The sequence below is a fragment of the Carassius gibelio genome, chromosome B5, assembly GCF_023724105.1.
Source record: "Carassius gibelio isolate Cgi1373 ecotype wild population from Czech Republic chromosome B5, carGib1.2-hapl.c, whole genome shotgun sequence".
In the NCBI taxonomy this organism is placed as follows: Eukaryota; Metazoa; Chordata; class Actinopteri; order Cypriniformes; family Cyprinidae; genus Carassius; species Carassius gibelio.
Window position 1 is genome coordinate 3365086 of NC_068400.1, and position 72089 is coordinate 3437174.

At 40.6% G+C, this 72089-nt stretch overlaps 3 protein-coding genes across 3 annotated transcripts; 2 read left to right on the forward strand and 1 right to left on the reverse strand.

Moving 5' to 3' along the window:
- Positions 1 to 7573: 7573 nt before the first annotated feature.
- Positions 7574 to 18038, forward strand: LOC127958158 (uncharacterized). The gene is made up of 2 exons (XM_052556957.1): positions 7574 to 8551; positions 14770 to 18038. The coding sequence occupies exon 2, from the start codon at positions 14770 to 14772 to the stop codon at positions 17002 to 17004; it is 2235 nt and encodes a 744-aa protein (XP_052412917.1). The 5' UTR covers positions 7574 to 8551; the 3' UTR covers positions 17005 to 18038.
- An 8221-nt stretch (positions 18039 to 26259) lies between these two features.
- Positions 26260 to 28943, forward strand: LOC127958162 (uncharacterized). Its single transcript, XM_052556961.1, has 4 exons — positions 26260 to 26709; positions 26965 to 27120; positions 27212 to 27304; positions 27840 to 28943. The coding sequence occupies exons 1-4, from the start codon at positions 26557 to 26559 to the stop codon at positions 28149 to 28151; spliced, it is 714 nt and encodes a 237-aa protein (XP_052412921.1). The 5' UTR covers positions 26260 to 26556; the 3' UTR covers positions 28152 to 28943.
- Positions 28944 to 68103: 39160 nt separating this feature from the next.
- On the reverse strand, positions 68104 to 70789 carry LOC127958163 (uncharacterized). Its single transcript, XM_052556962.1, has 4 exons — positions 70340 to 70789; positions 69928 to 70083; positions 69744 to 69836; positions 68104 to 69207 (listed from the first exon to the last, which is right to left on the reverse strand). The coding sequence occupies exons 1-4, from the start codon at positions 70490 to 70492 to the stop codon at positions 68896 to 68898; spliced, it is 714 nt and encodes a 237-aa protein (XP_052412922.1). The 5' UTR covers positions 70493 to 70789; the 3' UTR covers positions 68104 to 68895.
- Positions 70790 to 72089: the final 1300 nt, after the last annotated feature.

A 72089-nucleotide genomic window follows, 5' to 3' on the forward strand; every position in this document is an offset into this window, starting at 1 on the left:
TGCAGCCCATCACGATGCAGTGGACGGCCGGTCCCTGGGGAGGCATGACCTGATCGTAAGGTTCCTGAGGGGTGCCAGAAGATTAAATCCTCCTAGGACACCCCTGTGTCCCTCCTGGGACCTCTCTATCATCCTGGCCGGACTTCTGAGGGGTCCCTTTGAGCCGCTGGATTCAGTCGAGCTTCCTGTCTCTCAAGACAGCGCTCCTGATCGCGTTCACTTCCATCAAGAGGGTCGGGGACCTCGAAGCATTTTCGGTAAGTGAAGAGTGCCTTGTGTTCGGGCCGGCCTACTCTCACGTTGTCCTGAGACCCCGGCCGGGATACGTGCCCAAGGTTCCCACCACTCCCTTCCGAGACCAGGTGGTGAACCTGCAAGCGCTGCCCCTGGAGGTGGCAGATCCAGCCTGGGCATTGTTGTGTCCCGTAAGAGCGCTTCGCATATACGTGGACCGCACCCAGAGCTTCAGAAGCTCTGAGCAGCTCCTGGTCTTCTTTGGAGGTCAGCAGAAGGGGAAGGCTGTCTCCAAGCAGACGTTGGCCCACTGGATAGTGGATGCCATTGCCTTGGCGTACCATTCCCAAGGCGAGCCGTGCCCCCTGGGGGTGAAGGCCCACCTCACATGGAGTGTGGCCTCCTCCTATGCGTTGGCGCATGGCGCCTCTCTGGCAGGCATTTGTCGAGCTGCGGGCTGGGCGACACCTAACACCTTCGCAAGGTTTTGCAACCTTCGTGTAGAGCCAGTTTCTTCCCATGTGTTGGGTAACAGGTAAATTAGCTGGAAGGGCTGGCTGGGTGTCACGCTTGCTGCGTCATTCCCCCTAACAGAGGGATGTGAGCGCCTTTTTTCTCCCAGTAGAGTTCCCCGGTTGGCGTACCCTGGTCGTGCATCCTCCAGCACCCTCGGCAATCAGACTTGGCGGAGCAGTCTGTGTTCATATGGCTGGGTTCCCTACAGGTAATCCCATATGTGTATTCTTCCACGGTAAGGTTTCCCTCTTGGCAAACCCGTGTCTTCCCTTGACAGACCTGTTCTCCCTACTCCAAGGTAGGACCTGCCTCAGAGACCCCTTCCATATGTAGTACTGCCCCCTGGGTCAGTCCATATCAGTATATCGACATGTCACCTCCCTACGGGTAGGATGTGGTCTCCGTAGCAACTTTTTCCTAAGGCTCGCTTCCCCATTGTCTTGCCAAGCTGGAAGAACAAATAGGGAAGATTTGAAGCAATCTTTCTCTGAAGTTTGAAATCCCTTCCATTAACTTTGTGTGGGCGGAACAGCAGCATGGCCTTCTCCAGCAGCAATGTACTCACCCTTTGGCCCCTTCGGTACCAAGGTCAGTGAATTTGCGCTGGGGCTTTGGGAAGGTTACGACCTTAAGCATAGCCTTTCTGGCACGCCAGGGCTTGTCGACAATTGCAGCGCCACAGGGTTGTGACGGTGTTCAGGTTGTGGCGTTTTCCATAGGACCCCATATGTCATTCGACATAACTCATAGTGACCGACAGATAGGGAACGTCTCGGTTACGTACCTTACCCTCGTTCCCTGATGGAGGGAACGGAGATGTTATGTCCCCATGCCACAACCTTGAACCATTCGCTGTTGCCGGGACACGTTCTCGGCTCCTCAGCGTAAAACCTAATGAGTGGATGCACCTGTCGCCCTATTTATACCCATTGGCACGGGAAGTGGCTCAGGTATGTTAATCCACTAGCCAATTTTCATTGGCGTTTTCTCTTAAATTCAGAGATGATTGGCCTCCCAAGTGAGACCCCATATGTCGTTCAACATAACGTCTCCGTTCCCTCCCATCAGGGAACGAGGGTTACGTACATAACCGAGACGTTTTCTTGTATGCATAACTCAAGCAGAATGTCTGTGTTTCTCAGAGAACGTTTACAAGTTTCAATGCGATCATGTGGCACAGACACCTGGAGGAGGCGAGTCGGAGAAGAAGACCTCAGGTATCAACAGGCGCTGGTTCATTAGGACTGGATGCATGAACAAAAGCTTTTTTCACAATAACAGTTCAGAAAAAAAAGGTACAAAAGCTGTCACTGGACCCCAGTACCCGTTCAAAAGATACTTTAGATACTAATATGTGTTCCTGTAGCTCAATTGGTAGAGCACTGTGTTATCAAGGGCAAGGTTTGGGGTTCGATTCCTCGGGAACAGATGATATGATATGTAAATTGATAGCCTGAATGCACTGTAAGTCGCTTTAGATAAAAGCGTCTGCTAAATGCATACATTTAATTTAATTTAATTTTAATATATGCACTTTAGATACATGGTCATATTTATTGTACTGCCTTTAATTTATGTTTATGGATATGATTGCACTTTTTTATATTTTAATACAATTAAACTGTGCTTAAAATGTACTTCAAAAATAAAGTCACAAGCTTTAAATTATTTTTTTAAGGTTTAAATATTTGCTGCTCCTCATGTTGTTTGAACCAGTTTGATGGTTTATTTTCAAAGGAACACAAAATTAAAATTTTCCATAAAAACTGTAGATAAACTCCCAAAAAATCCATTCAAAATCGATTTAAAAACAATAAAAGTACTGTCATCCAAATCATGACTCCAGAATACAGTTTTGCATACACTTTTGCTAATATTTATCATGATTAATTGCATGAAAAAGTTTTTGTTTACATAATGTGTGTGTATATTTATTATGTATAGATGATGTGAAGTCAGGCTCTGAAGCAGGCAGGCTGAGGATACCACCGCTCAGGACAGCAACGCAGGGATGCAATGAGGGAACCAAACCGGCGGGATCCTGGAATCCGGAACGAAGAGTGAAGACCAGGAAGCACATGAACAGCCAGAACACCAGACTCACTGAAACAATCTGACAATACGGCTGGGTGAGAAACAGGTTTAAATAGTCCCGGTAATGAGTGCAGGAGGTGGCAGTGATCAGGGTGATAGGTAATCAGTAACCACACCTCCAACACAACCGCACGCACAGAAAAGGTGAGACAGTGAATTCATGAACTGTGACAGTACCCCTTTTTTTTTACATGGTGGGTTTTTGCTAAATGTGAGCCAATGTGAGCCAAAATCATCACAATTAAAAGAACCAAAGACTTAAACTACTTAAAAAAATATATATATTTTTTTTTCTTCAAAAGATGTTTGAATGTTGGTGAGTTTGGTTCTAGTAAGAGGTTAAAATGCTGGTTGGTTTCCTTGTATTAATAATAGTGGTGGGCCGTTATCCTATCGAGTGAGATTCATGCCAAAACCTCACACACACACAAAATGTGTTTTACTCACACCCAACGATTCACAAACAAACTCAGTGTGGTTTGCAAATACAAAACATCACTCACAAACGAATGCATTTTGTTCTGCAAATAAAAAACGTAGCTATCAAACAAATACAGTACGTTTTACATATACAAAGAAACGTCTTCTTCAATGACAAAAATATCTTCCAAGTACAAACTAAAATCTTCCAAGTACAAAACAAAATCCTTCAAATACAAAACAAAATCCTTCAAGTACAAAACAAAATCCTTCAAGTACAAAACAAAATCCTTCAAGTATGAAACAAAATCCTACAAGTACGAAACAAAATTCTACAAGTACAAAAACTGTCACGTGACTTTTGGCACAAATTTTCCGCCTTGCTGATCCACACGCAAATGCCTTCAGATCCACACACGTTAGTAAACTGTCATGTAATTCGCACTCCACAAAAGCAGGTGGCGCTGTTAGCGACTTGCTTGGCGCCGCCACCGACATGGAAACAGGAGAGAAGAAGAAACGCTAGTGTGAGGGACGTTTTGAACATGATGAGCGGCTAACAGGTGAGTTTCCAGTCATTGCTGGTGAAAAATCAGCCTGAAGGGGTTGTTATTCGCTATAACAACCGCCTCGCTATACATGATCCCACTTATTACATCGCTACCTACAAAATAAATAAATAATTTAACAAAATTTATTGATTTTAAAAACGATTGTAAAGAAAATAGTCCGTTACGCGTCCATACCAACGGTCTGTTTTTCATGGCAAGGGTGTGTTTAGACCTCCAAATCAACCCTGGTCTTCTCCTGCTAGTGTCTAATAGAATATAAAGGCTTTATTCCATGTCAAATCAGTCAGAATCCAGGAAAGTGGTTGCAGCAACATCTCAGATGAAGAGTTTTTCTATATTATATTTGAGTCCCAAAATCAAGGCCTGTAAAAATATTCATATTTTTTGTCAGTCCTTGAGATTGTCATTTTTATAGCATCAAAAACACTTATCAGAGAACCATGTTTGGGCATTAATATCTTAAAGTGTTATTCATAGCCTCACCAAACTTTGCAGGATGGAAGACAAACATGTTCTTAGTATAACTGAACCAAAGTTTGTACTGCATGTCTATTGAGATTCTACAAGGCCCTAGATTTGGGTAAATGGCTAAACCCCTGATACTGAGGGTATTATAAACTCATTTTCTGCATCCATATGATATCAATTATTACATTTTCTTAATCGTAATCATTATCATGTGTCATTATTTGAGGTCTCTATCACTAATGATATGTAATAATTGATAGCCTGATTGCACTGTAAGTCGCTTTGGATAAAAGAGTCTGCTAAATGCATAAATTTAATTTAAATTTAATTTAATTTAAATTCAATGGTCATGAAGATATTAAGAATGAACCAAAGTGTAGTTTTTGGTCATTTTACTGGTCATGTTCAGTTACACCAGCATTTTTGACCTCATACATTTTTCCTCTTTTCCCCTCTCTCTAGGAACTGCTTGCACAATGTTAGAGAGAATCCACACACGGCTCCAGCATATTGTCTGTCAGCAACCCCTTGACCTGGATTACCTTGAATTTGTGTGTTTTCAGGAGGCTGTTCTTTTTAGTGCTGCCTCTAACCAGGTTCTCATCCCAAAAGGCATTTTAGATGCACTCACAGAGCTGCACAAGTTGGTTAAAGGCGCGGTCACACTAGACTTTAAACATGCAAAATTATTTCAGACACCGCTGCGAATATGGGCAGAGCAATAAAACGGTCTTTCCTCAATTATCACAACATGGATTAATATGTGCTTGTACTGTGTCTTTTGCGACGGCGTCTTATTATATTGTACTCTCTGTATCTCTCTATATAAATATATACACCCTAAGCAATAAACAATTATAAAACATCCACATTCAAATCTATCATCTGTTCCGGTTGACACTACAAACCATGCAGATACTTTATTTTATTTTTTATAATCTTTTAAATATGTATTATATAAAATAGGACGCTGCGCTACAACTAAAGTTATATAGCGCTTCCTTCATTTTTGAATTTGAATTTCTGTACAGAGAGGTCACGCAGTGACGTATCGATCTTCTACTGGTCCCACATCTTCACGTGTTGCGAATTCGCAGGTCAGAGTTCACCAAATTTGAACTTTGGAATGCAGCGAAATGCGAAATTTTTCGCATGAGCTTGCGTTTCCGGTCTGACGCATTCGCATGCGTATGAATGGAAGTCAATGGAGAGAAAAGTGCAGTGTGACCGCCCCATAAGGAAGAGAAAACCAGGTCCCCATAGTAAAAAAAAAAAGAGAAAGATTGTTTTTTTTTTGTTTGTTCCAACCCCCCAGATGTTTTAAGATTGTATTCACACTACAATAAAAAAAATAATACAATCTACATGTGTTTGGTTTGAACATTCATTACGACATTAAGAGAGCTGAAAGTCTTAAAGTCTGCTGCTAGCACTGCTTGAGGAAAGCTATTCTTCCTGCTGCCGCTGGCAGTCCTAACACGGGGCATGTCTGCTGGTCTGATTTGATTAAACAGAGAAAAATCAAACATTAGACCACCTCACTGATTCAGAAATATTTATTTGTGTTACTGTAACATCTTACAAACCAGTTATTAGCAGGGGCACTGTTCTGTAGATAAGTGTTCTTTTTGTATTTGTGCTGCATTATCATTGAATCAGGTCCTTTGCTGAGTACATTTTACTGTAAGCCTAGTAAGTGCTGGACATACTCCACAGTAAGTAGGTAGATGTCTGAGCCATGTGATTGGGAGTGTCCCAGGGGATTTATGGCTGCCCTTAGTGCTGCCATTTGTTCATCACTCAGTACATCGCCCATCTCCGGAACAGTGACACCATGGTGTGGCTCATCAGGCAGGCCACTGTCCTCCCAGTCCAAATGTGGTAGGTACAATACCTGAAAAGACATGTGAAGTGTTTATGTGGTTCTCAAACATTTTTACATCAAGGACCCGGAACACATTTGATAACATTTTGTAACAAACTCCAGAAATACACAATATTAATTCTGAGACTGAATAACATTACTTTCTTTGTCAATGTATGTTCAAATTAATGTCAATGGGATGCATTTTTTGGTAAAATTTATAAAGAAGTTTGTGGAAAAATAGTCTATTTCTAGAAAAAGTCAGAATTAAAAAGTTGTGTGTATTTATATATACCCCCCCTGAACCTCCCTCAAGGACCAGTGCCATACCCATTGCCAAGTTTATTCTTACTGATTGAATATACTTTAATTCAAATAAAATCTTTGCACATACTTCATACGTATAGTTCTTTTTAGCAAGGGTTAAGGGTTATTAACAAGCAGGTTATGTCCTAATTTTCAGCTTTAAAAAAAATGCAGCACCCATGTATGCTGACAGCCTGCTGGTATGATATGGATGCAGAAAATGAGTTTATAATACCCTCAGTATCAGGGGTTTAGCCACTTACCCAAATCTAGGGCCTTGTAGAATCTCAATAGACATGCAGTACAAACTTTGGTTCAGTTATACTAAGAACATGTTTGTCTTCCATCCTGCAAAGTTTGGTGAGGCTATGAATAACACTTTAAGATATTAATGCCCAAACATGGTTCTCTGATTGTGTTTTTGATGCTATAAAAATGACAATCTCAAGGACTGACAAAAAATATGAATATTTTTACAGGCCTTGATTTTGGGACCCAAATATAATTTCTAATTTCTAGACCAAGATGGCGGCGCGAACACATCGCGAGGCTCAGCGTCTCTCCAGTTTTTGCAATTTTGCAGTATTATTCCTGCTCATCTCGGGTCTGTTCGTACTGAACAGCTTTGCTTTAACATCATACACCCGACAGGAGCTTTTGGATATCGGTGAGGACTTTACCAACAGTTTTATCACCAATCTTCGACTCATCCCTGAGATCGCTAGAACAACCGAGGCTTCGCACTCTACCCGGCCGGGCGGAAGTGCTCGCAGGCGGCGTCGAGATCGTAAACAAAGGCGGGGGAAGCGCGGAGGTCTAAGAGCCAAGCTAAAGCTAACACCGCTCCGGCTCTCTTTACCCAGCATTTTCCTCGCTAATGTGCGGTCACTGGTGAACAAAATGGATGAGTTACGACTCCGCATCACCCACAGTAAGCGACTTATGGACTGCAATGTCATGGTTTTCACGGAAACATGGCTACACAGCGACGTACCCAACAATGCTATTGAGCTAGCAGGACGCTACACGCTCCGGGCAGATAGAACGGCAGATGACTCCGGCAAGACAAGAGGTGGTGGATTGTGCATTTATGTGAAGGAGAGGATGGAGATTCTGACGCTGATTATATCCTTTCTTCAGAATATATTATCTCATTAATATTGTGTGATTATTAATCAAGTGTTTGATCAGTATTTAACCTCCAAGATTGTTGTATGATGTGATTAAATGAAGAAAGCCATCTATATAACTATAGATTGATGCATGCTTACTTAGAAACATATTATTCCTTCCTAGAACTGACAGGTTTTACATGTCATGGACATGTGTGTGAGTATTCTTTTTCCTAGGGTCACCAGGTCAGCTAAAACGGACCAGGGGGCCTCTTCTATGTGCCATGGGAGAGACATGCTGTCTCCTAACATGTCTCAACGGACATTAGATATTAAGAACTCTGTTTTATCCTGTCTTCTTATTCTTTAAGATTAATGTCAGCCTGCCCTTTGTGTGTAACCAACTGTAGTGATAAAAAGACTTGCCAGTGCAAGAAAACCTTGGGAATAAGCAGATAAGGGCTGAGTTTGTGTATGTGTGTGTGTGCCCATAAAGTGATGAGACCAACATTGCTGGATTCCAGACCTAGGATGAGGTGCCTTCTTCAACCGTGCTGACGCCTGCTATAATCACTGGAGATATGCTGAAGATGTATATGACCATATGTGAAGATTGTCTAAGTTTATCTAGGTTTTGGAACCAATCAGATCGCTGCTGACCAGTGCTTTGACGCATTTGAAGTCTTCTGTCTGGAGTATAACTATGACTGATTTTGTATTATACGGCAGTTCAGCTTACGAACTCCTGCGAGGGTATTGACGCTGACTTCTGCCTATGAAACTGCAAACCATTTCCTTAAGTAAAATTATTATTATTAATTGAACTCATCTCTGACTCCTGGTCTTGATTACGACACCACCTGCTCCTTGGGTTTTAAACTGTTATCCCCAACAGTTTAATGGTGGAGGATCGGCGGGCAATCGTTCTTTGGTGACATCCCTGATCAATCATCAAAAACCAAAAGGTAGGAAAGATTTTATATTTAATATCATTGGTTAGGGACTGTCTGTGGAGAACGGGGGTCAAGAGAAGAAAGAACGATAGACTCACTCAGACGTGAGGGGGTAGACACTAACTCCGGGGGTGGAGAAAATAAATTGTGTCACATATACCTGTAAATAAGTAACCTTGTGAGTTAAGGGGTACAAGTATACATCGTAGGTCTTGATATAAGATATTTTTCAGATGTGTACAATTACAGAGGGAACAGGTGCACACCTATAGGTCTTAAAGATAGACGTGAAAGTTTGTTTTTTAGGTGTGCACAGTCCAGGGGAGGACGAAAACGCATTCTTAAAAAGCACAAAGGCCGTAACAGGCAGTGCTGGGTATAGCATTTGATAGCCAAGGCAAAGTGCATTTACGGCCGGGGGGGTAGCCAATTAAGGATTTGGAAATTCAGAAAGGAATGTAAGACGCTAGACGGGGGTTCTAGACGTATCTCGCTCTTTCAACTCTTGACCACTCGTTTGAACAGACAGGGGCGCGCCCCGAGCTTAGAAACAGGACAGATCAGTGGTTAGGGTACAGAGTATCCAAAAAGTAGAATTTTAAAATAAATACCTAGATAATCTATATGCGCATATATATATATAGAGATAGAGATATAGGTAAGGGAAAGTATTGATTGATCTGGGATGCATTTTTGAACAAACCCGAATGAGCTAAAATGTTTTAATGACTAGTGGACAGGTGTTGTCAGAAATACTTTGCAGTTTCAGACGCAGAAGTTAAGCCATTTGTTTGATAAGCTATAGATTTAATACCTCAAATTGTTTGCTGCTAGCATTTCTCAGGGGCTTCCTATATAAGGAAATTAAAACTACTATATATATATATCAATAAATAACATATCTCCGTATATACAGTTTGATATATAGTATTTTGAAATGGCTGGTAAAAGTAACAAGCAGCCTCCAAAAACAGAATCTGTTGAAACAGATCCGAGCAAACTCTGTAAGCAGATTTGTTCTGAAACTTTGACTTCAAAGAAATTCTCTGAACTAATTAAGCGTATGGTCAGTCAAGGATTTGACTCAGACTGGAAAGTAGAAAAACAGTTAGGATGGTTACAGTCTAAGAAAGAGCCAGAAAAACATAAATTCTTAGCTGTATGTGCTTATTCATGGATTTGTAAACAGGGAGGAATTCCCTTAACTGAAGATGGCACAATTCCCGCAGTAGTCGAATGCTGGAAAGATTTACGTGCCAAAAGTGATCTCATGGCTGAGATTTCAGGGGTTGAAATAGGGAAAGATCTGAGTGGTTTTACTACAGGGCTATCCGTTGTCATGAAAAAGGCCGAGCAGAGTGAGGCTTGTAATATGGTTCCACATGTGTCTTTTCCCTCTGCTCCTGAGCTCCCTTCTCTGACTGTGCAGGCGGCTGCCGTAACCGGCTCCGCCCCTCATACCCAAACAGATAATCAGAGTGATTCGCCTTATAGTATTGCTAGGAGGTTACTGGATGCTGCTATTTCTGGGGCGCCACCCCCTTACCCAGATGTAACTGAGGTTTCTACGCCATATGCAAATGTCAACCAGAAGGCTGAAAACATTGGTGTTCCTCTCTCTCCTCCTCTTGAGCGAGGCGGGGCCCCCTCCTCCCGGGGAGGGGTGTCTGCTGCGCCCATTAGAGCTGTTGCTGAGGAACAGAGAAACACTGAAATGGGTGCAGGATATGAAATAGGGGAGTGGAATAGACTCACCGCGGTTGAGAAAAATAATTTGTTGAGTGGCATCGAACCTTTCAAATTATTTAGTCCAAATAAGGTGTCATGGGATAAATTAGAGTCTATAGCTAGACAACAAAATTTAGGAATTGCAGACATTCAATACATGGTAGAAACTCTTGTGCCCCACAGTAAATTAGGCAGAGTTCAAACTATCAGAATTGATCCTCTCGTTCCCACTAATTGGGATGAGTATTGTATAGCATACCGAGAATATAAAGAGCAGGTGCAAGATCTGTTAGGGAGGGGCTCCTTTCCCTGGACTAGTGTGACCCAAATTAAGCAGAGACCCACCGAAAGTCCTTTAGAATATGTTGAACGTTTTCGTAATGCATATGAAAATTACTGTGCTGCTAATAATAATAATGAGGATTATGATTCAGCGATCATCATTGAATCCGCTATAAGCGGACTGACTAAACGTTATCGAGATCTGCTCATTTCAGGCTCTGTTAACATTCCAAATTGGGAATCCCTGCTCCAGTGGAGTGCAGTAAGTTGGAGTCGTCTGCAGAGTGAACCAGGTGCTCACCCCGCGGCGGTAGCCGCAGGGGCTGAAGCGGAAACAAATCCACCCGAGGTCAGTTGTTATAATTGTCGCCAGCCTGGGCATTTCAGCCGTAATTGTCCTAAAGAACCTGTGAAATGCAGCCGATGCCATAAGAAAGGGCATGTACATACACAATGTCGAGTTAATCTGTCCCAATCTAACTTCAAAAAGGGTAGAAGGGACAGGCAGCCACATCGGCTGACTCTGTCTGATGCTGACATTGCCAAGCTGAAGAAACTGGTCGAGGACTAGGGGTCAGCGGCCTCCGGTTCTTGTGATGTGACTGACCCTAGACCCTATATTCATGCGTTGTTAGGAGGCCGGCAATGTATAGCATTAATTGATACTGGGGCTCAAGTTAGCATCACCAACATTAATTTGGAAACTACTTCTGATTTTATGTACATTGAAGGATTGAATGGCAAAGAAATGTATTATAAATCTGTTCCTGTTCCTCTCTCTATTGCAGACTCTCAGAAAGTGTTTTGGACAGAATTCTGGGTTGGGAAAAATACTGTGGGAACCATAATTGGTGTTGACATTCTGAATAATCTTGAAGCTGATGTTTTGCTTTCTACAGATAAGCTTGTGCTTGGCTGCAATGAAGTACTCCGCTTATCTCATGCAAGGCCACACCATGGAGCTGGATGTGCAGTGGCTGGAGCTGTAAGTGCCTCAAATATGACAGAGACTAGACCTGAGTGGAAATACCTAATTTCTAAATTTCCTAATGTATGGGCTAAAGACAAATTTGATTGTGGTAAGGCAAACATTCAGCCACTCCGCATCCCAGGTCCCATGCATGATGCCAAACGCCAATATCCTTTGAAAAACGATGCTCGCTTAGGAGCTGAACAGGTTGTTAATGAGTTACATAAACGGGGGATAATTGTGCCATGCTCCGCCCCCACGAACAGCCCTATGTGGCCAGTACAGAAAGCTGATAAGAGTTGGCGTTTGACAATTGATTATACCGCCTTGAATGCAGTTACTGCTCCAATGCACCCCCTGGTGGCCAACCCAGCCACTATTTTGAATGAGATTGGATCTGAGCACTGTTATTTTACTGCTTTAGACATTGCTAATGGCTTTTGGACTTGTCCCTTAGCACCAGAGGATCAACCGAAATTTGCATTTTCCTGTTCTGGACGACAATGGACATGGACTCGAATGCCTCAAGGATTCTGCCACTCGCCCAGTCTGTTCAATCAAGTATTGGCTTCATTCATTGATCCTATTCGAAAAGAACTTGAAACTGATGGGTCTGTCGTACTTCAGTACGTGGATGACCTTTTGATCTGTAGTCCTACTAAGCTTAAACATTTGAATGCTGTTCAGACTGTGTTGAAAACTTTGAACCAGGGAGGGTTTAAGATTAACTTGCAGAAGGTGCAGTTGGCCAGATCCGAGGTGACGTATCTGGGACAGATCGTTGGAGTCCATGGCAGACGCATCACTCCTGAACGGGTCAAGGCTATCGTCGAACTGCCAAAGCCTAACACCGTGACTGGTCTAAGGCAGGTAATGGGACTTCTGAATTACTGCCGCCAGTATGTGTCTGAATATAATGAACTTTCTAAGCCCCTCACAGAAGCACTGAAGGGAGGGAAGCCTGGACAGGAGCTCATCGAATGGACAGAGGAGATGGAAGAGGCGTTTGTGAGTATCAAAGAGACTCTTTCTTCTTGTCCTGCACTTAGACACGCCGATGCCCGGCGGGCCTTTCACCTATGGACTTGGGTAGGGAAGAAATCCTACTCAGCTGCCCTGGGCCAGCGTGTTCCTGGAAGAACGTCTTACGGCATGGTGGGGTACTTCTCGACCACTATTCCTGTTTCCATGGCCGGACAGCATCCATGCTTGCTGATCTGCGACTGTGCTGAATGGGCGGTCAAGGCAACAGAGGAGGTCGTCATGCACCAGAAAGTGGTACTGCACACCAGACACCAGATACTCAAACTACTTACAAACACACGCCTGGGTACAATTTCAAATCAACGACGAGCCAAGTGGGAAGCAACCCTCTTGAGCAAAAATGTTGAAATCTTGATTGATGCTGACAATGTAATCAACCCTGCATCCCTTATGCCAGAAGAAGGAACTGCTCACAATTGTGCACAGCTGATTGAGAACGACACTCGGAGCCCACTGGATACCGAGCCACTGCAAGATGCAATGAAACTGTTCGTCGACGGGTCCAGTTTTTATGAGAATGGTACACGATACACTGGATGGGCTGTGGTAAACGAGCACGGTGAAACAGTTGACTGTGGTTCTCTTGCAGGTGGTGGAGCTCAAGTAGCTGAACTCATTGCCCTGACCCGTGCCCTGCAGTTTGGCAAGGGGAAACGTCTAAATGTGTATACAGATAGCCGTTATGCTTATGGGGTCGCTGTAGATTTTGGACCTGTGTGGCAACGTCGGGGATTTTTGACTACTGCTGGTCTTCCTATTTCTCATCAGAAGCAGGTCATTGAACTAATGGAGGCCTGCAAACTGCCTGCTGCTGGAGCTGTGATCAAAGTCACGGGACATTCACAGGAGGAGTCACCAGAAGCCAAAGGAAATCGGGCTGCAGATGCTGCTGCCAGGGGGGCTGCAAAACGTACTGAAAAAGTTGTGAGTGTAGTACCTCTTTCTCCCCAGGAGGGAGAAGCACCAACCAGAGACATCTTTGAGTTATATGACACTAATGATCCAGAGGAAACTGAACAGTGGGCTAAGTTAGGGGCACTAAAGACTTCTGATGGACTTTGGAAATTTCATGATCGATTTGTATGTCCTTCTTCTGCTCGTACTGAATTAATGTCTTTATATCATGGTTTGGCACATGCAGGTCCTGAAAAGCTACATGCAATGATTTCAAAAACATGGTGGTGGCCCAAGCTGAGAACCGCTTGCACAGATTTCTGTAAAAGATGTTTGGTATGTCTCAAGGTAAATTCTCCTTCTAAGCTTAAGATTCCCTTGGGACATGCCCCTCGCCCTCAGGGACCCTGGACACATTTGCAAATTGATTTCATAGGTCCATTGCCCCCTAGTGGAGGTTTTTCATACATCTTAATGATTATTGATTTGTTTTCTAGATGGGTGGAGGCCTTTCCGCTGAGAAATTGCACCGCAGACGCAACTGCAAAAATTCTGTTGACTGAAGTATTCCCCAGATGGGGACTTCCTTTACAGATTGATTCAGACCAGGGCACACATTTCACAGGGAAAGTGATGAAACAGGCTATGAGATTAATGGGGATCACACAACATTTCCACATTTCTTTTAGGCCTCAGTCAAGTGGTTCAGTTGAACGAGCTAACCGAACATTGAAAACTTCCCTGAGGAAGAGAGCTTTGGAGTGGGGAAAGGGTTGGCACGCAGCAATACCAATGATACTGTTTAGTATGAGGGCTAGCCCAAATAAAACCACACAGATCAGCCCTTTTGAAATCATGACAGGTCGTTACATGCGTTTGCCATGGGATGCACCATTGCAACATGAGGGACCCTCGGGCCCTTTGAAAGATGCTCTGCAAAATTATCTAAAAACCTTGGATAATTGCTTACGTGATACACGAGTAAGTGTCAGTATCAGACAAGCTGAACAAGATAACAAAGAGCAAACCACATTGCCTGTTCTTCCAGAAATTGGAGATACAGTAATGATGCGGAGGGAAATAGTAACCCCTCTGGGTCCGAAGTTTGATGGGCCCTATCAAGTTTTGTTAACTACTAACACTTCTGTTCTTCTTGACAGAGGAGCGCTTGGTACAGTATGGAGACACTGGTCTCAGGTGAAGCCCCTCGAGAAATGTTACAACCAGAATGCTACCTCGTAGTCAACCTTAGGCGTTATAGGTAAAAGTGAAATGTACGGGTTTATCCTAAATTTTGACTTGACTGTTTCAGATGTCCGGACCTGATGATGTGCTGAAGCTGCTGATTCTTCATGAAGAAGCACGCAGAGAAAGACGTCTGAAACTTAGACGAGCATTCATTCGATTGGTTATTCCGCTCTCAATTGTAATGTTAATTTTGATTGCTTTATCATTTCTGCTCTGGATTCAAATCTCTCTCTCAACAGGACGTTTTCATGCGTTCTCAACAAATTGGGATTGTGAAATGACCGACTGCCGTCCTTCTTGGGTTAGATACCCATGCCTAAATTCTACAGAGGGTCTAAATTTGCTTCCTACTATGTATCAGAAAGTTAAGAATCATTGTTATAGGTTCGACGGCAATGACACAGTGACCTATTGGCTCGGTCACTCCCCAAATTATCCAGAGAATACCCTCATCATGCAGAAAGGCCGCTGGTGGAACAATGGTGATGTGGATGTTTTTGATGGAAACTATAGTTCCCTTAGTTGGATTCCCATCACCGTAGTTGGCAGAAACCATAGTGACTGTCCAGTAGCAATAGACAAGCACCGCAAGTATGTATTAAATCAGAAAACACCTGCCACTCCTAAACGCAGCAGGAGAGACAATGGGGGTGAGTTACAGCATGCTCAGATAGAGATTGGAGGAAAAGCAGTGAAGTTACCTTTATACCCTATTGCGCCTGATCCACGTCATATTGTGTCATATTATCTGCCCAAGGTTAAGGACCATCTTTACTCGAATAAGGCAGTAAGGGATGTAGCACAAAGCTATCTGTCTAGAAATATTTTTGTTCGAGATGATCCCAGCTCTGACACATATAAGTTAGTTGCAAATGACAAATTTCTGAGACGATGGAATGTTTTGCAGCCAGAAAAGGTTCATCTTGTCAGGTGGGATAAAAACAGATCTTATGGAGCAGTGTGTGATAGACTAGGACGAATTGATAAGACTGATAAGAATAATTTTGATCTAAATGGAAGTAAAAATGGATTACCAAATGTTAATGCTCTTTCCCTCGCTTGGCCAAGGTATACTAAGTTGGATGATCCTTGGAAGGAGACCATGCACGTGGAACGATGCCTGGGTATGGAAGTGAAACATTGGTTCGTCCAGACGTTTCCTCCGCATCGGCCTGACAAATGTGCGGTAATTATAAACAAAATTTTAGGTACCCCAGGGGCAAAGGTTCCAATGGAAATTTGCAACGCATCTTTTGTGCGGCCAGATTATACATGGGCAAATTTCGCAGATGTGCTGTTTCAGTATGATGTTGCTATGTTAATGGCTAATCAATCCGTCATTCAAATGGAACAACTACATGACCATCTTGAAAGTAGGTGTAATAGCCCCACCTCAATGGTCTATAATGTCACTGCTTGGATGCAGTTGAATATGTTTCATTTGTGTTTAGAAATGATTGCCAGCAGAAAGACCACCATGCGGGTTCCTCGATCCACGGAGGATTTTGTATGGAAAGATTTCCAGCCCCATCAGGTCTACATGTGGCCACAGGTATCTGATGCTGCTATGGGAGATGAGTGGTTCGACAGGGAGAAACAGTTTCGTCAATTTTTAAGGCCAATTCCCTCCGTTCAAGAGTTACGAGGGTTACATGATGGGTGGAGTTTAAGTCATTGTCTGCATCATAAGGCTGTCCATACTATAGGTCCTGAGTGGAACCCAGTTGAGAAGTGTAAAAAGACAGATTGTTCCGAGACAGAGTATTGTGTTACTAATATGACTACATCTACAGAATACTACCCTCAAGTAAAATCGCAGCAAGCAAGTAAGAAATACATTAATGATTTCTTAAAACAGGTCAAGACTAATGATGTGTTTGCTGGCTATGAATATTTGAATTCAGTATGGCTCCGATCAACAGGTACCCCTTTCTTGTCAGATCCTCAAGAACCCACGGCGTTAGCAATAGCATGGATGTTTGCTTTCACAGTAGGGGCTATTTTTACAGATGTAACCGAGTCTGTAGAAGAATTTGTTGAAGAAGCTTGGGATGATTTTGTGGAAGCTTCAGAGGACGCGCTTATTGGAATCTTTCATTATGGCTTGTATGTTTTTGGAGGATTTGTGGGAATTATTGTCCTGTGTTTGGTTGCGTGGGGATTGGTACGCTGTTGTCTGTCCTATGTGTTCAAATCTGCTTGCAGGACTATTAACCCGGTGGAGGAAGATTTGCGACTGCGGAAGCTGACCAACAGTCTGCAGCAGCTGATGAAGGATGACGTCAACGCCCTGTTGTGAGTGGAAGGGCAGGGAGAGCCCTAAGCATGGGGACTGGATTAATTAGTATCCAGCTTGTCCATGATAGGGTGAAGAGACAAGTGTGACCCCTAGGGGAAACACGCGTCACCACTCCACCTTCCGTAGTGGCCTCACTGGATAGACCAGACGTGGAGTATTGGACTCCATACCGGTCTAAAACGGGGGACTGAAGGAGAGGATGGAGATTCTGACGCTGATTATATCCTTTCTTCAGAATATATTATCTCATTAATATTGTGTGATTATTAATCAAGTGTTTGATCAGTATTTAACCTCCAAGATTGTTGTATGATGTGATTAAATGAAGAAAGCCATCTATATAACTATAGATTGATGCATGCTTACTTAGAAACATATTATTCCTTCCTAGAACTGACAGGTTTTACATGTCATGGACATGTGTGTGAGTATTCTTTTTCCTAGGGTCACCAGGTCAGCTAAAACGGACCAGGGGGCCTCTTCTATGTGCCATGGGAGAGACATGCTGTCTCCTAACATGTCTCAACGGACATTAGATATTAAGAACTCTGTTTTATCCTGTCTTCTTATTCTTTAAGATTAATGTCAGCCTGCCCTTTGTGTGTAACCAACTGTAGTGATAAAAAGACTTGCCAGTGCAAGAAAACCTTGGGAATAAGCAGATAAGGGCTGAGTTTGTGTATGTGTGTGTGTGCCCATAAAGTGATGAGACCAACATTGCTGGATTCCAGACCTAGGATGAGGTGCCTTCTTCAACCGTGCTGACGCCTGCTATAATCACTGGAGATATGCTGAAGATGTATATGACCATATGTGAAGATTGTCTAAGTTTATCTAGGTTTTGGAACCAATCAGATCGCTGCTGACCAGTGCTTTGACGCATTTGAAGTCTTCTGTCTGGAGTATAACTATGACTGATTTTGTATTATACGGCAGTTCAGCTTACGAACTCCTGCGAGGGTATTGACGCTGACTTCTGCCTATGAAACTGCAAACCATTTCCTTAAGTAAAATTATTATTATTAATTGAACTCATCTCTGACTCCTGGTCTTGATTACGACACCACCTGCTCCTTGGGTTTTAAACTGTTATCCCCAACATATGTCAACAAAGCTTGGTATACGAACACTGTCATTGTTGGGAGACACTGCTCAGCTAACCTAGAGTTTCTCATGGTTAAATGTAGACCTTTTTATCTGCCACGGGAGTTCACTTCCACCATAATAACCGCAGTCTATATTCCACCGGATGCTAATGCCAAGCTTGCTTTGCACGAACTTCATGCAGCCATTAGTAAACAACAGACTGCTCACCCAGAGGCTGCTTTTATTGTCGCGGGTGATTTTAATCACTGCAAATTAAAAACAGTACTCCCCAAATTTCACCAGCATGTTTCCTGCCACACCAGAGGAGACAAAACTTTGGATCATGTTTATACAAACATCAATGGAGCTTACATCGCGAGCCCCCTCCCCCACCTCGGACAGTCTGATCACCTTTCTTTGTTTCTCACCCCTAAGTATTCACCCCTCATCAACCGTGTGAAGCCATCAGTGAGGACCATCAAAGTGTGGCCAACTGGAGCAGACTCTTTACTTCAAGACAGGTTTCAACACACTGACTGGAGTATGTTTGCTTCACAGGCTGCCTGTGGCTCTCACACGGACATTGATATCTACACCTCCTCTGTACTGGATCACATCAACTCCACCATTGACAGTGTAACAACAGAAAAACAGATAACAACATACCCTAATCAGAAGCCATGGATGAACAAGGAGGTTCGACTTCTGCTGAAAGACCGCAACGCTGCCTTCAGGTCAGATGACACTCAGGCCTACAGTAAATCCAGGGCTAACCTGAAAAGGGGCATCAAAAAGGCCAAGTACTGCTACAAGCTGAAGGTAGAGGAACACTTTTCCAACTCTGACCCCCGACGCATGTGGCAGGGCATCCAGATCATCAGTGACTACAAGTCAAGCAACTCCACACCAACAGTCACGGACGTCTCCTTCCTTAACGAGCTAAATGACTTTTATGCTCGCTTCAACAGCGACAGCAAGGAGATGGCCACCAAAATCTCACCCTCAGCAGACCACCAACCCCTTAAACTCACCTCCACAGATGTCCACACTGCACTGAGCCGGATCAACGCACGCAAGGCTGCTGGCCCGGATGGCATTCCTGGACGTGTGCTTAGGGCATGTGCAGAGCAGCTTGCAGGGGTCTTCACAGACATTTTCAACCTGTCCCTCACCCAAGCAACTGTGCCAACATGTTTTAAGTCCACATCCATTGTGTCAGTACCGAAACACTCCTCCCCAACGTGCCTGAATGACTATCGCCCCGTAGCACTCACACCCATCATTATGAAGTGCTTCGAGCGACTGGTCCTAGCACACCTCAAAGACTGCCTCCCACCCACACTGGACCCACACCAATTTGCCTACCGCAGAAATAGGAGCACAGAGGATGCAGTATGTACAGTGCTGCACTCTGCACTCACACACCTGGACAATAACAACACGTATGTTAGGATGTTGTTTGTTGACTTCAGTTCAGCATTTAACACCGTCATTCCCTCCAAGTTGACCACAAAACTTGAAGACCTGGACATCAACACCTCCCTCTGCAACTGGATTATGGACTTTCTGACCAACAGGCCTCAGCATGTTCGGTCAGGTCACACCCACTCCACCACCATCACACTTAACACTGGCGTACCACAGGGCTGTGTGCTGAGCCCATTCCTCTACTCCCTTTACACCCACGACTGCAAGCCTGTGCATGGATCCAACTCCATCATTAAGTTTGCAGATGACACCACGGTGATTGGCCTCATCAGTGACAACGATGAGACTGCCTACAGGGAGGAGGTACAGCACCTGGCCACATGGTGCGCTGACAATAACCTGCTCCTTAACACCAATAAGACAAAGGAGCTCATTGTGGACTTCAGGAAGAAGAATGGAAGCACGCATGACCCCATCCACATTAACGGGCTGGCTGTTGAACGTGTCTCCAGCTTCAAGTTCCTGGGAACCACCATCTCGGAGGAACTGTCCTGGGCCACAAACACCTCCAACCTGGTCAAGAAGGCTCACCAGCGCCTTTTCTTCCTCAGGACACTGAAGAAGAACCAGCTGTCTTCATCCATCCTGGTGAACTTTTACCGGTGTGCGATCGAGAGCATCCTGACCAGTTGCATCACAGTTTGGTATGGGAGCTGCTCAGTGGCTGACCGCAAGGCACTGCAGAGGGTGGTGAAAACTTCCCAGCGCATCACAGGGACACCACTTCCTGCTCTTGAGGACATCCAGAGGAAACGCTGTCTACGTCGAGCTCGCAGCATTCTGAAGGACTCCTCTCACCCTGACCACAGACTGTTTAACCTCCTCCCCTCCGGGAGGCGTTTCAGGAGCCTCCGAACAAGGACCACAAGATTCAGGAACAGCTTTTTCCCTAAAGCTGTCTCCTTGCTGAACTCTGCCCTCTGACACCCCTCAATACCCCCCACACCACACACATAGACTCCTCCCCCTCTTCAACACTGTGACTGATTTATTTATTTATTCACAACAAGCAAAAAACAGTAACTTGTTATTACTTGCACTACTGTCTGTTCATCCAGGAACACTGTACAATCCATTTGCACATTGTAATATTTTTTCTATGCACTTTACTGTCCATTGCAATACTGTAAATTATGTTCATAGTTCTGCCTATAGTGTACATACACTTTTACATAGCCCATCTGTATAGTATGTTCATAGTACACCTATCTGTATATCTTGCTTATAGTATTTAATATCTGTAAATTATGTCCATAATACTTACCTGTATAGTTATTGTACATATTATAGACCTTTATTCTGTACTTACTGCTTATTGCACTTCTGGTTAGATGCTAACTGCATTTCGTTGCCTTGTACCTACATGTGCAGTGACAATAAAGTTGAATCTAATCTAATCTAATCTAATAATATAGAAAAACTCTTCATCTGAGATGTTGCTGCAACCACTTTCCTGGATTCTGACTGATTTGACATGGAATAAAGCCTTTATATTCTATTAGACACTAGCAGGAGAAGACCAGGGTTGATTTGGAGGTCTAAACACACCCTTGCCATGAAAAACAGACCGTTGGTATGGACGCGTAACGAACTATTTTCTTTAGCGGAAGCAATACAATCGTTTTTAAAATCAATAAATTTTGTTAAATTATTTATTTATTTTGTAGGTAGCGATGTAATAAGTGGGATCATGTATAGCGAGGCGGTTGTTATAGCGAATAACAACCCCTTCAGGCTGATTTTTCACCAGCAATGACTGGAAACTCAACTGTTAGCCGCTCATCATGTTCAAAACGTCCCTCACACTAGCGTTTCTTCTTCTCTCCTGTTTGCATGTCGGTGGCGGCGCCAAGCAAGTCGCTAACAGCGCCACCTGCTTTTGTGGAGTGCGAATTACATGACAGTTTACTAACGTGTGTGGATCTGAAGGCATTTGCGTGTGGATCAGCAAGGCGGAAAATTTGTGCCAAAAGTCACGTGACAGTTTTTCGTACTTGTAGAATTTTGTTTTGTACTTGAAGGATTTTGTTTTGTACTTGAAGGATTTTGTTTTGTACTGGAAGGATTTTGTTTTGTATTTGAAGGATTTTGTTTTGTACTTGAAAGATTTTAGTTTGTACTTGGAAGATATTTTTGTCCTTGAAGACATACGTTTCTTTGTATATGTAAAACGTACTGTATTTGATTGATAGCTACGTTTTTTATTTGCAGAACATAATGCATTAGTTTGTGAGTGATGTTTTGTATTTGCAAACCACACTGAGTTTGTTTGTGAATCGTTGGGTGTGAGTAAAACACATTTTGTGTGTGTGTGTGTGAGGTTTTGGCATGAATCTCACTCCATAGTTATCGCCGTTAACGTGCTGCGTTAACGCGAGACTCTTATCGGGCGATAAAAAAAATATCGCAGTTAATCTATTCTCAAAGTTGGGTTGGGAGCTGGGTCTAAGCGAGCTATGATGACTTTCACCTTGATATTTCATATAACCGACTGGTTGAGGCCAGCCTAACGGACAGCGACACTGAACCGAGCTCTCTTCTGCAAATTTCTCCTCAAAGTCCCTCCTGCACCGGAACAAACAAATACAAATCGCAGTTTGAAACAAACAACAAAATGTGAAAGAGCCCGATTCAGTACTCGCGGTGTTCTGGTGTTCAGGGCTCACGCAGAGAAAGGCGTCTCGAGACGCTAAAAATAAGTGTTTTCATGTGTTTTGATCAAAACACTTGAACATCGAATTTGCTTATTTTTGCTCTAGTGCCGACAAATACATACGAAATATGTCAAAATATCCACCTTAGAAATTATTCTCGAAAAAACTGTCAGTTATTTCTTAAGTGAAAGTAAACAGTTGAGGAAAATGTGATGTGTATTATATTGGATGCGTTCATCGTCTCTTAAAGTGACAGCGCCTAATTTAGCTACTGGCTGCTGTAATGTTAATCCAAGAAAATGAAAATGAAAATTATTCACTGCTCTTGACTACTTTGTAGTTTTAACAGTCAAACCAAAAACTATTCAGACACCAGATATATTTTTTGATACACTGAAAAAAGTGCAACAGCCCTGTCATTACTCTAAAGCACATTTTATACTTAATCCGACTTAAATTATTTAATTTTCTGTCTTGTTCTTGAGCTTAAGTAAATTATTTACTTAAATTTAAAGTAAATCTAAGTTCCTCTTCAGGAACTCGAGCTGCGTCGAGAACGATTGGGGAACGCCCCCAGCATGGCGTCTCTGAATCATGTGTGTAATCAGTCCAATGGATGGGCGAGACGTCATAGGCGGGTGACGTCAGAGACCAGGAAGCATAAAAGCCGGAGAAACACAGCCGGCACCAGCCTTTCTGTCTTCAGCAAGCGCTCTCTGTGTGTCTGTATTGTTCAAGAAACTTTACGTTTGTGAGTCTTATTTAGTGTTGTTTGTCATCCCAAGTATGCCAAAAGCACCCTCCAAGACCAAACACAAAATGGGCGAAGGCAAGCAGCGTTTCAGACTGTGTGTTCCTCCCTGTCCTCGCTATATCTCAGGCGGGGATACACACAGTTTGTGCGTTGTTTGCCTGGGAGCGGAGCATGCAGAGTCGGCTCTCGAGAGAGGCGACTGCCCGCAGTGCGAGCGGCTTGCCCTGCATGTTCTCCGTTCCCGGAGGGCTCTCTTCACCGAGGGAGCCTTCGCTAGCGTTCCCCGCGGCGCTGGTCCCGCTTCTGCCGAGGCGGAGCGGCGATCTCGCTCGTGGGGTTCGCAGTTGGATTTGGCAGAGGGAATGGAGACGGGCGAGTCCCTATCTTCTTCCTCACCTGCCAGATCCAGCGCCCGCTCTCAGGGATCGGGCGCGCTCCGGCGCTACTTCTCCCCGGGGAGCGGGCTCTGCGCTTCATCTATCTTCCTCCGAGGAGGTTGATGTGGTGAATGTCGCTGAGGATTCACCCCCTAAATCGCCCCAGTATTAGAAGCTTTTGGAGGTGGTTACTCGTGCTGTGGCCAAGTTAAACATCGAATGGCCAGCCGAGAAAAAGGCTGAACCGCAGAAAAGTAAACTTGATGAGCGTTTTCTGCGAACTAAGCCGCCACCTCCGCGCCGAAGCCTGCCTTTTTTTTCCCGATTTGCACGCCGAGGTGTGTAAATCGTGGGAAAAACCCTTCTCGGCCCGCGTCTTCATCCCCGCTTCTGATCACTACGGCAGCGTAGCGGGGACGAATGAGCGCGGTTATAAGGCGATGCCCCGGGTTGAACAGACGCTTGCGAGCTATCTGTCTCCCGGCGCGGCATCGTCATTAAAGGCTCCGGCGCTGCCCTCCAAGCCGCTGCGCACAACATCAGCGCTGGTGGGCAAGGGGTACTCGGCAGCGGGTCAGGCTGGTGCGTGTCTGCACACCATGGCGGTGTTACAGGCGTACCAAGCCGATCTGCTGAGAGATTTAGATGAGCAAGAGCACGTGAGATCTGAGGATATTACGGAGCTCAGGAGGACCGCTGATTTGTCTCTACGCGCTACCAAAGAGACCGCTCGTGCTATTGGGCGGTCCATGGCAGCAATGGTAGCAGCAGAGAGACATTTGTGGCTCACCCTGTCTGACATGAAAGAAAAGGACAGGGTTTGTCTCATGGACGCCCCGCTTGTGTCCTCGGGCCTGTTCGGCGACGCTGTTAATTCTGTCGTCGACAGGTACCAGGAGGCTCGCAAGCAGGCGGCGGCGTTCCAGCGGTTCCTCCCACGTCGCTCTCTAAATCCGGAGGCTGCCGGGCGGGGGCAGCCTTCGCCGAGTACCAGCTTCTCATACAGGGAGGCACAAAAACAGAGTGTCGCCTCACGTGCTCCTCCAGCTAAGCGGAGCTGTGGGTCCAGACGACGCTCTGGGTCGGGGGCCTCTAAGTCTAAGAGAACCACTTATCTGGGCGTGGTGTGGGATTCGACCACGATGCAGGCACGCATGTCACCTGCTCGGATCGAGTCGATCCTCGCCGCAGTCGCGAGAGTGAGAGAAGGCCAGTCACTCACTGTCAAGCGGTTTCAAAAACTGCTGGGTCTGATGGCAGCTGCGTCCAACGTGATACCTCTTGGCCTGCTGTACATGAGACCCCTACAGTGGTGGCTCAAGACCAAGCAGTTCTCCCCGAGGGGAAACCCACTTCGCATGATCAAGGTCACGCGGCGCTGCCTACGTGCCTTGGATATGTGGAGGAAGCCTTGGTTCTTGTCTCAGGGCCCGGTGTTGGGAGCTCCTTGTCGCCGCGTGATGCTAGCGACGGACGCGTCCCTCATCGGCTGGGGTGCGGTCATGAGTGGCCACCCTGCCCGCGGTCTGTGGAGTGGTCGCCATCTGACATGGCACATCAATTGCCTAGAGATGCTAGCGGTCTATCGAGCATTGAAATATTTCCTCCCAGACCTGAGAGGTCACCATGTGTTGGTGCGCACCGACAACACAGCGGTGGTCTCTTACATCAACCACCAAGGAGGTCTGCGCTCACGCCGTCTAAACAAACTAGCGTACCAGATCCTTGTGTGGGCCCAGTACAAATTTCTCTCGCTCAGAGCGGTTCACATTCCTGGGCATATGAATATGGGAGCAGACTTCTTGGTGTGGAGACCGCCAGCTCGACCCAGTTAACTGCCCGATTGGTACAGTGCTGGAGTTCCTGCAGTGCTGGAGTTCCTGCAGAGCCAGACCAGAAGAAGCTTAATTGTATGTGTCCAGTGCGAGCATTGGACACATACATCCACAGAGCTGCCCTGTGGAGAAGGGCGGACCAGTTGTTTGTTTGTTATGGTCCCCCTAAGAGAGGTCTTCCTGCTCAGCCGGTGGATAGTAGATGATATTTCTCTTGCATATGAGTTCTCTGACCTCCCCTCCCCCCGTACGTCTGGGCCATATTATTAACATTATACTTGTATGATTTCATAAAATGTTATGTTGTACTGGTGTTTTACATACTGTTAGTATTAACATAATAGTTTGACTGCTCTAACTCGTTTAGAATGGTTACACGTTTCCCTCATTACAATGTTAAACCGAGTGGAAATAAAATAATACAAGAAAACTGCTTGAGGTGAGATGGATTGATATTGAAACATAGTATAAAGACTGTTTCGGGTATGCTGGAGTGCAATACTGTACAGCTAGTTACATGTATAAAGTACATGCACGCTTCAGACACTTGTATAGACTTAACGTTTTTATGAAGGTATATATTATGAAGATTTTTATTGATTTATGAAACTCGTGTTCGCAAGTTATTTGCTCCGCTTACTTGTATGGTCTCTCATTTATGATTAACATTAGCTTTACATGAAGGCCCAAACACATGTCTTTAGTGACATGCCTAAACACTTATTTTAAATCATTGTGTCGACCAGCATACTCGCAAAGAAGTGATCTGTTTATGTGAGCCAGGTGGTTAATTCACTTTGTCTTTTGTAGGACGGGGTAGGCCTGCTGCTGAACAACAATTAGGACAGGTTTTGAATAATCCAGTCACATGAAAAAGTAATTTGCACCATTTAATTTTTGCTTTGGAGGATAAGTTTTGTTATTTATCTTTCTTCTCTCCTATGCTCTACCTCACCATTCTCATTGGCTCAATGTGGAAATGCAAAGATTGTGGTGTCTCCAAAGCCAAGCGTTCTGAGCTTCTCAAACATTTTAAGCTTGATCATAGGAATGTTGGACATCGTCATCCTTATCCTTGCGTTTATTCAGACTGTCCTTGTTCATTTAAAACTTGGAGTTCTCTGAAGAGCCATGTGTCAAGGAGGCATCCTCAGCATCCCTCTCAAAAAGATGAATTGACAACTTATAAATGCTTGCTTTGTGAATACAAACACACATCATCATTTAAAGACTATTTCCATCATATTGGGCAGCACCTGAAAAATAATGAAACTGTTCCTTGTGTCTTTAGTGACAGTTGAAAGGTCTCGGATGCCCTGAGTATTTGATAAATTCTCTGAAAACCAAAGCCTCAGACCATGCTTTTCCAGCAAAAAATGTTAAACGACCTAAACGTGGTGAGGCCAATCATATCCCATCCCTACCTATTGGAGAGACAAGAGATTGTGGAAAACCAACCTAGTGTTCAAGATCTGCAAGAAAGATGGCCAGCTCTGTTTCAACAAGAGGAGGTAAAAGCATTTATTTTATTAACATTTTTTAAAATGTACTAAAACTTTAAAATGACTTAAATTGGAATTACCATAGGTTTTACCATTGGAGTTTAGTATGTAGTGTTTTTGAAAATGTCTTGGATGCCCTAATTATATGTTTTGTTGTTTAATGCATTGTGTGCATATGTCTTTTACAACTAGTTCTCAAAGTAAAATCGTTTTTTTTTTTTCTCTCTCTCCAAGAAGTATATTTTCTGTTTCTCTTTCTTACAGATTAATGCAGAATATTTTCGCATCACAACCTTACCTTTACAATCAAGATTTATGGCCTCTTTGGACAGACAGAGCTCTCAGCTTCTCCAGGTTATTAGGAGCAAAGGTGGAGCCCTCCGTGAAAAAACCAAGGACACTATTAAAGTTATGGATCAGGTATTGGTTACATGCAAACAAATTTGCTTGTGGCGATCAATTTAGTAGTGTATTGGTCTAATAAAAACAATACATCTTGAACATTTTGTAGAGTTTGGACATAGACATCAGAAGAGAGTGCCTGCTGAAGTGCCTGATCACATACCTTGGTGAAGATACAAGCTGTCTGATCAAAGAATACCAGGTAATGTAGACAATGTAAACTACTGAAATCTTCTACAACCATGTTTGCCTTAAAGTTATATTTCACTACCAAATCAACATTTCCCTATGTTTTACTCGCCCTCAAAGCATCCTAACTAAATTTTGATTTGGTAGTGACATATCACTTTATAGTAGTAATTGTGTTATCATTTACACATCAGCCTGTGTGACTTTCTTCCACGAATATGTCTGATTATCTACAATGGTCAACACATTGTACGGGCGTTTGCTTGTACAAAGTGTTTAAAAGCATTTTCAAAGCTAAAGAAAGTGTAAAAGTACGTCTTCACCCAAAAATAGTAATCACTTACTCTACTTTTGCAATAAGCCGTTTACATTTTATTTTTATGCTGGACACAAATGAAGACATTTTAATGAAAGTTAGCAACAGATGTTTGGGCTCTACATTGATCTCCATAGTAGGAAAGCTAAATAAATTTTGTAATTTTCAGATGAAGGGATATTTTTTTTTTTTTTTTCACAGTCCCTCAATTTACTCTCTCCTATGTTTTTAGGCTGACCAGAGGGAGGAAGCAGAGAGAGAATTTGAAAAGACCACCATGGCGTTTTTTGTGATCCGTGAAACTGATGCTCTTAGTCGTGCACTGGACATTTCCATTGTCATTGACGGTGTGGAAGTACTCAATGAGTTGCCCTCTGTTGCATGTGCCTGTGCTATGATGTTTGGACTCATTTATGCACTGAACTTAAAATATCCTGAAGGACTCAAATACACCTTTGAGGCCTTTCAAAAAATAATCATGGACATAGAGAGTAAGCAGATGAGCCAAAGGGTGCAGAACCTCTCTTCAAAGCTGCAGGAATGAATTTGTTTCCTTTGACTCAGCTACAGTGTTCTGCTGATGCTACATTTCTTTGAAGATGTTGGACCGTATAAATCCTTTTATACAAAGTTAACTGTACTACTGTTTACTAAACCGGATTTGTTTTATCTTGGTTAAATTGTGTTTTATCTAGGGTCAATTAAATAGCTTACCCAAAAATAAAAATTCTTACGTTGTTTAATCATCCTTAAGCTATTCAAGTATTTAACTTTACATTTGGTTCAGAGACATTTCGACAATTATGAGAGAAGTTTCATTTTTGGGTAAACTATTCCATGAAGGTGAAAATTTATTTTTAAATTTCAATTTATTTTTTTATTTCTACCATTGGCTAATTTGGTAGGTGTTTTATTAAAAGTGTTTTGTTTTACACTGCCCAATTTAAAGCAGTTTTTGGGCCAAACTTGTTTTAACTTCTAAAGGTTTGATTTGTGTAGTCAGTTCTGATTGACAGTTCATGGAAATGATTACAGAATTTTAAATGTTTGATTGTGTAGTCAGATCTGATCAGATCGTTCATGGAAAGATTGTATGTTTCTCTTCGAAACCATAACTGATTCTTATGGTGAATTTACATTGTATCCAGTGTGTCAATGCACAATGTGTTTTTATAAAAATTCTATACACATTGTAGAAATGTTTTATGACAAAAATTGTCAAGTTTATGATGTGTTTATATTGTTAGACAGTGTGTATTTGTATCAGGATACTGTACACATTGTAAAAAAAAAAATGTTGTATTATGACAAAATAAATTGTCAAATGTTTGATGCTTGAAGTCATTCATCTTAGTTGATAAAATTACACATTCTGAAAGTATTTTTTTTTTCATATTATATCAATATTTTAAATTGTATTTGTTTGGATATTTGGTTAGATAGAAAGTAAAATAATTAAGTTAATACAAAGAAAAAACATTAAGACAAAGTATAATTTGAGATTTCATTGAACTTAAAAATATTATTTGATTTTGAGATACTTTTTGCTTTGGCTAAGCAATAGATAGTTAATTATTTTCAAAGTAAAAATTTTAAGTTGATAAAAAGTAAAGTAATTAGATGTAACAAGTTGACGCAATTTTTTTTACTTTGATCCAATGAAACACTTTTTTCAGTGTATATATAGCAAAATTGTAATAATGTGAGAAATGTTGAAGGTGTCTGAATAAATGTAGGCTTGATTGTATATTTCATTTTTACATTGAAGACTATCCAGTGCTTTTTTACATTTAATTATTTGGTTTCTGTACCTTGACGCCTACAAACTTGAGAAAACCTTAAACATTGTGTAAATAGCACAAATAAATAAAAATAAACAAACATACAAATTAGACAATTTCAAACAGGGCCCACTGGTACAACCTTCACCGGGTCGCCGCTAGTGCAATGTGGAATTAGTTTACAGCTTTTTCAAGCAGTTTGTGATGCATTTTGGAAACAGGAGATGTACATTTCTAATGCACCACCTAGCTTGATAAACCCCTTCTCAAAGACTTACTGTTTGTCAATTTTATTTGGGTAACACACATATTCTGAATTCGAATGAGCCATTTTAATCTAGATTAATCTAGATTAATTTCAAGATCACAGTGAGATTAAACTAGAATAAAAAAATTAATCTATGCCCACCTCTAATTAATAAATTAAAAAAATGTTCACTATTGTGCTAAGAAGTCTCTGGGTTAATTTTACACTGTTTCCCTTGGTTTGGTTTTTAGTCTGCATGTGAAAGCGATTTTCCCCTTTTCCCTTTCCCATTTAAATGTGTTTGATCTTATTCAATCTTATTTTCTGTCTTTCATGCAGACCTTATTTATTCTCTCTTCCAGCTTCTGTGATTTACTTTGGAAATGAAGTTCAGGTAAAAATCAGTCTTATGCAACCTGGTTAATGACAATCAACTTCCCAGTCTCATCCACTTTGCAGCTTATTTCAAACAAATGAAAATCTAGATCACTAAAAGACAATTCATGATGTAAGACAGCATCTTTTACATTTACATTTTTTACTTGAGTCATTTAGCAGACACTTGTATCCAAAGCGGCTTACAAAAGAGGAATGAGCAATGGCATACAAGTCTATAACAGTGCAAATAGCAAGGGCTTTTTAAATACTATAATAAAAAATAAAAATAAAAAAACAGATAGAATAGAAAAAGAATAAAGCATGTTTTAGAGGTCTTTTTTGCTTTTGTTAATTGTATAACTAATAAAAACAAAACAAATGAGTACAAACATATTAGAAAAGCTAGTGTTAGTTTTTTTTTTTAATGAAAATAATTAGAATAGAAAGTTCTAGAGGTAGAGGATCAAATAAAGATGGAAGAGATCTGTTTTTATGTGTTTTCAGTCGATTCTTGAAGATATGGCTAAGAACTCAGCTGCTCAGATTGAGTCGGGCAGGTCATTTGTTTGTAGTTTGTACTGCAATTATACTAAAAGTGAACTTCTAGGTAAACTGACAGTTTATTAATTAAATACTTTGTACACTTTGAAGTATAGTCTCAGTAAACGACTAGTTTATTAGTTTTATACTGCAAGTATACTCATAAGTTTTCGTTAAGTGAACTTTACATCATACTTTAAGTATACTACTACTGTCCCAATTTAGGTTTCAATTTGTATATATTTTGTTAAATGAATATCTGAACATAGAAAACATCAAAAGAAATAACAGGGTATCTGCTTCTTAACAAAAATATTTTATTCTAGCTTCATAAATTCTTTTTTATAAACACTTTAATGTAGGTATGTTAAAAAAATAAAGAAAGAAATAACATTTTGAACAAAAAGCTGAAAAAAGACTATGAATTGGATTCAGAATGATAATCAAATGTAAATGGAGTCATTCAACACCCCAAAGCTTGACTGTAATTATTACCTCTTCATCGGTTGACAATTTATTCCATAACATTACAGTTTTGATGCTGTTTCATGTCAAATAATCGTGTTACATGTGTTAGTGTCTGTTGTTTGTTTTTTCTTCTTCACTTGTGTTTTTTTTTTTTTTGGGGGGGGGGGGGAAATTCTGTGCATAAGATGTGTACTAGCACCCTCTACCGTATAATAATGAAAACACGGATTCTAGGAGCACAAGTATAGTTCAAATATATTGAGACTTTTTTTAAGTATAAGCATACGTAAATGTCATTTTAAGAATATTTCTGAGAAGTACATAAAAAGTCAACTAAAAGCATAATTTCCTATTTTTTGTTTAAAAGAAGTATACTAATAGCACACTTGAATAAACTTCTTTTTCCTAGGGTAGAAGAGTACCATCCTCAGGAAAGGTTAAGGTTCAGGTTTTCGTCGAAAAAGTTACCTAGTGGTCCTATGGGCCAATATATAACTACAAATTGGATTTTAAGAGGGTAGGTAATAGTAACTGGGTATCAACAGCTCCTTCAGGTCTCATTCAAAGATGGTAAAGGATTACATTTCCAATCGTTAGAGATAAGCAGACCAGTAACTCCAACTCTTCAAGTCAAATGGGGGGAGTGGGAAAATGAGAAATTATTGGGCATTGCTGCAGGTAGCAGTATCGTCTGGTTTGATCCAAAACTGTTTTGATGTTGTCTGTTTTGACTTTACAGATCACTTTAAGTCATGCACAGAATGAATTACATGAAACAAAATACAATTGTCCTAATATATTCATGGAACATGATACTGTATGACCCCGAATAGTCGACGAACTGAAGCTTTGATTCGAGGAGCCTGGTTCGACTACCAATCTAACAGTCGAATATTCGCAGGGTGTTATTGATTATACCATTTTGACTATATGGGGGAAATACCGTTTTTCTCCCAATAAGTTAATATACTATTATGATAAAGTTGTAAGAATCTGAAAGAAAGAAGCTTCAAATTAATATTTTAAAGTGCGTGAATAAATCCAACCACCCCTATGGATTTATGTTTCACTTTCCATAATCTGAGACTGAAAGAGGAGCATCTTGGCGGCAGGGATTTAAAACTTTACTAAGACTCAAATTTTTTAAAATAAAATAGTTAATTGTTATGGTTTCGCCAGCGTTAAGCGTTAGCTATCTGTTCATCAAAACATAAAACATTATTTACCCTATCTATGAAAATCCTTCGTCGGGGACACTCCTAGTATGAACACGTCATCACACAAAAAGCTTTTCCCTTGAAGTTCGCTTGAAGAATAGTTTGTATGAGAGAAAACATTTAGATGAGTTTCATGGAATGTCAATAAATGATCTGAAACAATTGTAATACTGTTAGCATCTAGCACGTGCACTGGTAACATTGACAGCCTTTTATTACATTATGATACTCAAATAAATCAAGTATCATTATTTATGGTATTATTATTTAGATATAGAGATCATAAACAAACATCTCAGCACTGGCAACCACACTTGTGCCAGGACCGTTTTTTTTTACAAAACATTGCAAATTAGACTATTAACACAGTAGTTCACATAATGTTTTAAATGTTAGAAGGCCATATATATATATATATATATATATATATATATATATATATATATATATATATATATATATATATATACATAAATTAATTATAGAAATAAATAACGAAATTTTTGAGCTGTGATTGAAAACACCTATTTGAAATCAGCTTACATAGTACATCATCCTATGACATGTATGTGAGTCCAGATACACCATCAGAATTCAGCTTTGGTCTCCTGTAGGTAAATTAAGGATACTAATACAGTATGGTTTATCCGGTCACAACCAACTTTACTCCTAACCAGGTTATAGCTCCATCATCCTGAGTTTTGTTATTGTATTTGTTTATTTGTTTATGTATTTATATTATTTGCTTTATTCTAGGAATGCCATTTATAAAAATGCAAAAGACAGTGCAGCACTGACAGAATAATTACAAATGTGTCTCAAATTCCTGTTAAGTTTGCAAACAGTGATGAACATTTGTTGGCCAAAACTGATAAAGCAGCAGAAAACTGTGTGCTGTGATTCATTACAGGATTGAGACACACAGAGGGGAGATTCTGAGCCCACCAGTGCCCTGTAGTGAATAAGAGTATTCTGATAATCCTGATTCTGACTAATATAATTTAGTTCCATAAAATCTCTTAAAAATAAAAAGTATTAAATTAAAAATGAGTATATATATATATATATATATATATATATATATATATATATATATATATATATATATATTTAAATGTATGTATAAATTTATGTGCAAAAGTGTTAGTATTTTCACCAACATAAAATGCTTTTAAGACCATTATTTCTATATCGTTTGCTGTAGTGTGACAGTAGGAAATATCAGTTAACATTTCCAAGCATTTCTTTTGCCATTAAATGTAATAATCCAGTGAGATTTTTGTTTGCACAAGGAGTCTGACAACAGCTAGTGCTCCACACAGAGATCTGCTCTAATCATGATCCAGTCTGTCATGAAGAAACAGAACAAACTGAGACAGACTCAGACCAGAAGAACTGTGGCACCTTCTCCAAGACACTTCAAGAAACCTTGTGCATAGTTTTTAGAATTTAGTCTGTCTCAGTTTTGTTCGTTTTTTCCTGTTTCTTCAAGTAATTCCAGACAGACTGGATGATGGTGAAATCAGTTGTCACAATTCTTCAGAATTTAGTCTATCTCAGTTTCGTTCGTTTTTTCCTGTTTCTTCAAGTAATTCCAGACAGATTGGATGATGGTGAAATCAGATCTCTGTGTGGGACACTGGCTGCTGTCAGACTCCTTGTGCAACCAAAAAATCTCACCCTGATTAATACAATTAACAACAAAGCAAAATATTGAAATAACTGGCTTATAAACATTTTTGTTGGTGAAAATACTAATAGAACAGTACTGTATATATATATATAATTTTAAACCGCTATTCAGATTTGTGGATTTGCTATGGTGTTCAGCAACAGCACCAAATACTTAAATATTTAGACTTAATAGGCAATTGTTTTTTTTGTAATCTGGACTACTACATTCCCTAGATATTGTTTAAAGGTATTTAATTCTTTATTGTTCATTCACACTTTGTATTAGGGCTTCATTAAGTTAACATTAGTTAATTCATTAGTTAACATAAACTGCCAATGAAAAATTCTTCTGAACATTCATTCATCTTAATTATTCCAATATTTAATAACACATTGCTAAAAGTGTTGCAACTGTGTTATTTAGTGAGGTAACATGAACTAAGACTTGTATTTTTTGACAAAGATGAATAACTTCGTAAGCAAATGTAGCTATTGTTCATTGTGAATGTTAATGCATATTAACATTAATATAAATCTTATAGTTATTTTGCACTATAAATACGCAATAATCCACAAATGACTTAAGCTGTTAACTTTTGTTATGTGGCTGACACTCCCTGTGAGTTCAAACAAACCAATATCCCAGAGTAATGCATGCACCATGTCCAGACTGGTTCAAAGCAAATCAGGGTGAAATGTATTCACTGTGAAATTGAAGTTAATAAGAAAAACTACGGCTCCACATTAAAAGAAAACATACAGATGTGAAACAAATGATTACATCTGAACGTCACTTTCTCTGTCAATGCATTGACAGTGAGAATGGTATTTTTGCTGTTCAGAAATCTTTCTTTGAGCCATCACTGCCAATACATGTACAGAAGAGAACATGGGGGGCAAACCACAGAATCATGTGTGAGGTAGACCAGTGTAACACAAACACAAAGTGGTTTGAAGGCATTTGAATGCGACCATTTGAAATCCTTGGATTTCTGTCCTCGAAGCACTAATAACACTATTACTCTACATGAAGAAATGCTGACAGAGATGGTGCAACAAAAGTGGTTCAGGGAAGACAGAAAAAAGAAGTGCATTGAAAGACAGCAGACAGCTGCTATTCTAGGTGTGCCACTCTCAGTGGAGGTAACAATTTCTGGACCCTCATCCAAGAAATATATTTCAGTGAATGAACCCAAAGTTCATATTATAGCCGCCTTGGGAGAGTAATTTTTGTGTATGACTCCAAAAAAATCACATGGAGTTGTCCATGCAACAAGACAAAACAATCATGCGTGCATAAATCAATTGGTAAATGGCATTTGTTTCAAACCCAAAAGTCGCTTTTGAGAAAAGTACGGACCACAGAAATGAATGATCCCATCCAGAGTTCTCCACACCAAACAGAAGATTTACAAGATCAACAGTACCCACCAAATGAGGCAGGCTTAAAGAAAAAGGTGCTATATTTATTGAAAGAGAAAAGACTTCCTGCAGACCTGCCAAAGGAATTGGTCAATGGCCTTCGGGCTAAGTGTGAATTCCCGTGCATCCTAATTCCAGAGGAGACTTTCTGCTCACAATGCAAAATCATATGCTAAGTGAGCTGATCCTCATCACATCAAGGGCAAAGATTCTGACCTTTACAGGAGTTATTGAAGGTAAATTATATATATATATATATATATATATATATTAGGGCTATCAAATTATTAAGATTTTTAATCAAATTAATCAGAATTTTCAGTGGATTAATCAGGATTAATCACCATTTGCAATTACACCTGAATCCTAACCATTTTTTTTTTCTGAAATGCATACCAAAAGATAAATAACAGGACACAGATACATAATTTTCATGTATTGATTCATCAATATGTGGTTATTTTTTTCTGAATTTCAAAAGTTTAACATTTACTTAGATCAAATTTACCTGAGCACTATATCAAACCATGCCATTTAACTACAGATAGTGTAAGAGTTTTAGGTGAACCAGTGGTTAAATATAGCCACATATCTATGAAATTATGCATAGAGAAACTCGAAAGAATGAACTCAGAAACACAAACATGCGCCACCATCACATAAGCAGCACTCTGGGCACTCTTGTTTTTGGGAGAAGTTCATTTGCTCTGCCACAATACTTTAGGATCGATATTTTCACGTTCTGAAGGCTTCAAGTGCCAGTAAGACCAAGTAAAAATGCATATGCTTTTCCAAACAGCTGTAATTTCGCTGCATTGCACATGCGTTCTGCAAGCTCCAGCGTATCAACTACCAAAGTCATCTCTGTTTCTCAAGCTTGGCATGAATGTATTTGAGAGTAACTGGGGTAAAACCTTAAGCTTCTTCTGTGTTTTCGTCGCGGCGCTCGCCGCTGTTTTTTACTATCTTGAGAATTCAGAGACCGACGAGACTTTCTTGACCTGAATAATTTGTCACACTGGGCATGCGAGAAATGCGTTAAAAAATTTGGACATAATTAACGTCGTTAATTTTTGACAGCCCTAATATATATATATATATATATATATATATATATATATATATATATTAATGCAAGAATATTCAGAAATGTTGAATGACTGCAGTTTGAAAAGTTAGAATTTCCACCTACTACAAAATCTGCAGCAACTGCAGAATGACATTCCGCTATCAACAGTACAGAGACGGAAGTCATAACTTTAATGACCACCTGCTGATCTGTCTGCATTTATGCATGATTCTTCGCAATGTTATTCAGGTATGTTACCCATTATAGTACCTGATATTGCTGCTTAAATTATTAAAATTTGAAAGTTGAAATTGCATTTGAATTCCTTAAACTTTAAGATTCAAATTTGCCTCTATAATGTTGTTTGAATTGTTCTTGTAGAATCACACCGCAGTTAGGAGAGTCCTCAGCCTGCTTGAAACCACTGAAAATACAACATTTCCCAGCCATGACACGGTGCTTCATGCATACATTGATTTTGAAGCACTGACAAATCATGATTACATGTACTCCTGCATAAATTGTGGTTATTATCCTAAAGTGGTAATCATGGACCTCCACAAAAAATTAGTTTTTACTGTGCCTTGTAAGTAACCACACTAAACACTACCTAAAATTGAAAAGATTTTTTTTTTTTTTTATATGAATTCCATTTGTTTTAGTCAGTGAAATAAAAACTCCCCCTGAAGACTTTGAGGGAAACGCCAACATTGTGTCCTTTTGGGAGCAAGTGGCACAAGAGATGGTTGGTCGGGGATTTCTTAGAAGTATTTTAGTTGTTGTTATTGTTGTTATTATTATTATATTGTTACTATGCTGGTTTAATTGTTTTTGCTATTAATAGAAATTGTATTGTTATTGTTAACTTATGTGCTTTACAATGTGCTTGTTAATGTAAGGTGGCAAGAATAACCCCCTCGTAGTTCCCCCGAGTTATGATTTTTGGGCTCCTTGGATTGGTGTCAACACAAGTAAATCCGAAATGGTGTTAAACACAGAATTTGCAAAAATAAAAAAAAACAAGCCATGTGATATGGTGGATCTTGATATTACTGAAGAACGACTTGGAGACGAGCTCTTCAAGATGAAGGTGAGCTCTTAGATAATAATTATTATAATAAATTAGTCAATGCTTTTTATTTATGTCATAATGATGGTTTAGGCTGAAGCCATAAGGAAACTCTGCAAAGAGTGTGGTTTGGAGTCGAAAGGATCTAAGATGGACCTTTTTTTACGGTTAAGACAGGAGATGCAAAACCGCTCCTCGTATGACAAAGTGTTCCAGAAGTTCTGGGGTGCTTCTGGTAAGATTTCTTTCTACTCTCCTTGACATTTACTTTGATGATTATAATGTAAGAATTATTTTATATTGTTTTATTTGTTACACTTGAAAGCAACTACAGTTATTAAAAAGTTAAAAGTTATTTAAAGAAAAAGTTAAAGAAATTTTACTACACTAGCTAACACTTAATTGTACAATCTACTAATTTTATCTTCCTTTTCTGTTAGGTGGATGGGCAGTAATTACTTGTCCCTGTGGAGTAGTGTACTCAATTAAATGTAATATTAGAGCAGAGTTTCCAAGAGACTTCGCTGATTTGCTCTTTTCTTGGAAACACTTCCCAGATGTGTCCCTGTATGAATTTACTAGAGGACTAGCAACACATGCCAATCTTCGTGAACCAGAAACTTTACCCTTTAGCTCATGAAGGCAGACTTGTGGAGCCAACACCTGAAAATATTCAGCTGGCTAAAGAAAGCAAGTTGACCATGAATTTGCCTTGGTTAAAAGTTAAACAGCCGGAAAAGGATACCACTTGCCATCCTCTAAGCGGTTCATCTGAGCATTATGCTCTGTATGACCGCTTTCATGAGTTTAATACAAAAGACCCGAAAGATGGCCTCAGAAGAGTCGACTTAGTCCCAGAACTAAGTGGTTGGTTGAACACACAAACTGCAGAACAGCTGTTTGCTGGGATGCGGAAAAATAACTATTTTATGAACATGCTGACACCTTCAGCACACGCATTTTTAATGTGAAACATAATCCACCTCTACAACAAATAAAAAAATGAAAGCGTGAAAGAAAATCTAAGAAAAATTGTATCACCAAATGATCAGTTGACTTTAAATGGTTACGGTCAGATTGTTGTAGGTAAGATTATTCCTATTACTATGTTTTTGGTTATTGTGAGAGTCACAATAATGACACGATGACAGACCCTCAGGAGACAAAAAGCGGAAACGTAACCAATGTACGCATGTTCATTTTTAAAAATATGTAATGTGACGTTAAACTGGATGTTGTTGTTTTTTTTATAAATCTATTTACACTTTTATGTACTCCTCAGTTCCTTCTGAGTTTTCCATGGTGGGTATTACTGCTCTAAGGGATGTGCAACCGAACAAGGCATGCTGGAAAGTGTTCCCTAGTACAGTCCGGCTGAATCAGGTAAAGTTTTTTTTTGTTTGTTTGTTATTACTATGGTTACTTTTTTTTTATTAAGATTAACAAAAAAGACACATTGTAGTACTTCACTTTTATTTTCATAGCTAAACCATGCCTTAAAGCTGCACTAGGGAACTTTTGTAAAAATATATTTTTTAAATTTTTGTTAAACCTGTCATTATGTCCTGACAGTAGAATATGAGACAGATAATCTGAGAAAAAATCAAGCTCCTCTGGCTCCTCCCAGTGGTCCTATTACCATTTGCAGAAAGTCATCCGCTCCCGGTAAGAAACAACCAATCAGAGCTGCGGTCCGTAACTTTGTTTGTGCTCAAAATGTAGAAAAATGTACATAATAAGCGAGTACACCATGAATCCATTTTCCAAACCGTGTTTTTAGCTTGTCCTGAATCACTAGGGTACATCTATAATAAGTATTTATATTCAGACTATTTTATATTGCATCGGGGGTACCGCGGCGGAGTAACCCAGTACCTTTGTGATTCTTCATAGACATTAACAGAGAGAAGTAGCTCCGACTACAATGTTCTTCCGCAAGACGCAAGCAGTTATGTTTATTAACCGCTAGAGCATCAAAAGTTCCCTACTGCAGCTTTAATGGAGACGGGACCAGCCAAAGAATTTTTGGCATCTGTTGGAACCACAGTCCTCACCAGGATGGATTTCCTTACTTTAGGGCTCCAACGTGACGTTGAAGCAAAAGTGAGATGCAGCAAAAATATAGTTTTACCCTTTAACCCATAGAGTACAGTATAGTACCATGTGCCCTTTTTTGTCCTTAAATTTTCACAGATTGTAAATGCGTTTCTTTGAATGTTAACAGATTTTGAATGCCTGTCTTTCTGTTGTGAAGGATGTTGCTGACCTGACCCTGCAAAGAATTCCCTTGATCAAATATTCTGTATCCACAATGTGTGGAACAAAATATTTTTTAATTGTTGCACTTTTACTTAACAGGGCATAATGGTCCATGTCTTTAATTCATATGTGACAGTGACTTGGTTGCCACCCTTGTGTGCAGACCCAATGTGCAATGTTCCTGTGAGTATCATTGTTTTGTGACTGAGGCAGTATGAAGCCATTTTAGAAATAGTTATATTCTAAATAACTTATCTATTTATAAATGTCTAAATTGATTTCATATTTACTTTTATTCTTAGAAAAATCTAGTAAGTCATGACATAATTCTACTTCCCTCCTGGTCAGAAAATCATTGGAATATCTGTGTAGGTCTCAAAATAATTCATTCAAAAATGATCAAATAATCAAAATGTTTAAATGTTCTGCTTGGGTATTTCATACCTTACAATTGTAAAGGAACATGCTAGCACTTGACAGTTGATGTCAAAGTTACATTGTTTTAGATCATGAAGCCAAAAAATAGAGAGATCTATTGGCTTGTTTCCCTTTCCGGACGTGGCTTCAGTGATAGCCGTTTCATGAACAGTTACAGGTCTTACGTGTGAAATGTTCAAAGTTCATGAGTTCGGGGTTATGTGGTTCAGTTTTAAACCATATATCCCCATTTGTTTATTTTTTATTTATTTTTTTTTACTTCAGATTGAGCTGTCTTTCCGTGTGTTTTTTAAAGTAATTTTATACTTCTGCTTACTTACACTTTTAAATTACTTACACTTACATGATATTACTCTTAACAAGCAACTAGCAAAATCAGTCATTCCAGGGCCATGGAGGGAGTATAGCTGTGATGACATTACAGTAAGGACCAATTATACTAAGGCTTGACAGCTTTTGATGTTTGAATTTGTATCTCTCTCTCTCTCTCTATCTATCTATCTATCTATCTATCTATCTATCTATCTATCTATCTATCTATCTATATATATATATATATATATATATATGAGAGAGAGAGATACAAATTCATATATATATATATATATATATATATATATATATATATATATATATATATATATATATTTCTTATTAATAATATTAATAATAATAATATTTTTTTCTTGTAATTTTCAGGGCATTCCCAGACAACACAATTCAAATAACTGCGGAGTGTTTGTGTTAATGGTAAGCAATGGAGTGTTGTAACCTAAGTCAGACCAGAAAGTAAGATAAATGTCCTACATCCTACATCAGAAATTGCATTTGATTTTTTGAACATTTCTGGTATATGATTGTACATTGTCTGCTAAAATTAACTTTAATTCGTATTGTAGTATGCACTCTATGTGGTATTGAAGGGGCACTTTGATTTCAACGAAGTCTTAAATTCCAAAGTCATTTATTTAGAGATCCTTAGTTACCATTCGCTCATCAGTGCTCTATTTTACAGTATGACATGCCAACAATTAGAAGGTGGTGGTGTATGAAGTAAGTCCGATCAAGTTGTATGTGAAATGTTGCAGACTTATCTGTAAGAATACATTTAACAGTTTAAATGGTACAAAAAAGTGTTTTTATGATGGCACATATTGCTGCCACGTGTTATGTTGTTTTATGATCCATGTTGTTTTTATGATATGTTGTTTTAATAAGATAATTATCATTTTAACAACAACTTGTTATTACGAGAAAATATGTCATTTATACAACATTATCGAGTGGACAAAGTAAATGTTTGTGGCAGTAATGTGCTACCGTACGTTTCAACTATAAAGTGCAAATCATTTAATTTCATATATCAGTCTAAACCTGTGAATTTCAAATCCTCTTCTGGAGATGTCATTAAGATCAAACTCCCTCCATAATCTCTTTATATTTAAAAAATTTGAAGGTCAGATGCGGAACGAAAACAACTCAGAAAAAAGATGAGACTGGAAAGAGCAGGTATGGATTCTACTTTAATTCTTGTTCAGCACAATTAACAGAGTTTTTGACATTGATGCTACTCTTATTACTCTCCAATTTAGAGCCAATGGAAGCCCCCCCCCACCTGTTGATTATTTGACCAAGGTAAGCACAGTATAAAATCCTGTCAATCTATCAGTTTTTTTATATCAGTCTTATCTGCAGTCAAATTTTAGATTGACTGTTGGTTATTTTGGACAGATGCCTCAGGAGATTCTCAGACAGATCCTGTTGAGAGTTTTCATTTAAAAAAAAGACTAGAAAATCAACTTTCCTAATGATTTTGCACACAGTATAGTTGATGGCTATGTTGATTATAAATTAAATCTCTTGGGTAATTTACAGACAAAGCAAATAAAACACTTTTCCTAACACCATCCTGTAATATATTTAAAATACATTTAAAGCATTTTCCTCGTGAGCCTCTTTTGCCTTTCTTCAACACGATTTAATGTTGTTTTAATATTGTTTGTTCCTTTATGTAAATTAGGTGTCGTGAACTGGAATGCATTTTCTGCACGATACAGAGAGCAGTTCTGGGTGCCATATTCACTGACCAAGTGCCTACGGTGCTGTGAAAAATTCAAGGACTATCCACCTGGCTATGTTGGGAATGGCAGGAGGGGAGTCCTGCGTGGGTTTTATTCTTCCAAAGACTTCGAGGGCTACTGCTCAGTTGATTGTTTTTTAAATGATGGAGGTAAATTTCATATTGTGTAGATGCAATTTTTTTTTCTCATGTGTCATGTTTATAGTTTTAATCGATTTTTAAATGTAATTATTAATAAGATTAGGGAGGAGCGCGTCAGATACTTAGCCTAATCAACACAGGTGGAGCATAATCAAGTAATCAATCCCATAGTATAAATATCGCTGACCTACCTCTATCCATTGACGGTTTATCAGCATGCTGGTTCGCTTCGTCAGTCACCTTATCACAGACCCAATTTTTGTACCAACGAAGAGTGCTACAGAGGGGATTTATAAGACCTGCTGCTTTTGCCGGACCCCAGATCATTTCTACCCAGCCAAACACGGCCGCTGAGCAGCATTAAGCGTCATCGCGACAGCTGCTCTCCTCGCCAAGCCACACATCGTGGCCAATAGACCGTGCAAGCTCCGAGCTCGCCTCGCTCGATACACTATCGTGCCGCCCGAGACCGAGCTCTCATCGAGCGCTGGATTGCAGCAGAAAGAATCCAACCAGCCTGGGCTGAACAGTTCTCACCACGGCTCAGCCTTTCACCACAGCGTTCCGGCCGAGTGGCAGTTTGAGGCCGCTTCCTCTAGCGGCGCAGACCGCGCGATGTTAACCAATACATTTCCAGGCAAAGACGCTAAAAACAGGCTCTTCTTTTTCTTCATTGGATTTTTATAGCAGTTGGCATCCAAGTGTTGCATCTAAAAGCAGTTTCGCGGCTAAAGTTTGTTAAACGACGTCATGACGTAGTTCCGTCTTCTTCTACTAGTGTTTTATGGCGGTTTTGGCAAACCAGCGTAAAGGTGCATTACCGCCACCCGCTGATCTGGAGTGTGGATCGCGCATAGATTTGGACTACAGATACAACGTTCCGTCGGATGATGATGCCACTTTTAACCACGAAGCCAAGGCATTAGGTTAGATTATTGTAATGCCTTGTTCTCAGGCCTTCCAGCAAAATCGTTGAGCAAGCTTCAGTATATACAAATTCTGCCGCACGTGTGCTCACTTGTACTTCTCCTCGTGAACACATTACACCGGTTCTTTCACAATTACACTAGCTTCCCGTAAATGCGAGAATTGATTTTAAAATTCTTATCTTAACATACAAGGCACTTCATGGGACTGCACCTGAGTATCTTTGTGAACTCATCAGTCCTTATATAACATCACGCTCTCTTCGCTCTACTAACTCTCTTTCACTTCACCAGCCATCATGTAAGCTAAAGACCATGGGGGAAAGAGCCTTTTCATATAAAGCCCCTAAGCTATGGAATGTACTTCCTCTGCACGTCAGATATGCACCAACGTTGGGTGATTTTAAAAAGTTGATTAGGTCACATTTATTCAAGACTGTCTTTCTTTAATTAATTGTTGTATTGCTTTTGGTGTTTCGTTCTATTTTGTTATTACTTTATTACTGTAGCGCTTTGGGTTTAAGAAAAGCGCATTACAAATAAAATGCATTATTATTATTATTATTACATTCGCCTTACCGCACACGTTTAAACCTCACCGAAATGATACAGACATAAGTTCCATGAAAAAAAAAAAAAAAAACTCACCTTTTAAGGACCGTAATAGGGAAAAACTGGCAAGTAAATATCTTTAGAAACCACTAAGAAGCGAATAGCACATAACAGCTGTTAACCCATTTGCTGCAAGCATCGCCAACGGCCCCAGTCTACTATCGTTTCACTTTCACAGCACGTTAAACATCACTCTATTGTAACAGAAATGAGTCGAACCAGACAAATGAAAGAGTCTATCAAAGCTGTGTGCACTGAAACACGAGAGCCGAATTCCTCAGGAAGTCATAAATCAGTTCTAGTGCCACAAGAACCAAGCAAGATGACCCACCAACTTGTTCACACAACAGCTTTCAACATGAACACCACTAGAGCAATTATTTACAATTTCAGTTCGAAGAAGAGATTGTCAAATTTGTTGTTCGTAATTGAAATGCAACGCTGGACATCACATGAAAACCCATGAGAGTACTGCACAACTTCTATTGACTTCCCCCCCACCTAGCAGAACCAGACTGAAATTCCTAAGGGGAGGAAGGGCTTGGAAGGGCTTTAAACCTCCGTCTTCACAGAAAAGTCTTTTGTCATGAGAATGGACTGCTTTGTACATATATATGGAACAGAATGAACTCAAAAAGACTCATAAATGAATCAGTCCATCGCATCACTCCATATTCATTTATGTGTAACCCACACATTTGACTATCATGTTATAATCACTTATTGTGTATGTTTTTTTAATAACTATGGAATAGCTGAAGGATACATAGTCATGTCTGGTATGTGTGTAATTTAATTTTCTTGCTTGATATTGTCCTGACAATCATTTATTTGTAAAATATATCATAACCTGGTTATAGGAATCATGTCCAAAATTAGACCCTGCGAGGCAGGAACCACATGCTTGGTAAGATAAACAAATGATTTATAATACCTCCGAGCCAAGACCATATCTGATTGGTCAAGACAACATTTGAGGTGTGGCCAACAAGGAAGTTTAAATACTTTGGACACCATGAAATTTTGCTTTTAGTTCGAGCATTGCTTGTGCTGTCAGTCATGCCTTGCTTTTAGTCTGCTTTTAGTTCTAGCCTTGCTTGTGCTATCAGTCATGCCTGCTCTTAGCTTTTAGCTTGTAGCTTGGCTACCTAGCTTTAGCTTTTAGCTTTAGCATCTAGCCATGCGGTTAGTCACCATTGTTCTTTGAGCGTGGTTGCAGCGTGCTACAGCCTGCACGCCTGCTGCTACTTAGCCACGATGAGAAGAAACACAACTTGGTCTCATCAAACTTTATTTCTTTTCTTTTTCGTTTGAGAGTTTCGTGTTCTGAGTTAAGTTTGTAACGTTGCGTTCAACTTCAACCAGCCCAAACGACTTCATCTTCAGCCAACGTCCAACCACGGGCTTCCCAGGACGTCACTTCAGCGACTACTGAACTCCCAGCCAATCAGCGACAGCAAAGGGACACCTTCAGGCAATGTACCTTCAGACATTTGTGCTGGTGTATCTAATATAATTTTAACCTCACTGAAGAACTCAATGCGAGGGCTAATTACGTGATTGATGGTTGTTCATATCTATGCAATTTAACGTATTGCTGTAAACTTGGGATTCCATATTTCCATTCTCTTAAACTCATCTTTCCCTAACTTTCGACCTTCCTGCAACTTGTGTGAATGTGTGAGTGCGTGCGTTTATGTGTTAGATTAGTTTATATGTCTTAGATTTATCTAATAAAGCCTTATTCATATTGAAAAGAGAAGTATCTTGTGTTTTGTGCTTACAAGTTAATGTCTTAAACTGCCGATCTTGTTACTGTGCTAATTGATAGTGTTTTCACTATAGTTTGGATATTAGTATCCAGCCCAGATTTGATGTTAAACGGCTCGTTCAGTGAATCGCAGTTATCAGCCGTGAAACAGTGATTCTGTTCAAATTCCCTTTAAAATCTTAAATGATTCCCTTTGAGCTAAATTGACCTGTTTCTGTTACACTATTACTTGATCTGGATAAACCCTGCATCAATCGAAGTCTAAAGACTTTGGCTTTTATATTTGACCAATATTTCGATAAAACATCATTCCAGTGATAATTTTCCATCATGTCAGGAAAACTATTCCTATTCCTGAACGGTAAACGTCAAAGTGTTAGCTCGTGGACAAATGTTGATCATGGATCTAGTCAGAAAGAATCATGAACAGAAACATCTTTATTTTGGGTATGTAATTTCTGTCTCCATGCCAAAAATGGGGGGTGTCTGGTAAGGGGTTAACGTTACTGCTATAACCATGTCTTTCGGTACAACATCTTACAAGACTAAACATGCTTCATCGTTTCCAAAAGCCTCTGTGTCCATAGTCCATACTACAATGTGAAAACAGCTTTCCAAACGTATCCGCTCGGGAGACCGTCTAAAGAGCCCGGAGGCCAAATGAGAGGAAATATGCTTTTCCAACAGGAACATAATAAGGTGGACAAGGCTTGAGGAATTGTCAAATCAGGCAACCAATTGCTAAGCTGGTAACACAGTAGGCTACCCATTCATTTTTAGCTTGCCCCATCAAATGTTACTAACCCTTTTTACTCTTCCCACAGCCAACATCTACAGCAGCCGAAGCAAGTAGCCTTTCATGTACCTCCTCACTGCCGCAGCAGTGTCTGCTCCCGCAGGAGCCTTTCCTAAACCTCCTCACTGCCGCGCAGTGTCTGCTCCCGCAGGAGCCTTTCCTATACCTCCTCACTGCTGCGCAGTGTCTGATCCCGCAAGAGCCTTTCCTGTACCTCCAAACGGCCGTAGCAGCTTCTGCTCCTGCAGGAGCCTTTCCTATACCTAAATATATTATATAATTTTTTTTTAAAAACAAGTCTCCATCCACAAATAGACATACATCGTTTGCAGATATAAGGTATTCCATCGTACTTAACAGGTAATCCGATACGTGCCATTTTTTTTTAAAGGAGCTCTCACTAACGGAGTTAATGCCACAGTTACAGTTACGAATCTACTATCGTATATTTAAAAAAAAAAAAAAAAAAATTCACAGGACAAGCGAGATGACAGTAGTGCCGACTACATGAACTAGCAGTATTTAAATATAGTATTTCATACTTAATGCCAGTGTATCAGTACGTCCGAAAGTATATTTTTCGATTATTGGTGATTCCATAGGCTCTTTTCGTGCACCTGCATTGTCAAAAAGGCAAATAGTAAGCTCAGACAAGTATAAAGAATCTTTCTCTTACTCCACCCACGCACGATTACATCGTCGATATGGACCATCGATCTCACGTGCTGACAATGACCACATCGCCGATACATGGCACCTATTTGGGGTACACTGGCACAGGAAATCCAATTTATTTTTGCACGCTTAATTTCGGATACTAAGACTGCACCAAGATTTTTCGGACTCATTATCGGAAGCAGCCCAGTGGATTTGCTAAACAATTATTCAAGTAAGCCTCACAGCGTCTACCCTCGTAGACAAACAAATCATCCTTAGTATCGAACTCCCTGCCAGGTGCTGCAAGAGGGCTCCCGGTTGAACCAACCTTTGCCTTCTCCGTTCAACTATCAGCAAAGCTTACTCGTATGACATCGCCTCCTGGGCAGCCAACCACGACCTTACTGCGTGGTTTAGGTTACAAACCTACAAGCAAGCTGTTCGATGCCGCAAGTACCAAACACACAAATAAACCCTCCCTCCTTCCTACGGTCGCCAAGGCTTACCCGTCTCTTGCCGGGAGTAGCAAACTCCCATAAAACGCTGACGACAGCCTAACGACCACACAAACTTACCTTTTCCATCCTACGGCCTGCGAGGCTCACCCAGTTTTGGGGAACAGGAAGTCCCCGCTGGACCCTGGCTAGAGCCTCCTGGCTACCTATCGTTACCTTTTCTGTCCGCCATGCAGAGAGGCTTACCCGTTCGATGCGTGTGCTCCCTTCGGACGCCGGCAAAAGCCTCCCGGTTAGACAACCTTACCTTTTCCTTTTCTATGGTCAGCGAGGCTTACCCGTTCGATGTGTGTGCTCCCTTCAGACGCTGGCGAGAGCCTCCTGGACAGACTTGCTTTACGTTTCCACTCTACGGTCGGCGAGGCTTACCCGTTCGATGTGTGTGCTCCCTTCGGACGTCGGTAACAGTCTCTCGGCCACACTACTTACCTTTCCATTTGACGGAAGGCGAGGCTTAACCATCCGATGCTACAAGTCTCGTCCTCTCGCCAAATCCTGCACAAAAAAAAAAACAACAACTCTCAGCTCTCTGAGTTAGAGGCCCCATCGGATGCCGCGAGAGTCCTCCCAGTCGGGTTTTCCTTTCCAACTCTCCCCGTCCGCCGAGGCTTACCCGTCTGTTGCGTGTGCTCCCTTCAGACGTCTGGCGACAGTCTCCCAGACGGGCCTATGCTTGCCGGCCGCAAGTGAGTCTCATCCATCCGATGCCGTGAGTCGGGATCTCCCTTCGGATGTCGCCAGAGTCCTCCTTGTTGGCCAGCCCAAAGCTTTTTATCTGCCAAACAGAGAAGACCCAGACGTCCGTCATCCTGAGTCTCAATCTCCTGTCGAAGGCTTCATGGGCCCTCTCGGTCAGCGTTAGGCCCTTCACCCACTGAATAGCAGGGGCTATCAGCCAGTAGGGCCCGTACGCCGACACCGTGATCTATTCCGGTCGAGGAAACTCGGGTCCTCCCGGTCGGGCACCATAACCACGCTGCTCCTCCTCATCGGCCGGTAGGGCTCACCATTCCAACGCCAAAAAGCTCCAGTTGAGCATCGGCTCGAGCCCTACCGACCGGGCGCCAACAACCACGTAGTTCACTAGCTGCAGCCAGCTCCAGCCTGCCAACGAGATGACTTCTCAGAAACCAAATCAGCCCCCGCCAGTACTCTGCTTTTTGTGGGGGGCATTCTTTAAACTGGCGGCTGTCCTCTTGTACATTTGCCTATCCATTGACGGTTTATCAGCATCCCTCCTCCACCCCATCTCCTCACTTCAAGTTCACTTTATAATAGACGGGGAAGGGGGGGTACTCTAGGTTCGGGCCATTCCCGAGCTCGGAGCCCTTCGCCGGACAGCACGCCAAATACGCATACCATACCTCAGCTAATTATTTGTAACTGTGAACTAGTGAAATGTAATTATTAAAAAGATTCGGGAGGAGCGCGTAAGATACTTAGCCTAATCAACACAGGTGGACCATAATCATGTAATCAATCCCATAGTATAAATATCACTGACCTACCTCTATCCATTGACGGTTTATCAGCATCCCTCCTCCACCCCATCTCCTCACTTCAAGTTCACTTTATAATAGACGGGGAAGGGGGGGTACTCTAGGTTCGGGCCATTCCCGAGCTCGGAGCCCTTCCCCGGACAGCACGCCAAATACGCATACCATACCTCAGCTAATTATATGTAAGCGTGAACTAGTGAAATGATGGAGGTGAATTTCATATTGTGTAGATGCAATTTTTTTTTTCTTTCTCATGTGTCATGTTTATAGTTTTAATCGATCTATAATAATACAATTATATTTTCTGTTTTGTTCTATGCAATAAAAAAAAATCATGAAACCAATGGTATCAGTTTGGTTTTTGGAGGCATCATGCATAAAATGGAATGCAAACACTGAAAATAAACAGCATGTAGTCAATGTAATTTAAAATAGTTTATTGGATTAAATATTTCACATGCAGAATTGCCAAAGTAACAGAAACATGTCTATAATTATATTAAATAAATAAAAAAGAACCATGACAGAGGAAAGATTAAAATAAGAAATATATAAGGTGACCAGTAAAATGTATTGTTATAATATGCATAGTGAAGTATAGTGCAACAGAATGTTAATAAAATACTATAACGATATTACAGAATAAACTATAATTCTGTATAATTTAACCTCAGATGATACGATTAGAATTCTAGATATGTTCTGTACTACATTTTACTCTTGTTTTTTAAATACTTATATATTTTATAAGAGTATTCTGTTAAGTATGTTTTAATGACGTGTTACGTCACCACACATTGCAAATTAAACACGCATGCGCTGTCACCATGTTTTAATACGCATGCGTGTTATAGACATACCTTACATCACTTTGCGCATGCGCGGTAAACACATACGTGACGTATATACGTGACGTCACTGCGCTACAGTCTGCAGCCAGGAGTGTCTCAAAACTTTACAGATGAGAAACCGACTGCTCCCTCGTGACCTTTTGTAAACTGTATTTATGACAAAGAACTGCACAGATACAGATATTCTAACAATCTATCAATAAACACATATCTTGTGTCCTCTGATTGTGTTAAGTGCGCTTGCGCTGCTCTGCTTGCCGTCTGCGGATTGAACAGCACGCTGAAAGACAGGGAGGAGACCGCTCTGATGCCGATTTCATATGAAATTTAAGGGGACTGACTCTGAGGTGATCGGATACCGGTTCCATACCCAACCCTACTTAAGAAATTTATTTTTTGATAAATGAACGCAAAAGTGGCTATGTCCATGCTGAAGTGTGATGTGATTTGTGTCATGTGCAGGTGCGATGGATCACGTACAAACCAATAGGGTGTTGGAATGGTTTATGTTTATACTTCTCATCCAACCACAAACAAATTCACTCCATCCGGATGGCGCAATTTATCTGGATAGGTTTTTGTTTTTAGTTTTTTTTTTTATGATGTCAAGCCGGAATGAAAACAAGCCAAAATGAAATCGCAGTAACGAAGCTATTTTTAAAATATAAGGAGTAGAAAGTACAGATACTTGCGTGAAAATGTAAGGAGTAGAAGTAAAAAGTCGGCTGAAAAATAATTACTCAAGTAAAGTATAGATACCCTAAATTTCTACTTAAGTAATGTAACGAAGTATTTGTACTTTGTAACTTGACACCTCTGCTACAGAGACACTGGTATCATCAAATTTTTTAATTTTCAGCACCGACTTGGTAGTGAAGTGGCAGTACTTGTGGCATCCCTAGTCACCATTTTACTGTCTGCTTGGTCCAGTCTGAAATACTGCTAAACAGCGGACATACTGCTAACCACTGATCTATAATATAGAAGCGGCTTCACTGTCTGTTTTGGCAGTTTAGTACATGATGAGTGATCCAGTCATATATAGATCAGTGCTGAAAACGCGTTTTCATTTCTTCTTCGCTGCTCTAAACAGGGGTTGCTTGTGGCAACACAACACAACTTCCTGTGTTTGCAATGCATTCTGAGCAGCGAAGAAGAACCGTGCAGAGGTTAGTCAAAGCTAGTGGTCATAACTAGGTCTTGTTTAAGAAAATGGTATCGGATCGGTATATGGGTTCATGTACTCGCCGATGCCAATGCCAGAATTTGTTGTGGTATCGGTGATATTTCCGATACTAGTATCGGAATCGGAACAACTCTATTAACAACATCAGCATTGCTTGACTATGAGTATAGTGTTTATTAGGATGTAGATTTCAATTTCTGTGCAGTCTAATCTCTAATTGTCACATCCAGGGCCGTCCTTAGCTGATGCGGGGCTGGAGATGTTTGTGGTCCTCCGAGATGGTGGTTCCCAGGAACTTAAAGCTGGAGAAACTTTCAACAACAAACTTCTTCCTGAAGTCCACAATGAGCTCCTTTGTCTTGCTGGTATCACGGAGCAGGATGTTGTCAGCACACCATGTGACCAGGTGCTGTACCGCTTCCCTGTAGGCAGTTTCATCGTTGTTATTGATTAGGCCAATCACCTTGGTGTCGTCTGCAAACTTCATGATGGATTTGGATCCATGCAGAGGCTTGCAGTCGTGGGTGTAGAGGGAGTAAAGGAATGGGCTCAGCACACAGCCCTGTGGTACACCAGTGTTGAGTGTGATGGTGGTAGAGCAGGTGTGGCCTGACCTAACATGCTGAGGTCTGTTGGACAGAGATTACATAATCCAGTTGCAGAGGGAGGTGTTAATGTTCAGGTCTCCAAGTTTTGTGATCAGCTTGGAGGGAATGACAGTATTAAATGCTGAGCTGAAGTCAACAAACAACATCATGACATATGTGTTGTTATGATCTAGGAGTGTGAGTGCAGAGTGCAGCACTGTGCATACTGCATCCTCTGTGCTCCTATTTCTGCAGTAGGCAAATTGCTGTGGGTCCAGTGTGGGTGGGAGGCAGTCCTTGAGGTGTGCTAGGACCAGAGCATGTGAGCGGAGTGGAGCGGCAACAATTTCCCCTCCGCGCTCAGAGCATTTAATAATCACTCCGCTCCAGCTCCACTCCGGGTTCACAATTTCCCACTCCCGCTCCACTCCGTGCTCAGTGATACCAGAAACACGCTCCGCCTTCGCTCCGTGGCTAAAGAATTTCAGTATGTTTGAAATGTTATGTTCATAAAGTAGCCTATATTAAAATAAAAAATAAAATAACAGGAGGGTTTCAAAGTGGCTTAGGCTATTGTGTGCAAACTTTTTTTTCCTACCACATGCCAAACTAATAACATGGATGTCAGCATTTAAAGGTATAATTGCTGTATTCTGCTGTGCAAATTTTGTTTGTGATGAAAATAACAGATCAATGCATTTCTTACAGATTTCTGCTCATTCAAAATCAGATACAGATGAAGTAACACTGTAAGATTACATTTGTTTGAATGCATTATTGCGAAACCGATTGCGTGTGAATGTGCTGTAACTGTTTAGATCATGCTTTGACCCGAAAATATTCAGTAAAAGGAACAGACAAACTCCTAGAGAACTAACCTATAACTTCCCGCTCGGCTATTGTCGTCATTGTAACCTTCTGATTTGAGAGATCCATCTGTATCAAGCTATAATTAAATGTTTAACGTGAATACTTGCTAAATATGCAGTTATATTACGGGCCGTTGGCATGAATTGTACTCGTGATGGAACGGTGGTGGAGCGCTCTTGGAGCGAGTGAAAACCACAACGCTCCGACTTTTAAAAAATCTGCTCCTCGCTCCTGTCAAAATCACACCGCTCCACTCCCCGCTCCGCTCACATGCTCTGGCTAGGACCAGTCGCTCAAAGCACTTCATAACGATAAGTGTGAGTTTATGGGGTGGTAGTCATTCAGGCACATTGGGGAGGAGTGTTTCAGCACTGGCACAATGGATGTGGACTTAAAGAATGTTGGCACAGTTGCTTGGGTGAGGGAGAGGTTGAAAATGTCTGTGAAGACCCCTGCAAACTGCTCTGCACATGCCCTAAGCACATGTCCAGGAATGCCGTCCGGGCCAGCAGCCTTAAGTGTGTTGATCCAGCTCAATGCAGTGTGGACATCTGTGGAGTTGAGTTTGAGGGGTTGGTGGTTTGCTGAGAGTGTAATCTTGGTGGCCGTCTCCTTGCTGTCGCTGTTGAAGCGAGTGTAAAAGTCACTTAACTTGTGACGGAAAGAGACATCTGTAACCGTTGGAGTCACTGATGACCTGGATGCCCTGCCACATGCGTTGGGGGTCAGAGTTGGAAAAGTGCTCCTCTACCTTTAGCTTGTAGCTGTACTTGGCCTTTTTGATGCCCCTCCTCAGGTTTGCCCTGGATTTGCTGTAGGCCTGAGCATCATCTGATCTGGTGGGGATTTGAATTGTGTGATGGATACAACTATGGATCGATCCAACCCTAAAACTGTACCTCTTTTAAAAATGTCTCAGACTATTGCTGGATATAGGACTCAAATTGGATGTGTGGATCCATGGAGGTTTTTATTTCCTGATAATAAAAGAATTATCTTGCTTTTCACATGTCCATCATACATATTCAAGGATATATTATTTATTTACTGATAAAAGGCTTATCCCAGCAATCAAAAACACAGAATACTCTGCTACTGTCGAATCAGATCACGCCCCGGTAATTCTGGATATTTGTTTTACTTAGAACTACCCAACACGGTCAGTATGGAGGCTAAACACAACTTTACTTTCAGATGTAAACTTCTGCCAATTCATATCTTGTGCGATTGACAATTTTCTAATAACTAATAAAACAGATTCTATATCACCATCATTATTATTGGAGACATTTAAGGTCATACTGTAATATGGGGAGAAATAATATCGTACTGTGCCTTACGTAATAAAGAAAGGAAAAAAACAGGAGAAACTTGTTGAATCTATACAGAAAACTGACCGTCAGTATGCTAAAGCCCCAAAGGCAGAACTATAAAGAGAAAAACGTAGTCTTAAGACAAAATATGATTTACTATCAACAGAAAAAACAGAACGCGACGTGGTTTTTGCCCGTGCCAGGTTTTACAAACATGGTGATAAGGCAGGCCGTCTTCCTGCCCAACAGTTAAAAAGTAAATCAGCATCTCGGCTTATTCCAAAAATTAGGAAAATATTTCCAGTAAAAAATTACAGTAAATCTCTAGGAAATTAATTTAGTTTTCAATAAATATTATTCAGATCTGTACAGTTCAGAATTTCCACATGATGACTCTTTCTTGTCAACATTTTTGGCTAATGTTAACCTGCCCACAGTTAATATAGACAAAAAGAATAATCTTGATAAACCTCTACAACTTCAAGAGATAGAGGATTCAATCAGAGCCATGCAAAGTGGTAAAACCCCGGGACCAAACGTGTCCCGGTCGAGTTTTATAAAAAAATTTCCTCGCAACTGACCCCTTTGCTTCTTGATATGTTCAATCACTCTCTTAATCAATCAAAACTGCCATCAAGTCTTACGCAGGCCCATTTCACAGTTCTTCTGAAGCCAGATAAAGATTCCCTTAATTGTAATTATTACATACCTAGTTCCTATTTCTAAATGTAGACGTTAAAATTTTATCCAAAATACTGGCCTCTAGAATAGAGTATATAATACCAGATATTATTTCACAAGACCAGACAGGCTTCATAAAGGGGTGCAACTCCTTCATTAATATTAGGAAACTTCTTAATGTTGTGCATTTTCCTGTGTCAGAGGGTAATCCTAAAGGGATTATTTGGACACAGAGAAAGCGTTTGATAGAGTCGAATGGAACTATTTATTTGCTGTTTTAGATAAATTTGGATTTGGCTCAAAATTTGTTTCCTGGATCCACCTACTGTATCATCAACCTAAGGCAGCCGTAGTCACAAATAAGATAATATCACAATATTTTTCCTTGTCTAGGGGCACACGGCAAGGATGCCCTTATTTTGGCTATAGAGCCATTATCATCAGTAATCAGATCATCACAGTCTATCAGTGGTATTAAAAGAAGAGGTGTAGAGTATAAAGTCTCTCTCTATGCTGACGATTTGTTACTATATATAACTGACCCACTATCATGCATCTCTGAAGTTGAGAAAATATTAAAAGAGGACGGATAATTTTCAGGTTATAAATTAAACTTCTCTAAAAGTATATGCTTCCCTGTAAATCATATGGCAGATCAGATTACAGATAAAAACTGCACTTTTGAATATCAAAATCAAGATTTAAATACTTCGGATTAAATATTACCCGTTCGTACACTGACCTGTTTAAAGCAAATTATAACCATATACTCAAAAAACTATAATCAGATTTCCAATGGTGGAGTGTTACATATTTGTCTTTAACATAGCAATTTTTACATTTAACTGTAGTAATTAGATGTATACCCCCCTTAACATTAACTGCTCTCATAAATACAATATGTAGAATATTAAACCTACATTAAAAATAAATATTTTATCAAAATGTAAATTTTAGTCAGAATCATTGCACTTCTATTGTCTTCAATTATTTCCAAATTAGACAAGGACACAACCATCAAATGTAAGTTGTGCTCTGGAGAAACATGACTCAAGTCCACATGTAGAGGTTAAAAAGAGTAAAGATCAAAATGATCATACAAATGATGGAATCAATGTGATTCGATTGTAAAAAAGAGAAGGAAAAACAGGTTAAAATCAATATATGATTTAAGTGTACTTTTGGAGTGTCCACTAGGGGGAGATCTAAGGTTGCAGGTTGTGGCTGATGCAATGTGTGCTGTGCGTCACAGCCAATACAGACTGACGCAGAGACAACAGCACGAGTTCGTGTCTTCATTTATTAATTTCTATTTTCCCCCTTTATCAGGTATGAAATACATAACAATGTATTTTCATCATGAGTTAAACTGATATAGTAGTCATGAGACTGGATATTTCTGTGAATATATGCGAAAGCATGGTGTTTGATGCAAACAAAGACTGTGATGTTACCTATGCTAATCGGCATGCTAAATATGCTAAACATTAGGGTGGAGAAAACTAAATGAGATGTATCACAGTTGTTTAAGTGGAACAGAAGAGTATAGTTGTACAATGTCAACTGAAAGTTATGTGTAATGAAGTTCATGTTTTTTGTGTATATTATAATGAGTTCAATGCTTTATAATACACTGTTGAAATAGTGTTTCTTCAAGAATGGGACTCTGAATGGTTATCTCTCTCATGAAAAGTTGAAAATGTAACTGAAGAACAAATTGATGTTAAACACAAAAGAACTGTATTGTCATCACGAGGAAATAACTCATTTTGCAGTTGCAAGAGGACATTGACGGAAGGGTGTTACATTATGAATGTTATAGAAGAAGTGATGTATTTGTATTATTGGCTTCAGACACATATTGATGTGATTTAGTGTACAGATGTATTCATTTATTCAAAGTTCTGTTACTTATAAGTAATATCTGTTGATAAAAGAGACATCACACAGCCAATACAGACTGACGCAGAGACAACAGCACGAGTTCGTGTCTTCATTTATTAATTTCTATTTTCCCCCTTTATCAGGGTGTAACACACACACATCTGTCAAAGCATCTGTCAGGGCAAACCACAAACAATATTTGTTTATTGAAGCACTTTCTCTGTTTCTTTCAAGTTTTGTGCTCTGTGTGTGACTCAAATAATCCAGTCTTCTCCAGTTATAAAAACTGAGATGTTACGATTAGAGCTGTAATCGGGCCTTAAAAGTTAGGCCCGACAGGACCCGAGCCCGACAGGTTTCGGCCCGAGCCCGACAAGTACATTTTGATTGACTTGTCGGGCTCGGGCCGAAACCTGTCGGGTCCTGTCGGGCCTAACTTTTAAGGTCCGATTACAGCTCTAGGACACTTACCTTCGACTCTATTCCCCGCAGTTCCTGTGCCATCCTCTCCTGCTGCCTACTCCCCGTCATCATCCGGACTACTCACCTTCTCTCCGCCACCATCAGGATTCCTCACCTCCTCACCATCACCACGGAGTGGCGTCGTCTAAGCATCATTGTTTGTGTATTCATACTCCTTTTTTCTCATTAAAACTGTTAACTCGCATCTGCTTCCAGACTTTCCTTAAAGCTGCAGTAGGTAACTTTTGTAAATATATATTTTATTACATATTTGTTAAACCTGTCATTATGTCCTGACAGTAGAATATGAGACAGATAATCTGAAAAAATCAAGCTCCTTTGGCTCCTCCCAGTGCTCCTATTGCCATTTGCAGTTACTGACCGCTCCCGGTAAGAAATCAACCAATCAGAGACCAACCGTAACTTTGTTTGTGTTCAAAATGTAGAAAAATGAACATAAGCGAGTACACCATGAATCCATTTTCCAAACCGTGTTTTTAGCTTGTCCTGAATCACTAGGGTGCACCTATAATAAGTGTTTATATTCTGACTATTTTAGATTGCTTCGGGGGTACCACGGCGGAGTAACCCAGTACCTTTGCGATTCTTCATAGACATAAACAGAGAGAAGTAGTTCCGGCTGCGATGTTCTTCCGCAAGACGCAAGCAGTTATGTTTATTAACCGCTAGAGCGTCAAAAGTTCCCTACTGCAGCTTTAATCCACCGTCACAGATAATACTTTACTCAGTGTTGTTACAATTAGAGGAAATAATCACAAACAGAAAACTTCTTGACTTCAGTTACTTGTGCATACAGACAGCATTCAAAACACTATTGTAAGCAGTTGAGTATTGTGAACATTGAGACTGACATCTGTATGTAAATGTGGTTGTCACTCCCAAACAGTGACAGTGTGAACATAGTTTACCTATGAGTCATAACAGTTTGTCCTATTGGTTTTCTTTTATATATATATATATATATATATATATATATATATATATATATAATTAATTTGGTTAAACTAGCTTCTGCTTTTCAACTCCAGACAAACTTTATTTTAAAATTTAGAATGTATTTTTTCATGGTGTATTGCATATCCTAAATTCCTGAAATCTACCTGATTTTCAATTTGCCTTCTCTAAAGACTACAAATGTTGTGGAATGCCTTTTTAATATATAAAGAAAATAAAATTTGGCATTATATCAAATTAATCTGAAACATTTTTTGATTATTAAAAAAAATGGTTGCAGCCTAAAAATGAACAGTTCAAATTTAGACAACACTATGCTAAACAACGTCTACACCCCACTAGTTGTCCCCGGTCCTAATAAAGAAAGATACTGTCATGTCCTTGTTAACATCCACTTTGGTGTATTTGTGCTTTAAAAGGCAGCTCTGCTCACCATTTAAGTCACTTTTCCCAGCAGAGCCATGGCCTTCTCAAGCCTCTGATATCCAGTTATTGTTCAAAATTAGCAAAATTGTTGTTTTTACCAAAGAGGGCTTCAATGGCAGAACAGCTGAATTCAAGAACAATGTCAGCAACTTAGAAAAAAAGGGCTTCAAGGACATCTCATCTCGCAAAGTCATTGGTGCATCATGGGTAGCTTATAATGGAAAGAATTTCACTGGAAATCAGTGGCTGTTTGAGGAAGGAGAATATGCAACCATAGAAGACAAAGAAAAAATTTCTTCCCTCAGGATGGTCGTAGATGACCTGGACGACCCTGAAATCGTGCTGTTTGAGCATGTGGGCTTTAAGGGAAGAAGTGTGACCCTATACAAAGAAACAAATCTTTACAACATTGATTTCAATGACATCACTTCTTCCCACAAAGTCAAAGGTGGTGTCTGGGTGCTCTATGAGCACATAAATCGTCAGGGTGCCCAGCTTGTGTCTTCCCTGGGGATGAAGTTCCCAACCATATTCCACTCTCCTTCAATGATTTGACAAACCATGTGCGCAGGCCCGGCTGCAGGATGAAATGACTGAGGGGGCATGTGAAATTGTTAAAGGGGGTTAAATTCATTACACCATCAATGATTAATACACACTGAGATCTCGCTTTGCAACGACAGATTTTTAAATACAGCGCTCCCTAAAACACTCCCTATGCAACTGCAAGTAACCAGAGACTAGCAAATTTTAAACAGCGTAATGATGATAGATCATGTCCTTTTTAGAAGAGCTGCAGTCTCCTTGTTTGGCACAGAATCGCCTTAGTAACCTTTCATGTTTAGCCATTCCCTTCCTTTAAACCAAACACTACAGAATGAACGTTTCCTGCCATTGAACATACGACCTGGGTACGACTGCAGGCAGACCTGGACTGGGCTCTCTGTTCTGAGGTCATTAGGCAGCAGCGGAGGAGGTTGGGGCTGAGACGGGCCTGCTGCTTGGGCCTGGCTGTCCAGGTCAATGCTCGTGCTGGGTGCTGCTGGCTCTGAGTGTTGGTGCTCATCAAAAAATGCAGCTGCATTTGATGGCTGTCATCTTCATCAGCTATCTCAATCACACTTTCAGTGTCCTTTTTATGGTCTGAAATGTGCTGCATATACTTTCTTATGTCCATTGTTGAATATTAATGATAATTCACATTTTAGCTGAAACTGAATTGCTGATAAAATCAAACTTTCAGATATTTGCTCGACGGACACCGAATGGCTCCGCGCGGGGTTGGACAAAAAACCTCGCCCCTTGCTTTAAATTTAAACAACTGTATTTTCCATGTGACTTAATACCCACACCAGGAAATCACACAGTCGACAAAAGATAAGCAAGTGTCATTTATTATGAATAATTAACCTTTACATACTTAATTTTAAAATATTCTAACTGACTCCCGAGAGTAAGATTTTTCAAGGCGACAGTTATTTTAGAACGTTCCCCCTTAATGTTTCCATGGCAACGCGTCATATTTGTCACATCAAACACCGCAGCCACTGATTCTGTGCTAGTGTTATGAGCGCGGGTAAACCGAAGGCTTGAATCAAGGGCAATCATCGCAAATGACGCCATTACGTCGAGCGCAAAAGAACCGGTGAACCGTTTTCTTCAACCGGTTTATTGAATTGAACTGTCCGAAAGAACTACTGGTGATCCGAAAACTGATGCAACCGGTTCTTCACTCGTGAACGAGTCAGTCTTTTGTACGTTATCTGGCTCGGCTCTGTGTTCATCTTCTGTTCTCTCTTCACAGCAGTTCAGTCAGTGTACTGTTTGAGTGCATGCATTACTCTGGGATATTGGTTTGTTTGAACTCACAGGGAGTGTCAGCCACATTACAAAAGTTAACAGCTTAAGTCATTTGTGGATTATTGCGTATTTATAGTGCAAAATAACTATAAGATTTATATTAATGTTAATATGCATTAACATTCACAATGAACAATAGCTACATTTGCTTACGAAGTTATTCATCTTTGTCAAAAAATACAAGTCTTAGTTCATGTTACCTCACTAAATAACACAGTTGCAACACTTTTAGCAATGCGTTATTAAATATTGGAATAATTAAGATGAATGAATGTTCAGAAGAATTTTTCATTGGCAGTTTATGTTAACTAATGAATTAACTAATGTTACTAACTAATGTTAACCTAATACAAAGTGTGAATGAACAATAAAGAATTAAATACCTTTAAACAATATCTAGGGAATGTAGTAGTCCAGATTACAGTAGTCTAAATATTTAAGTATTTGGTGCTGTTGCTGAACACCATAGCAAATCCACAAATCTGAATAGCGGTTTAAAATTATATATATATATATATATATATATATATATATATATATATATATATATATATATATATATATATATATATATATATATACAGTACTGTTCTATTAGTATTTTCACCAACAAAAATGTTTATAAGCCAGTTATTTCAATATTTTGCTTTGTTGTTAATTGTATTAATCAGGGTGAGATTTTTTGTTTGCACAAGGAGTCTGACAGCAGCCAGTGTCCCACACAGAGATCTGATTTCACCATCATTCAATCTGTCTGGAATTACTTGAAGAAACAGGAAAAAACGAACAAAACTGAGACAGACTAAATTCTAAAAACTATGCACAAGGTTTCTTGAAGTGTCTTGGAGAAGGTGCCACAGTTCTTCTGGACTGAGTCTGTCTCAGTTTGTTCTGTTTCTTCATGACAGACTGGATCATGATTAGAGCAGATCTCTGTGTGGAGCACTAGCTGTTGTCAGACTCCTTGTGCAAACAAAAATCTCACTGGATTATTACATTTAATGGCAAAAGAAATGCTTGGAAATGTTAACTGATATTTCCTACTGTCACACTACAGCAAACGATATAGAAATAATGGTCTTAAAAGCATTTTATGTTGGTGAAAATACTAACACTTTTGCACATAAATGTATTGTGGCGGGGTGAGGAACGACACGGCAACCGATTGACAGAGAAAGTCCCCGAAGGGTGGATTTATTAAAGGTAGGTGCTCTGGGTGAAGGCGGTGATCTCCTGTGGCGCTTCAAGTCCCTCGTGCTCGCTGTGTCCTGAGTGGTGGATCCCGTGCTGTGCTCTCCTTGGTGGGGCTGACGGTCACACGCTGCTCTCTGTAACAGAGGAGGTAAGGGTTAGTGTCTTTGTTGGGAGACATTCCTCACCACTCTGCCTTCCTCCTCTGCCTAAGTAGGCGCAGCTTGATGAGCTGCAGGTGCGGCCGCTCAGCCCGTGATGAGCTGGTGCCGGTGATTCCAGTGTGTTGCCAGGGCGACGCTGACGAGCGCTCGGGACGCATGTCACACCCACCACCCCCCCCCCCCCCCTAAGCGTCGACCTGCGCCTGCGGGACAATGGGGAGATATGGGGAGGGTGGGGAGTGGGGCCTGACAGACCTGCGAAAGCTGCCCCTATCCTGGAGAGGCCGTCCGCGTTGGCGTTGGCCGTCCCCGCCCGATGTTGTATGGTGAAGTAGAAGTCCTGGAGCGCAAGGAACCAGCGGGTTACCCTGGGGTTGGTGTCCTTTGCGCGGGCCATCCACTGCAGTGGCGCATGGTCTGTCAGCAGGGTGAACCGGCGTCCGAGGAGGTAATAGCGGAGCTCCAGGACTGCCCACTTGACGGCCAGTGCTTCCTTCTCCACGGCGGCATACCGTTGTTCGGTCGGGGTCAGCTTCCGGCTAATAAAGATCACCGGGTGTTCCTCGCCGTCCTGGACCTGGGAGAGAACGGCTCCCAACCCGGTGTCCGGGGCGTCGGTTTGCACCAGGAAGGGGCAGTTGAAGTCGGGGGCTCGCAGGACTGGCTCTGTGGTGAGGGCTGACTTCACCTGCTGGAACGCCTCTTCCGCTTCTGGACTCCAGGCTATCTTCTCCGGTTGCCCCTTCCTGGGCAGATCTGTCAGGGAAGAGGCTAAGGAGGAGAAGTTAGGGATAAAACATCGGTAGTATCCTGCCAACCCCAAAAAGGCTCGTACCTGGGTCTTGGTAGAGGGCCGCGGTGCCGAGAGGATAGCTGTCACCTTCTTTTCCTGGGGGCGGATGAGGCCACGTCCCACGCAGAAGCCCAGGTACTTGGCTTCGGAGAGAGCCAGGTGACATTTCCGGGGGTTGGCGGTGAGCCCCGCCCGGCGGAGGTCCAGCAGCACCCTCCGGAGCCGCTCTAAATGTTCCCCCCAGGTCTCTGAATGGATGACCACGTCGTCGATGTAGGCCGCGGCGTAGGCCATATGGGGCCTCAGCAGGACATCCATGAGCCTCTGGAATGTGGCGGGGGCCCCGTGCAGGCCGAAGGGAAGGACCCGGTACTGCCAGTGGCCACTGGGGGTCGAGAAGGCTGTCTTAGGCTTGGCATCCTTAGACAGGGGGACTTGCCAATACCCCTTGGTGAGGTCGAGAGTTGATATGAACCAGGCCCTTCCTAGTCGATCCAGGAGCTCATCGACGCGGGGCATGGGATAGCCATCAAATTCAGAGACCTCATTTAGGCGGCGGAAGTCGTTGCAGAACCTTAGGGTGCCGTCGGGCTTCGGGACCATGACGATGGGGCTGGACCATGGACTCCGCGAGGGCTCAATTACCCCCAACTTCAACATCTCCTGTACCTCTGTCTCGATTGCGTGTCGCCGAGCCTCCGGGACACGATAGGGCCACTGCCGGACGATGACTCCTGGTGGTGTTCGGACTTCGTGCTGGATGACGGTCGTCCGCCCTGGCAGAGGGGAGAACACATCCGAGAACTGACCGACCAGGTGCTGCAGTTCCGTCTTCTGGGCTGCGGAGAGATGGGGATCCATGTCCACAACCACGGGAGAGGTGGCGGCGAGGGCCGAGAGCTGGGGCCCGGTCCCCACCCAGCGCTTCAACAGGTTTATATGATAGAGCTGCTCTTCCCTTCGGCGACCGGGTTGGCGCACTTTGTAGGTGACGGGTCCCACCCGTTCGGTGACCGTATATGGGCCCTGCCAGCGGGCCAGGAACTTACAGGCTGAGGTGGGGACCAGTACCATGACGTGGTCTCCCGGCTGGAACTCCCGGGGTTGGGCAGCCCGATTGAAGAGGCGCTGCTGGTCTTGCTGGGCCTTGGTCAGATGCTCCCGGACCAATGGCATGACCCTGTCGATCCGCTCTCTCATGGCCTTGACGTGCTCGACGGTGGTCCGACATACCGCAGGCTGTTGTTCCCAGGCTTCCCGGGCGACATCTAGGAGCCCTCGGGGTTGGCGGCCGAAGAGGAGCTCGAAGGGCGTGAAGCCGGTGGACGCCTGGGGCACCTCCCGGACCCCGAACAGCACATACGGGATCATCTGGTCCCAGTCGCGTCGGTCCTCGGCCACGACACGTCGCAGCATCTGTTTAAGGGTCTGGTTAAAGCGTTCCACGAGCCCATCGGTTTGTGGATGGTATACGCTGGTCCGGATCTGTCGGACTTTGAGGAGTTTGCAGAGGTCAGCCATGATCCGGGACATGAAAGGGGTGCCCTGGTCGGTCAGGATCTCCGCTGGTAGGCCAACCCGACTACTCAGTAGGAAGAGCTCCTGTGCGATGTTTTTGGCAGTGGCCTTGCGGAGGGGAATGGCCTCTGGGTAGCGGGTGGCATAATCCACGATAACCAGGATATGTTCATGCCCCCGGGCGGACTTCGGCAGCGGCCCCACCAGGTCCATCCCGATGCGCTCGAAGGGCACCTCAATGATCGGCAGCGGGATCAGCGGGCTAGGGGGAGGAGTATGTGGCGAGGTCCGTTGGCACGTCGGGCACGCTTGGCAGTACCGCTTGACATCCGCCTCCAGTCCTGGCCAGTGGAAGCGGTCCCGGATCCGTTGCACAGTGTTTTGGGCGCCTAGGTGGCCAGCCATCGGGTGGGCGTGGGCGAGTTCCAAGACCGCCGGGACTTTGCTCCGCGGTACCACCAACAGCGTCTTTTCCTCCCCCCTCCGCTGGCCGACATAATAGAGCAGGCCGTTTTGGATGATGAAGTGGGGTGTGGGGAGCTGGTTGTAGATCCTCTCCTTCCGCCACCCGCACTTGAGACCAGCAATGCTTGAGGCGCTCGTCCCCACGCTGCTCTTTGGCGAGCGTCCCCCCTCCCGCTATCTGCTGGAAGACATCGAAGAACAGGTTAGAGTTTTGGGAGGGGGACTCACCTCCTCGAGGGCTGTCCGACGTCAGCAGCGCGGGGCCTCGTCGAGGGCGCCTTGCTGGACTCCGGCGTCGGCGGTTCCCGGCCGGGCTAGCAGGCTGTGTGCTGGAGAAAAGCTTTTTGTGTGATGACGTGTTCATACTAGGAGTGTCCCCGACGAAGGATTTTCATAGATAGGGTAAATAATGTTTTATGTTTTGATGAACAGATAGCTAACACTTAACGCTGGCGAAACCATAACAATTAACTATTTTATTTTAAAAAATTTGAGTCTTAGTAAAGTTTTAAATCCCTGCCGCCAAGATGCTCCTCTTTCAGTCTCAGATTATGGAAAGTGAAACATAAATCCATAGGGGTGGTTGGATTTATTCACGCACTTTAAAATATTAATTTGAAGCTTCTTTCTTTCAGATTCTTACAACTTTATCATAATAGTATATTAACTTATTGGGAGAAAAACGGTATTTCCCCCATATAGTCAAAATGGTATAATCAATAACACCCTGCGAATATTCGACTGTTAGATTGGTAGTCGAACCAGGCTCCTCGAATCAAAGCTTCAGTTCGTCGACTATTCGGGGTCATACAGTATCATGTTCCATGAATATATTAGGACAATTGTATTTTGTTTCATGTAATTCATTCTGTGCATGACTTAAAGTGATCTGTAAAGTCAAAACAGACAACATCAAAACAGTTTTGGATCAAACCAGACGATACTGCTACCTGCAGCAATGCCCAATAATTTCTCATTTTCCCACTCCCCCCATTTGACTTGAAGAGTTGGAGTTACTGGTCTGCTTATCTCTAACGATTGGAAATGTAATCCTTTACCATCTTTGAATGAGACCTGAAGGAGCTGTTGATACCCAGTTACTATTACCTACCCTCTTAAAATCCAATTTGTAGTTATATATTGGCCCATAGGACCACTAGGTAACTTTTTCGACGAAAACCTGAACCTTAACCTTTCCTGAGGATGGTACTCTTCTACCCTAGGAAAAAGAAGTTTATTCAAGTGTGCTATTAGTATACTTCTTTTAAACAAAAAATAGGAAATTATGCTTTTAGTTGACTTTTTATGTACTTCTCAGAAATATTCTTAAAATGACATTTACGTATGCTTATACTTAAAAAAAGTCTAAATATATTTGAACTATACTTGTGCTCCTAGAATCCGTGTTTTCATTATTATACGGTAGAGGGTGCTAGTACACATCTTATGCACAGAATTTCCCCCCCCCCCAAAAAAAAAAAACACAAGTGAAGAAGAAAAAACAAACAACAGACACTAACACATGTAACACGATTATTTGACATGAAACAGCATCAAAACTGTAATGTTATGGAATAAATTGTCAACCGATGAAGAGGTAATAATTACAGTCAAGCTTTGGGGTGTTGAATGACTCCATTTACATTTGATTATCATTCTGAATCCAATTTATAGTCTTTTTTCAGCTTTTTGTTCAAAATGTTATTTCTTTCTTTATTTTTTTAACATACCTACATTAAAGTGTTTATAAAAAAGAATTTATGAAGCTAGAATAAAATATTTTTGTTAAGAAGCAGATACCCTGTTATTTCTTTTGATGTTTTCTATGTTCAGATATTCATTTAACAAAATATATACAAATTGAAACCTAAATTGGGACAGTAGTAGTATACTTAAAGTATGATGTAAAGTTCACTTAACGAAAACTTATGAGTATACTTGCAGTATAAAACTAATAAACTAGTCGTTTACTGAGACTATACTTCAAAGTGTACAAAGTATTTAATTAATAAACTGTCAGTTTACCTAGAAGTTCACTTTTAGTATAATTGCAGTACAAACTACAAACAAATGACCTGCCCGACTCAATCTGAGCAGCTGAGTTCTTAGCCATATCTTCAAGAATCGACTGAAAACACATAAAAACAGATCTCTTCCATCTTTATTTGATCCTCTACCTCTAGAACTTTCTATTCTAATTATTTTCATTAAAAAAAAAAACTAACACTAGCTTTTCTAATATGTTTGTACTCATTTGTTTTGTTTTTATTAGTTATACAATTAACAAAAGCAAAAAAGACCTCTAAAACATGCTTTATTCTTTTTCTATTCTATCTGTTTTTTATTTTTTATTATAGTATTTAAAAAGCCCTTGCTATTTGCACTGTTATAGCACTTGTATGCCATTGCTCATTCCTCTTTTGTAAGCCGCTTTGGATACAAGTGTCTGCTAAATGACTCAAGTAAAAAATGTAAATGTAAAAGATGCTGTCTTACATCATGAATTGTCTTTTAGTGATCTAGATTTTCATTTGTTTGAAATAAGCTGCAAAGTGGACGAGACTGGGAAGTTGATTGTCATTAACCAGGTTGCATAAGACTGATTTTTACCTGAACTTCATTTCCAAAGTAAATCACAGAAGCTGGAAGAGAGAATAAATAAGGTCTGCATGAAAGACAGAAAATAAGATTGAATAAGATCAAACACATTTAAATGGGAAAGGGAAAAGGGGAAAATCGCTTTCACATGCAGACTAAAAACCAAACCAAGGGAAACAGTGTAAAATTAACCCAGAGACTTCTTAGCACAATAGTGAACATTTTTTTTAATTTATTAATTAGAGGTGGGCATAGATTAATTTTTTTATTCTAGATTAATCTCACTGTGATCTTGAAATTAATCTAGATTAATCTAGATTAAAATGGCTCATTCGAATTCTGCCGACGGCATTCAGAATATGTGTGTTACCCAAATAAAATTGACAAACAGTAAGTCTTTGAGAAGGGGTTTATCAAGCTAGGTGGTGCATTAGAAATGTACATCTCCTGTTTCCAAAATGCATCACAAACTGCTTGAAAAAGCTGTAAACTAATTCCACATTGCACTAGCGGCGACCCGGTGAAGGTTGTACCAGTGGGCCCTGTTTGAAATTGTCTAATTTGTATGTTTGTTTATTTTTATTTATTTGTGCTATTTACACAATGTTTAAGGTTTTCTCAAGTTTGTAGGCGTCAAGGTACAGAAACCAAATAATTAAATGTAAAAAAGCACTGGATAGTCTTCAATGTAAAAATGAAATATACAATCAAGCCTACATTTATTCAGACACCTTCAACATTTCTCACATTATTACAATTTTGCTATATATACACTGAAAAAAGTGTTTCATTGGATCAAAGTAAAAAAAATTGCGTCAACTTGTTACATCTAATTACTTTACTTTTTATCAACTTAAAATTTTTACTTTGAAAATAATTAACTATCTATTGCTTAGCCAAAGCAAAAAGTATCTCAAAATCAAATAATATTTTTAAGTTCAATGAAATCTCAAATTATACTTTGTCTTAATGTTTTTTCTTTGTATTAACTTAATTATTTTACTTTCTATCTAACCAAATATCCAAACAAATACAATTTAAAATATTGATATAATATGAAAAAAAAAATACTTTCAGAATGTGTAATTTTATCAACTAAGATGAATGACTTCAAGCATCAAACATTTGACAATTTATTTTGTCATAATACAACATTTTTTTTTTTACAATGTGTACAGTATCCTGATACAAATACACACTGTCTAACAATATAAACACATCATAAACTTGACAATTTTTGTCATAAAACATTTCTACAATGTGTATAGAATTTTTATAAAAACACATTGTGCATTGACACACTGGATACAATGTAAATTCACCATAAGAATCAGTTATGGTTTCGAAGAGAAACATACAATCTTTCCATGAACGATCTGATCAGATCTGACTACACAATCAAACATTTAAAATTCTGTAATCATTTCCATGAACTGTCAATCAGAACTGACTACACAAATCAAACCTTTAGAAGTTAAAACAAGTTTGGCCCAAAAACTGCTTTAAATTGGGCAGTGTAAAACAAAACACTTTTAATAAAACACCTACCAAATTAGCCAATGGTAGAAATAAAAAAATAAATTGAAATTTAAAAATAAATTTTCACCTTCATGGAATAGTTTACCCAAAAATGAAACTTCTCTCATAATTGTCGAAATGTCTCTGAACCAAATGTAAAGTTAAATACTTGAATAGCTTAAGGATGATTAAACAACGTAAGAATTTTTATTTTTGGGTAAGCTATTTAATTGACCCTAGATAAAACACAATTTAACCAAGATAAAACAAATCCGGTTTAGTAAACAGTAGTACAGTTAACTTTGTATAAAAGGATTTATACGGTCCAACATCTTCAAAGAAATGTAGCATCAGCAGAACACTGTAGCTGAGTCAAAGGAAACAAATTCATTCCTGCAGCTTTGAAGAGAGGTTCTGCACCCTTTGGCTCATCTGCTTACTCTCTATGTCCATGATTATTTTTTGAAAGGCCTCAAAGGTGTATTTGAGTCCTTCAGGATATTTTAAGTTCAGTGCATAAATGAGTCCAAACATCATAGCACAGGCACATGCAACAGAGGGCAACTCATTGAGTACTTCCACACCGTCAATGACAATGGAAATGTCCAGTGCACGACTAAGAGCATCAGTTTCACGGATCACAAAAAACGCCATGGTGGTCTTTTCAAATTCTCTCTCTGCTTCCTCCCTCTGGTCAGCCTAAAAACATAGGAGAGAGTAAATTCAGGGACTGTGAAAAAAAAAAAAAAAAATATCCCTTCATCTGAAAATTACAAAATTTATTTAGCTTTCCTACTATGGAGATCAATGTAGAGCCCAAACATCTGTTGCTAACTTTCATTAAAATGTCTTCATTTGTGTCCAGCATAAAAATAAAATGTAAACGGCTTATTGCAAAAGTAGAGTAAGTGATTACTATTTTTGGGTGAAGACGTACTTTTACACTTTCTTTAGCTTTGAAAATGCTTTTAAACACTTTGTACAAGCAAACGCCCGTACAATGTGTTGACCATTGTAGATAATCAGACATATTCGTGGAAGAAAGTCACACAGGCTGATGTGTAAATGATAACACAATTACTACTATAAAGTGATATGTCACTACCAAATCAAAATTTAGTTAGGATGCTTTGAGGGCGAGTAAAACATAGGGAAATGTTGATTTGGTAGTGAAATATAACTTTAAGGCAAACATGGTTGTAGAAGATTTCAGTAGTTTACATTGTCTACATTACCTGGTATTCTTTGATCAGACAGCTTGTATCTTCACCAAGGTATGTGATCAGGCACTTCAGCAGGCACTCTCTTCTGATGTCTATGTCCAAACTCTACAAAATGTTCAAGATGTATTGTTTTTATTAGACCAATACACTACTAAATTGATCGCCACAAGCAAATTTGTTTGCATGTAACCAATACCTGATCCATAACTTTAATAGTGTCCTTGGTTTTTTCACGGAGGGCTCCACCTTTGCTCCTAATAACCTGGAGAAGCTGAGAGCTCTGTCTGTCCAAAGAGGCCATAAATCTTGATTGTAAAGGTAAGGTTGTGATGCGAAAATATTCTGCATTAATCTGTAAGAAAGAGAAACAGAAAATATACTTCTTGGAGAGAGAGAAAAAAAAAAAAACGATTTTACTTTGAGAACTAGTTGTAAAAGACATATGCACACAATGCATTAAACAACAAAACATATAATTAGGGCATCCAAGACATTTTCAAAAACACTACATACTAAACTCCAATGGTAAAACCTATGGTAATTCCAATTTAAGTCATTTTAAAGTTTTAGTACATTTTAAAAAATTTTAATAAAATAAATGCTTTTACCTCCTCTTGTTGAAACAGAGCTGGCCATCTTTCTTGCAGATCTTGAACACTAGGTTGGTTTTCCACAATCTCTTGTCTCTCCAATAGGTAGGGATGGGATATGATTGGCCTCACCACGTTTAGGTCGTTTAACATTTTTTGCTGGAAAAGCATGGTCTGAGGCTTTGGTTTTCAGAGAATTTACCAAATACTCAGGGTATCCGAGACCTTTCAACTGTCACTAAAGACACAAGGAACAGTTTCATTATTTTTCAGGTGCTGCCCAATATGATGGAAATAGTCTTTAAATGATGATGTGTGTTTGTATTCACAAAGCAAGCATTTATAAGTTGTCAATTCATCTTTTTGAGAGGGATGCTGAGGATGCCTCCTTGACACATGGCTCTTCAGAGAACTCCAAGTTTTAAATGAACAAGGACAGTCTGAATAAACGCAAGGATAAGGATGACGATGTCCAACATTCCTATGATCAAGCTTAAAATGTTTGAGAAGCTCAGAACGCTTGGCTTTGGAGACACCACAATCTTTGCATTTCCACATTGAGCCAATGAGAATGGTGAGGTAGAGCATAGGAGAGAAGAAAGATAAATAACAAAACTTATCCTCCAAAGCAAACATTAAATGGTGCAAATTACTTTTTCATGTGACTGGATTATTCAAAACCTGTCCTAATTGTTGTTCAGCAGCAGGCCTACCCCGTCCTACAAAAGACAAAGTGAATTAACCACCTGGCTCACATAAACAGATCACTTCTTTGCGAGTATGCTGGTCGACACAATGATTTAAAATAAGTGTTTAGGCATGTCACTAAAGACATGTGTTTGGGCCTTCATGTAAAGCTAATGTTAATCATAAATGAGAGACCATACAAGTAAGCGGAGCAAATAACTTGCGAACACGAGTTTCATAAATCAATAAAAATCTTCATAATATATACCTTCATAAAAACGTTAAGTCTATACAAGTGTCTGAAGCGTGCATGTACTTTATACATGTAACTAGCTGTACAGTATTGCACTCCAGCATACCCGAAACAGTCTTTATACTATGTTTCAATATCAATCCATCTCACCTCAAGCAGTTTTCTTGTATTATTTTATTTCCACTCGGTTTAACATTGTAATGAGGGAAACGTGTAACCATTCTAAACGAGTTAGAGCAGTCAAACTATTATGTTAATACTAACAGTATGTAAAACACCAGTACAACATAACATTTTATGAAATCATACAAGTATAATGTTAATAATATGGCCCAGACGTACGTTTAAAATTACTTACCAATTTTCTTTATTCACGTTTTACCACGCCGAGTTCATCCATGCGGTTTAACAAGATGGCGGAATGCTGAACGTCCTCACGAACGACCATGGATTACGTTATAAATCACGTGACAATGGGAACCAATATTTTAAATTTCAATTTACAGAAATGTATACTTTACACTAACAATACATTATTTTAATTTTAAATTGACCAAATATTTACATAACACTGATGGCTAGACAGAAAATGTAATGTTTTGAGTTCTTTAGAGTAATGACATGCCTTGTGCACTTTTTCTCAGTGTATTGACTCAAATCTAATGTACTCCCAAAAGTTTACACTCTCTTAATTCATAAGTCACTGTGTTATATTTAAGCTCATTAAGACGGAAATTTACGACATATTTTGTGTATATATTTTACTATTCAAACGTCAGGAGACAGTACTGACGCTGTGGGTCTCGTCGTGCGCTTGCCTCCAGTGTA

Excerpts from the sequence above, each read along its gene's own strand:
- LOC127958158 (XM_052556957.1), top strand. The coding sequence starts at position 14,770 with ATGTCCGGACCTGATGATGTGCTGAAGCTGCTGATTCTTCATGAAGAA.
- LOC127958162 (XM_052556961.1), top strand. The coding sequence starts at position 26,557 with ATGCTTTTCCAGCAAAAAATGTTAAACGACCTAAACGTGGTGAGGCCA. Across the intron at positions 27,121-27,211 it reads CTATTAAAGTTATGGATCAG|AGTTTGGACATAGACATCAG; the intron begins GTATTGGTTACA and ends AACATTTTGTAG. Across the intron at positions 27,305-27,839 it reads GTCTGATCAAAGAATACCAG|GCTGACCAGAGGGAGGAAGC; the intron begins GTAATGTAGACA and ends CTATGTTTTTAG.
- LOC127958163 (XM_052556962.1), bottom strand. The coding sequence starts at position 70,492 with ATGCTTTTCCAGCAAAAAATGTTAAACGACCTAAACGTGGTGAGGCCA. Across the intron at positions 70,084-70,339 it reads CTCTGTTTCAACAAGAGGAG|ATTAATGCAGAATATTTTCG; the intron begins GTAAAAGCATTT and ends TCTTTCTTACAG. Across the intron at positions 69,837-69,927 it reads CTATTAAAGTTATGGATCAG|AGTTTGGACATAGACATCAG; the intron begins GTATTGGTTACA and ends AACATTTTGTAG.